The following is a 62,711-nucleotide window of genomic DNA, read 5'->3' on the forward strand; positions in this document are numbered from 1 at the left end:
TTCATTAATTTTTTTTTCTCTTGGTAAGGAATAAGAGTTGTTAACGATATCGGTGATATTTGGAAAGCTGGGGAGAGAGAACAAAAAGTGACGTCCGCTGTTTTTCAGTTCCAACATGTTTTTGAATGATGATGATGATGAGAATAATGAGACCTGGAATCTAATCATCATCGTTTTGAATACATAAATCATTGCCATTCATTATTATTATATAGTTTCAAGCGCCGAATAGTTTTTTTTTGTTGTTGTTGGTATCACATATCTATGGTGCGTTTGGGTAAAGAATTAGCTGATTAGTCAAATTCAAAGAAGAATGGGGTTGTGAATATGAATTCATAACAACAAAAACGACAATAAAAAAAAATCCAACAACAGCCTAAAAAAATATGTTCCCACTCACTATCACTATTATCTTTCTGTATCCTATTATCAGTGACAATTTTTCAGAATTGTTGCAATACAGAATGGAAACACAATGACAACAACAACGATAACGATAACGAAAAAAAAATATCATTGCACCCCGGTCGATTTAATTACAATGCAATTGGAATAACAAAATGCTATAAAAAACAATATGTCATTCATATCTTTTTTTCTTTTCTTTACTTTTGAATTCATTCTTGGATACTGGCAGTAATGAATGAAAAAAATAAGAATAGAGAAAAAAAATTTCAAATTGTTTATGTCATTTTTACTTTAACGCCCAACAAATAACCAAGAAAAAATAAAGAATTTTATTGTTTTTTCTTTGTGTTCTCTAAAGAATAAAACAGTTGTTGACAATGAAAATTCCATTGAACAAAAGAGAACATCATAAGCCTTTTTTTACTTTATTGTTTCAAAACTGGAAAACAAAATTTTAGGCCATAATTTTTGACATTTAAAATTTATGTCGAGATTATTCATCCTGCTTCTCCAAGAGAATAAAAAGAAAAAAAAATGTTTTCAGACAATTCTTTCCACTACTTTATATGACAATAAATGTTTATCCATAGTTTTCTAAATTCTGTAAGTAGCTTTTTTTATTCTAACGACTAGGAAGAATCAGACAGAAAAAAAAGTTGGTAAAATAACAACAATTTATTGAATCCAGATCCGGCAAACAAAACAACCAAAAAAAAAAAAAATAAATAAATAAAACAATTTCATTCGTTTGACAATGAACATTCATTTCAGTGAAAAAAATCTAAAACGGATCATCATAGTATTGAAGGTAGTAATATATTCATGAGCTTATTATAAAAACAACAACAATAATACTTTCTATATTCATTTTTATTATAATATTCGTATTACGAATCTTTAATTCGGAGTTTTACAAAAGCCAACAAAAAAAAGATCTTTTTCAAATTCCCCCCAAAAAAAAGAGCAAACTTAAAGCCATTGGCTGAAATGATAAAAGGCAAAACCAACGAAACAAAAAAAAATTTACATCCATTTATTCAAATATGCCAGAATATTGAAGACAAAACAAAAAATACTAAGAAAAAAAGTTTTCATTTCTTACACAGAATTCATTTCCTATGTTTTTTCCATTATCATTATTATTATTCCAACAAAGAATAAAAGAAAATTTCCTGTTCACTATTCACTATTAATTAATTAATTAATTAATTAATGAGCTTTGAATTTCGATATCGAATTGAATTTAAAATGAAAAATTGTTCATCAAATCGAAATGAAATGGTAAAAGAATTTTACTGCCAAACTATTTTCACTTTAGAATTTAGGTTGTTTTTGTGTTTCTGGTGTTCTTCACGTATCCACTACCATTATCAATAACAGTGCATCCTTTATTCAAGTTGCACACATTGTGATGACTTCAGTATTTTCGGTGTTAATTAGGTTTTTCATTTTCTTCCATTTTTTTCTGGCCCGAATGAACGACGGTTGAAAATTGTATATTTCTAGTGTATTGAATATTCACTTGAAATGAATGATAATGATTATAATTAACAAAGAAAATAAAAAACAACTAAAATGAAACGAAACGAAACGAAATAAGTCCATTGAAGCGAGATATACAGAAAAAAAAGATTGTGTGATGATGATGATGATGAGTTTTAAGATTCTAAAGAAAAAACTTATGGATTAGATTTCCTATTTAGCCTTTTATTTAAAGAAACTTTGTTGACGTAATCGAGATTTATGCATTTTTTTGGTGTTTATGTATTTAAGTTTTATTTTTCTCATTTTTTATCTTTATTTTTGTTGTTGTTTTTGTTGAAAAAAAAGATTCATGAATGATTACATGACACGAGCCACACATCGTTGATTTAAAGTGACAGTTTTTTTTCTGGTTGTTAGTTTGTTTTTTGACCTTTCTCATAATAAACGATCATCATCATCATCATCTTTATTCCAACAATTTTTATCATTTTGTTTCTTTCAAATAAATATTTGTCAAAATGAAGTAACGAAAAAAAACCTGAATTTTTTCTATCCTTGAGTAAACACATGTGAATATAGAGAAGAATTCTGTATGGATAACATAATTTTCTTACAATCAATGTCAAGTCAAGTCAAGTCAATTAATGTCACAGCAGAATGATTTTGACAATTATTTTCTTTCTTTCTTTTCGTACGTTGAAAATCCTTAATAATGGAAAAAAAATGGATTCAGTAATGAGAAAAACGAACGACTAATAATTGTCATCATTAATGAATCGTTTTGGTTTATGTGTGTTTTCAACATTTCAACCATATTTACCAGATGTGATGCCAGAATCAATTGTCAATTGTTGAATTTAGTTTTGTTTTTCCCAAAAGAAAACATTATCATGTTTGTGTGTGTTTTTCAAATTGAAAAATTAAAGCAAATTCTCATCACCATCTTTAAACGATTACCATGAATATAAATATCCAGTTCAAAGTATGAAAATAGAATTAAGATAAACTTTTTTTCCTTCCCATCAATCAAAAAAAATCAATAAAATTAACCTAATGAATTTTGATTGACATAATATATTTCCAAGAAAAAAAAAGGAATCTGACCAGGTTTGTTATGAAAATAATTTATTCATTCATAGGTAGATTTTTTCCGTGAGAAAACTTTCTGGTGGAAAAAATAATCGATAAAAGTAAAGAAGGAAAAATCAAATCAAAGTAATTGAGAAAAAAGTCCAAAAAAAAAGAAAATCCATTTTGATAAAAATTTCAAATTAAGTCTTTTTCGAAGAAAAAAAAAATACAGACAAAATCCTTTTGGATTGAAATAAGTCCAAATATTAAATGTAAACAACAACGGTAAATATTTTTTCTCAAATCATTTCAGGTAAAAAGAAAGTAAAACAAAAATGAATAAATGAAGCCTAAACCAAGATTCTGTTGTTATGTTTTTATGTTTGAAGAAGCTGAAAAAAACCAAATATGGGTGGAGGAAATGATAAAAACCAGGAAAAACAACAACAACAACAACAATGAAAAATATGACAAGACAATATAGAGATATACATTAATTAAATTGATTGGGCGAGAATCGTTTTCCATGCAAATTTCTCTTTCTGTTTTCCATTATTTATTTCTCGTCGGTCTGTCCGTCATTCATTGGTCCTATGTGGTTGTGTAACGGAATTTTTTCCCATTTTTTTTTTTTTTTTTGTTTTTTGGTCTTCATATTTATGAGAATCAGGTGTTGTTTCAATGTTCAATGAACCTAAGCCAACCAATATCACAAAGGTAATATAATTCATTTGTTGTCAATATATCTTGTTACTTTACTTTACTTTTTTTTTGTTCGATAACTTTTTTTCAGGTTTTGTTTTGTTATTATCATTATTGTTGGACTGGTAGGAAATAAAATGACAGTTTTGGGACAAATGCATTCACTGACAAAAAAAACAAACCAACCCGGACGCATGAATTAAATGAATCGAGTTTGAAAACAAAAATTCTGGTGGTGCACGCACAAAATTATCATATTTTTGTTGTTACTGTTGTTGTCTTGGATTGCTTACCTGAATATTGTTCTTGTTGTTGTTGTGTTGGAAGCCAATTTTCGATTGACGTCCAACAAACAAGTTAACTAACTAAAAAAGACAGACCAACCGACCGAAGGACATTCAAAAATGGTATTCGAAAAAAAAACTTTAGTCAAAATATGCATCCGATTTTTTGATTATGATAACAACAGAATGGGAAAAATGAAGACACGAAAAAACATAAACAAAAAACAACGACAATAAAACAATGTCAAGCAACAATAGATATGGCTACCAACAAATATACTTTCACGAATATAGACAGACAATCACATTGTGATTAGATCAATAATCGATATCTAAACTAGAAATAGAAATTTGTTGGAATGGGCATGGTTAGATGATTAAGATTATTATCATTAACCGATCATCGACATACACACATACATTATGATCAGTGATAATGAAATATTATTGTCATTTATTCTGCTAAAAGATTATTTGTAGAAACAAAAAAAACAACGGCCTAAAAAAAGATCAAATAAATTATTATAATCAGCAACAACAATTTAGACATTATAGATAAAAACGGATAAATGTCAATATGAAAGTAGTTTTATTTATCTCTTGTTTTTTTTGGCAATTTGAAATTAAAAATGATGATCCAAAAAAAAATGGATTTATGTTTTAGGTTATTCGACCGAATGTTGAGTTTTTATCATTGGTGAATAATGATAACGATAAAGATGAAAAAAAAACAAATCAAACAAATGATCAAAATTGCCAACATCTATCTAATGTTTATCTTTGTGTGTGTGTGTGTGTGGGCGGTTATTGTTGTAATGTAGAATTTTCTTTTTCATTTGTAAATTTCGTTTTTTGTTGTTTTTCTTTGATCAATTCATTATTTAGCCAAAATTTTATGAATATGACAAACGCACACACACCCATTTATATCCATTAATTTAGTAAAAAAAATTCTAATCATTATTATCATCATAAGAATGGACAATAAAATATATTTGTTATTTTTTGTTCGAATAATGTCATGATTTGGAAAAGAAATTCATAACCCTGATTATTCATTCAACCATATTAACGAAAATAATACTGTGGAAATGATAACAGTTTTTTTAAAGAGGAAAATAACATTCTCAATGTTAACACACAAAATCAAATAGAAAAATATTGACAAACATTATGACCATGGGAAAATTATGTTGTTGCATTTTCCTATTTGAAACTATTTTCACACCTGGAATGATGGTGATGATCATACAACAAGACGCAAAGTTTATTTATTCATTTTTTAATAATGTCGAGTAACATGAAATCAAATTGGATCGTTTTTCTTCAAATTTGAATGATCTATGTGATGTTATGATCAATGAATGCACCGATATGAAATGTGAAATATATTCAATTTTTTTGTTTGAATGTACTGCAAAACAATATTATCAATACAAGTACAATGTTTGCAGATGATAAATGATTCAATAAGAATTCAGTTTCATTTTCATTTTTGTTTGTTGAAACAAATATTTGACTTTTATGATTCGATTGAATTTCAATTCAATTAATGTCTGTTTTTTCAACTGGTTATATAATATCAACAAAATTATTTGCTTTAGGGTTTTTTCTACTGTTTTTCGGTATCGTGTTTGTTTTGTGTATGCAAAAGATTTTTCCTTTTTCTGAAGTCTTTTTTTTCGGGTAGATATTCGATGGAGTCAGAATTTAGAGAATCGAAAAAGAAAGATTCAAGACAATGAAAATTTTGTTTATACAAAATTCTTTTCATACATCGAGTGTCAGTGATTTTTTAAAAAATTCTATCTATCGTATCACTCCAAAAAGCGTAGATGTCAACTATTTCTATTCTTTAGTTTCTGTTTCATTTACACTAAGTGTAAAGAATGAATGGGGATTTTTTTTGAGTTTTAAAAATTTCGTCTATATATTCCCATATTCTTATCGTTTATTATAATCATATCTATATGGATCGTTCGATGATAATGAGAAAGAATTTTTGTTTTGTGTCAGAAAAAAATTGAAAAATTTAATTTAAACAAAAACACAGACAAGCAGCGACAGCAAAGGCCTTTCTCCTCTTTTTAATTTTCAATTTTTTTAAAGAACAATTTCATTTCCAACGATGACAATCTCGTTAATTTTTCTTCCTCATTTTTTTCCCTTGTTTAGATTTCTACGATCCTTATATCTTCAAATCATTATTCTGTGTTGAAATAAATTATTTCAATTTATTAGAAAAAAACCGTCATCAACATTAACATTATTATCAATAGCAGATATCCCATCTATCCATTCATCACAAATACAAATGTCAAATTCAAAACATTAACGAAAAAAAAACATGAAAATTAATGTAAATAAATGAATGAATTATCTTGATTGGAATCGAAAAACAAAAACAAAACGAATTTTTTACATAAATAAATAAATGAAGGAATGGCTGAATGAAGCAACATTTGATCCAAGTCAAAATGTATACACAAAGTTGTTGAATACTATTTTTGTTTTGCTTTGTTTTGGTTGTTTTCGTTTTGTTCAAATAGATGTTATTTGAAACCGCTTTTTATGTATTTTTTCCAATGAAAATATATGACCATCATCAAATCAAACATATATCTTTACTCGTCATTTTTTTCACGAATGTTGTTCAATGTGGTAATAATATTGATGTAAAATTGATTCACATCATTGATCGATTAGCAAAAATATATTTCATTCAATTTTAATACTTTTTCTTGTATTCAAATTTGAAAAACAAAACATTGGTGCGAATATTTGAAGTGGTTTTTTCTTAGGATAGAAAATGCTGATGATGATCATCACATTTAAAAAATGATATTGAAAACAAATGAATGGCCAATGTTTATGAACACAGACTCTTATGTCGATATGATAAAATTTGGGAAAAAAGGGAAAAATTATTGGCCAAACTGAATCGATTCATCGAATAATTATTTGTTATATAATGAATGATTGATTGTGAACAATGATAATACAGAAAAAAACACTCACTTCTCGTACACTTGACTCTTGATCTTTTTTTTTTGAATCTTTTTTTTTCACTGTTCATATTTTTTTCCGTTTTCAAGTATCATCATCATCGAACATTTGGCCTAACTTTCATTCATTTTTTTTCTGGAACCATTTTCTTTCATATAACGATGATGATGATGATGATGATTGGTGATGATAAAAAATTTTGTTTCAAATACATTGCTGTTGTCAATGTGTCATACAATGGCACTCTTTTTTTTGCCATAATAATTCTAATGACTTGAATTTCATAGTAAAAGAAAAAATGAACAACAAAACAACAATAACAAGATAATGTAACAGAAATTTCGTTTTTTTTTTGAAATGATGGAATAGCGTCATTATCATCAATGTCAAATGAATTGAATTGAATTTCAACAAACAACAAAACAAAAAAGTGTCAAAGAAAAAAATACAAACGTAGAAAAAAGAGAAGAAGACATTCTCATGTGAATGAAATGGATACTGAATAGAAAGAATTTTAACTTTTATTTGAAATTCTGTATGAAATAAACAAAAAATTCTAATATCATAAATCAAAAATTCATTCCATTCACCAAAAACAAAAACTGAACAAATTTTTTCATAATAAAAACAATGAGGATGATAACATGACCAAACGTTAAATAATAAAAATTATTATTATATGAATGTGCTACTTTCATCCATCCATCGGCATAAATGTTGATGCTCTGCACTGTATTTTGTTTGGTATTGTGCCATGTGTCCATTTATTCATTCATAGCACATACATTTCGTCTTTTGAAATGCCACGTATAAGTGGATTCAGCGAATTTTATCATTATCATTGTTGGAAAATTGTTTGCTAACATTTTATTTAATAGAAAACAATATCCTAATCTCTAGGATGGATCATTGACTCAATGTTTCTGGAACTTAGGCAATAAATAATTAATTATGACGGTTTTGCCGGTAAGGATGAGAATGATGAGAATAAGAATTTCGGAAATTATTATTATTTTTTGTTCTTTTTTTTTGGAAGATAATTGTGCCATGATACGATAAAACTGAAATTGTTTAAATTGCAGGTAAACTGAATTGGTTGGTTGGTTGGTCGTATCACAAATGATGAAAAAAATAAATTTTTCATGTCAAATTTTTTTTCTGGAGAAAAAAATTGTCAAGTTTCAATGAATTGACAAGAATGTTTCATATTTCTTTACTTTGATACAATTTTCTATTTCATTACATTGTTTCAATTTTGAAGATTTTTAAGACGTTGTTTGTAGCAAATTATCAAATCATCATCATCTTCAAGATTTGACAAGAAATTTTTTTCTGATTTAACAAACCGAATAACATGATTATATAACAATAATGACATGACATTTGAGAGAGAGAAACAAAATTTAAAATTAAAAATAAAAAATTTCGAAACGTAGCCAAACATGCATGACATGACATGAACAAAAATGATAATAATAAAAAATTATTACATTTTTTTCTTTGAAAAAAATACATTTCTTAATCATAATCAATTATAAGTTGTTTCCGTTTCCAAAACTTCATCATCATTTACATATTGATGGATCAATTGTCGGTTTGATATTAAAATTTTCGGATGCATTTGCATACAAGAAATTAATAAAACAATATCCGCTTGAACGAATGAAACTGATTTTAAATTTTAAAAAAAATGAAACAAAAAATTAATTAATTCGATTGAATAATAAGAAATTTAAATGAAAATTTTATTTCAACTTTGAATATTTAATTTTTGCAATGAATCAATAATGATATACACTTTCTTTCGATCGTTATTAGTTGTCATAGCAAACGAAATGGATCGATAAAAGGGTAAAAATTTTATTTTGTTTAATAAAATATTTTTTAAATAAAATTAATTTATTCATTTCATTTGATTATAAATTTCCGGATTCATTGCTATGACATATAATAACACAAACACACACACAGAGAAAGTAAGTCATTTTGATATCATCGACTTTCAAAAACCGACAATTATAACGATTACATAATAAGAACCAAAAGCATTTGAAGTTTTGAATAAGAGAAAAAAATACATTAATTTCAATTGAAATAAATGATGAAAGAATAAAATAAGATTAAGATGTTGGAAATCATTCGGGCAATAAAAAAAAAGAAATTCATTAAACCACAAAAATTCAAATAGAAATCATTATGAGATTCAAACACTTGTAAATTGTGAATAATTGGCATCATTTTGTAATAATCATATAAAATATTATGTATTCTTTCTTAGTTGGGACATACAAAATCATCAAATGCATGATCAAATGCATGATGATGATTATTTAAATAATTGATGCTTCTTCATTCATTCAATTTCATAAGAATGATTACAGTAAAATCCAATCGAAACACAAACGCCTACACTACAACCAACATACAACAAACAGAATAACTAAATTCCTTTCTTTTTTCTATTTAAAATATTATGTCATTTTATTTTATTTTTTGCCTTCCCATCTAATCATTTTATCCACAATATCATTCGGTTCAGTTCGCATTTTTTTTCTTGGTTATTCATTTATTCATTCATTTTATTTTCATCTATTTTCATCATATATAGAATTTAGGTTTATAATTTACGTTGTCATCATCTTTTACTTTGACGACAAGATTCTACAAGATTCTTCGTTTGCAAAAAAAAAGATGATTAATGGAACGAAAACTTTCTGGAATTTTTTCTCATACTCAATCTTTGTTCTTTTATTCGGGTTGTTCATGAAACAATGGCAATATTCTTGATGATGATCATCATCATATTCTATGCTTTTTCACAGCTATAACAACAACAACAATGATAATGGCTTCCAAATGATTTTTTTTGTTACACAATAGAAAAAATTCTGAGACTTATTAATTCATCTTTCTTCTTTTTTAGATTTGCCAAAAAAAACTGGTTTCAATAGATTTTTTTCTCAAATATTATATCATATAAAATGAAAAAAATCTTGAAATAATTTGAAACATAGAATCAAAAATGAAAATATTGAATGGTTAAATGGTTATATACAATCATTACTTATTATTATTATGGTGTGAAACAATCGAATAAATGAATCATATGCAGATCCATATAATAATGATGATAATGATACAGTGTGTGGGTATTGTATTGGGCGTATTTTTTTGGTATATTTGGTTCGACTCAATTAGTTAAATTGGTTTCAATTGAAACCAATTCGTTTGTCGAAGACTACAAATGAATCGTATATGTTAAGTGCCTGGGCTATAATGATACTACACACAAACATAAGCACGTAGATCAGAAATGGATCGATTAGAATTATTATCGATCGATAATACACACATAAGAGCGATAGATACTACCACATCATTTACATTGTATTTGAAGTAAACTATCATTATTATTATGTGACAATTTTTCCTCTCGTTTCCTTCTATCGTATATATCCGGTATTATTTTTGATTTTATTCGATTTCTAAAATAATCAAAATTTATTCAATGTGATAATGGAAAAAAATATGGATCTACTTCAATTTTTTTTGTTAGTTAGTTAGTTAAATTTTTTTTCATTCATTTTTCTTTTTCCTTCCTTTTCGCTTTTAATGATGATAATGATAATAATAATTATTTGTAAAGCTTTTTAATGTTCGAAAGAAGAAAAACATTTTTCCATTAGGAATGAAAGAAAAAAAAATTTCAACACCCACTCATCAATTAATATTGATGATGATGATAGAAATCCATCGTTTTTTCATCTTGTTTCCCGAAAAAAAAATTCCCAACACCAACGATTATTCAACGTGAAAATCATCATATTCTGATTTAATAAATAATATTAATATTTTTCTACTTGGATCTTTATGATGACCTAGATTACTGACTCAGAGATCAGAAAATATTATCGGTTACAAGAACGTATAAAATTCAAGAAAAAAAACAAGAACTTATTCATTTGGGTAGGATTAAAAATTATCACGTATCTTAATCTAGGCTAGGCACATTATTAATTCTAATGCAATGTGATGATGATGATGAAAAGAGTAGAATAATGACCAAATGAAATTTTTATAAAATTTTTTAACAAAATAACGAAAGGTAATGATGACGTTTATTTTGTTTCAAAATTTATGATAAAAATAATAAAACTTTTTCGTTTCGAAAGATCAAAATATTCTTGGTTGCATTTTTATGTTTTTTTTTCTGTTGAAAATCTTCATTCAACATTCGATTCAATGATACAATGTTTTACCCCAAAAAAAACAAAAATTTTCCCTTTCATTGGCAATAACATTAATTATTCATGTCTCATGATGATGTTTTCTTTTTCCATCCATAACACTCAATAGTTTTTAAAATGATACGAATTTTTTTTTGAACTAGAATAAAATCGTTTACGATACAAATAACGTCATCAAACTGGTCGTTAAAAAAACTTTAAAAAAAACAGTAAAACAATTCATCTTCATCATTCAGTTGTGAAAATTTCCAATCGAGAATTTTTTTCTGAAAACAAAAAAGTTTAAAAAGAATTTACTAAAACTTTGAAATCTTAAAATGGCTACAAATTCAGCCAAAATCAATGATTTCATAATACTTCATATTATTCCATAATAATTTGGATTATATAATCTCATCCTACACATTGGAAGATAAAACATTTCATAATGATGCATCCATACACATGTTTAGTGGATGTGTGTGAGTGTTTATTTGTAATTAAATCGAATTAACATTTTTCTCCTTTTTCCAAGTTTTTTTTCCATGTTTTTTTCGATTTGTCAGTCCAAAATGAATAATGATAATAATTATTGTTGCATCAATTATTATCGATGAATGAATCAAACAATTTTTTCATGTGAAAAAACAAATCAATAATCGAAAAGTTCAATGAATGAATAAATCGATTGAATCTTTTGGAGTTTTTCACTCATATTATCAAATTGGTCATTGCTGAATTTTATATGGAAATTGAAATTTTTTTTCTGTTTGACCGTAAAAAATAAAAAGGAAAAAAAATCCTAACAGAGCAATGAATGAATTATTTGAAATTAAATTAAATTAATTATAATTGAATCAATAAGAAATTAAAAACGTGTCAAAATGATGAAAATCATTTATTGGTTCAATAGATTTTAGTCAATTTGAATCAATTTTGGAACACACATGCAGACACTCTTTAAAACACACAGAGACACACATTGATCGAATGTAATTGATATTATTAAAACACGTGTTGATGGCGGCTGACACATTTTTTTTCTAAACTTTTCCAAAATGTATAATTATCATTAATTTTCAATAAATTATTATCAAACAAAAAATTCATCAATAGATATCGATAGTGAATCGTTTTTTTCAAATTGTATTGGATTTGTGATTAACAAATTAGTAATGTTATTAATATTTAATCAAAAAAAAAGTTTTAGCGATCGATAATGAAATGCTAAAAAAGTGAATGTTTTTGTTGTTGTTTTGTTTTACCATAATAATAATAATCATCATCATCACGATGTCGACCAATGCCAATGTCTATCATGATCATCATTATTATTGACCATTGATTATTGAATTTATTAAAGCTTTTTTTTACATTGCTTGTCATTAAGCGTTTCAAATGTTTTAAGATTTTCGAATATAACCACGTATCCGATACAGTATCGTAAAACAACGTTGTTTTTAGGGATTATTTATTTTTGATATTATAAGAAAAAATCGAATGTAGCTATTCGATTGATGATTAAAAGAAAAAAATTGAATTAAAACAGAAATTGCCAATAGCAACGAAAATGTTCATCATCTTAAAGATTATCATCGTATAGTCAGGTCACAATCGCATCAAAACAAAAACATTAAAAAACAACAGGTAAAAAAATCAAATAAAATTGTAATGAATAAACAAATGCAAAACAATAATCCAAAACTAATGACCATCGTTTTTTTTTTTGTTTTTTTTTCAATGTTTGAAACATTGAATGGAGAAGCGTTTCATTGAACGTGAACGATTTTGTCAGCATCATCATCATCATTGTGGATCATCGTGAAACAAACAATGAAATGGATGAGCAATAATAAAAATAACGAGATATAATGTATTGATTATAATGATGGTGATAATGATGATGGTATATTGAATTGACCACAAGACAAAAAATAATTGTTTCATCAGCTGCTTAGTTCCATCAATATTTCAATTTTTTTTTGAGAGAGAAAGAAAATGCGTATGTGTTTTGCAAGGAAATAAAATGACCTTTTTTTCCTGTCGAATTTAAAAACAACAAAATCAATCCTTTCTTGATGTTTTGCTGTTGTTGTTGTTGTTTATAAACGGATATTACTTGTATTTTAATAACAGATGATGATGATTATTATTATAAGAGGAAAAAACAAAGCCAAAACAAAATGAATCAAAAATAATTATGATTATTATGATGTGGAAAAATGGATAAAATTTTTTGGCAAATTTTTTTTGAAAAACAAATTTCAATTGTTTACCTGTTTATTTTTTTGCATTTGCGATCATAATCATTAAAATCATATACACTACTTGTATATTTGTTCATTTTTTTATGCAAAGTATCTGAGAAAATGAAACTAATGTTTACTTATTCCTATTCTTCGCTGACTTTGAAAAATTTTCGCTTTTAAATATGCTAAATTAATGAAAATTTCAATAAATCTGTGGAGAAAAAAAATATCTAAAATGTAAATTGCCATGATTCTGGCAACATTGAATTGGTCAATCTTGATATGTTTCAATGAAACATTAACATGAACAAATCCAATGTCATTCATGTAAATGATCAGTTCGATAATCATTTTATTTTCCAACGCGGATAAAATCGATTTTCATGGTTTTCTAGTCTTTTGTTTTTTTTCTCTGAATGATTTTTCTAATGAATTACAATTTTCACTATTTTTAAATTTTTTATTTTGTTTAAAAACAAACGAATAGAGAGAATGATGATCGTAATGTCATAAATGTTTCGTGATGATAATCATTTATAAAAACAAATAAAATGATCATAGCCAATGATAATCCAATGATATATGGTAAACACACACATCATCATCATCGTTATACATCGATTGTTGAAAGATAAAAACTAAAACCAAAAGAGTGAGCGAAATAGATCCCGTTATATTGATAAGAAACAAAACAAAATGGTAAAGTTAAACAAAATTCAGAAGCCATAGACAATCGGCATCATGGTTATGATGATTATGATGATTATTATTATTATGAAGGCGGTGATGGCAGCAGATCATGATGATGATTATGATAATGGCTATGAAATGATGGTTATACTGATCTAGATTTCAGTATGGTCATCACATGTTTAGTAAACATCAACATTATCATCAAGCAAAAAAACTAAAACCGGAACTTGAATTAAATATTTAAATCGGTCATACGGATGTAAAAATCAATTAAATTATGATGAAGATGATGATGATGATATGGTTGTCATCGTTATCATTCATTCATTTATTTTTATCATTTAAAATGATGGATATCATCATGGTAACCAAACAAAAAAAACAAACAATGTTCTGAAAAGAATGAATCAAGAATGTTCTTTCCAGTTTTTGTTTTGTTGTTGTTCAGATGTTAAATGAAATTTTAACAAGATTTTTTTGGCAAACCAATGGCTTTTTATTATTGCTGTTGTTGTTGTTTTTAACAAAATTATTGTCGAGGCAACAACATACATATTTTTCCATTGTATAAAAACAATAAGCAGAATTATATAATGATGTTAAATGTTTGAAGAATTTGAAAATGATAAAAATCTTATTTAATAGATCATGACCTCAATGCTACATTCACATGACGTTTCTGAATATTTCATATAGAAAAAAAAACATTGAACAAACAAAGTTGATCCAGTGAAATTTTGCTTTTTGTCCATAATCAAACATACAATAAAACGATTGAGAATGACAATCACTATTATATCATCGGTCGTTGCCCAAAAAAAGAAGAAAATAAATTTGGAACCTAAACGATCATCAACGAAAGAAACAGAAATTTGTATTCATGTCATAGTGTGTTTATGGTGATGATATTGATATTCAAATGATGTTTACCCAAAAAAAAAAAAACTTTTATCACCATCATCATCATCATCATCATAATCAACATTTTCAAATAAAATAATAAATTTTTTTTCGTTTTCGTTATTGGACACAAATGTTTTGGATCATTTTGGATTCAAATGAAGCAGGAAAAAAAATCTCATAATCCAAAACATTGTCAAACAAAATTTAACGACAAGTAACAACACCTACTATCGTTTTTCATCGTGCAAGGGAATAAACAAAATCTCATATTCAAATTTAATTGAATCAAATAGAATCGATTGAATGCCGTAAAAAAAATTCATAAAATTTTAAAATATTATCATTCAGTAATGTTTAACAAACAAACAAACAAAAAAGAAAACAAGTGAAAAACACAATGTATTCAAAAAAAAAGAGGGGCGCGAAAATATAAAATTTTCATAAAAATTGAAAATTTCATTTTACTTTTTACAAAAAATTTATTATAATGAACACACACAAACACAAAGATGAAAAGTAAACAAATCAAAAATAAAATCCGTAAAAAAAACAAAATACAATATGAAATAGTAGGCGTTACTAATGTTTGATTAGTAAGAAAAGAAAGACAGAAAATCCTATTTAGGTGTCATTGTTGATTCGGTCTCCTCAGGATATAATAATAACATATAAATCCTACACATCATCATAGGAAAATATAAGATTTCAAAAAAAGAAAAATCTATCTTGGATCATCAAGGATAATGGATCAAATCTATGATAATATCAACTGCCAACAACATTCATTATCATTTTTTTTTTTAAATTTTAAGCAATATAAATTGAAAATAATATTGAAACCTACGAAATTTTCAAACAAAAAAGAAATATCAATTCTATTATCATAATGATTATTAAATGGAGAAACATCATTGTGATTTAAATATTATTATCATCACTATCAGTTGGTTAGTGCAAGCACAGACACCGTATAGTGTCTCGATCCATTATTTTTGTCAGAATTTTATTTTGTAAATATTTTTTTTTTAATCGACAATTTTAATTCATTAATCGCACCTCCAGTGGCAAAAAAAACGCCGATCATTATCATAAAAAACACATTGAGAATTGATAAAAATAGTGAACTCATCTATCGAGAAGAACATAAGATTCAAATTGTTTCGAAGAAAAAAAAACGATCCATTAATCAATAAGCTAAGTGAAAATGACTTTTTTCTGGTGAAAGACTGTCTAAAATGTCTGTTTTTTCTGTTTATAAATTTCTCACCACTCTTTAATCGTATTTACCATTTTTTTTTGTTAAATGTATCATAAATCTCATTATTTTGATTACAAAGAAAAAAGAACGAGAACGATAAATTCGATTATTATAATAATTTTTATTTCTTTTTTTGGGGGGATCATCTTTATCAGAATCGGTGAGCGCTCAGCGAAAAGATTTCAAAAATATTAACAACAATAAAAAAAATAAGAATTTCAATCTGATTCATATACTGATTGATAGTGAATAATCATTATAAGATGGATGGCCATCATCATCAATGTGATCTTGTTTTTTTGTTTATTCTTTCAACAGTTTTTCTTATCTACAATCGACAAGAATTTTTCGGATACAATTCATTATGTGTATGGAGATGCCTTTGAGAAAAAAATTGACTTTTCATCTTCATTTATATTATTTTCTCATTCAATAGAAAAAAAAACAAGAAATAAATTTCGTTTTTTTAAAGTGAAAAAAAATTCTTCATGACATTATTGGATGTTCGCGAATAAATTGTGTCATCAAATAGTCAACGACTTTATATTTTTTTTCATAAAAGTAATTCCTTTCTTCAAGATCTAAGTTCGAGGAAATTTATTCTTTTTTTTTCATTCCTGTAGAATTCCGATGACAACGAAAAATACTTGGATTATTGGAATATAAAAATTCTTTGCTTTTTTTCTCTCAATTCTTCGAAATTCGACTTGGAAATTCTACACGATGATGATGATGATAAAAGACAGCTGACCCAAGTGTTAAAGATTGAATTTTAAACAGGGAAAATTTCTTCATTTTTTGAAATTCCAAAAAACTTTAATGAAAATTTTTTATTTCAGCCAATACAAACAATTGAAGAATAAATTGTATGGAATTGAATTTTCTTTTTTGGGATGGTTTTCTCATTTTCAATAATCGTTGTACAGAATTCTATTTGAATTTCCCTTTTTGTCCCAAACTACAATACTATTAAACAAGAAAACGGCAATTCTTGAATTCTTCAGAATATATCAAAGAAATAAGAAAATGTGAAATAAAAATTACTCCTATATCAGCCAATCGTAAAAAATAAAGAATCATGAAAGGTGTCATAAAATTAATAGCTTTGTGCGAACAAGACGAAATGGTACGATATTTGAAGAATTGAAAGAACTTTGAAGTGTACGATAAAATACGACAACAAATGAAACGATTATATATAATTTTGTAGATCATATCAATAATAAATCGCAATTAAAAAAAACGTAATGGATTCGATGAAATTTTTGTTGAAAAGTTTTTGTAGGGTAAAACGGAAAAAAATTTATTCCATCTTAATTCCGAAACGGTAATTTATTTTTATTTTCATTTTTCTTTTTGGCTGTTGTTGTTATTAACTACAGAGAAATTAATAAATATTTATTAATTGAGCATAGTTGGAATCCATAGACTTGAACAAACTTACCGACATACAAACAAACACACACACACATAATAATAATTATCATCTGGAATTTGAGTAATAATAATCTTTACACTTATAAAAGTTATACAATATCCGAAATACGTTTGATTTTGATCCAATTGGTCATTTTGTTAAAAGAAAACGATGTATTATACTTATACAAAGATATTTATTTCAGTCCATTGATTCGATGATGAACTAACTTAAACATTGGACCGAAAAAAAAAACTTGTTAACGAATAATAATCAATTACTCAAGCTACATAAAAAAAATGTAAAGACATTATCAATATTATTATTATTATTATTATTAATATTTATAAATATGGGAAACTTTGTTTTTATTATTAAGTTCATCTCTATATCCTGTCCATGATCCATAAAGTTTTCGTTGTTATTTTTGTTGTTTGCACTATTATTTTATTATCCGAACTAAATATTCCGGTTGATTCGTTTTATTTTTTTGGTCGTTCCACAAAAAAAAACATTCGATAATTATTGGATCTTTTGTTTTTTTGTTTTGTTTTTATGGAACAAAAATGGAAATGTCCATCAATATATTATGGGTTATATTTTTCTTTCAAGAATCAATGATATAGAAAAAAACGAAATATATAATATTAGTTCATTTGGCCATTAAACATTTAGATATATAATAGCCTGGATGACAGAATATAACAACCAAACAAACAAAAATCATCAGGATTAACAGCTTCACACTATAGTGTGTGCAGGGCCGGATTTTGGGGTGTGCGAGATGTGCGACCGCACAGGGCCCCGCGCTTCGAAAGGCCCCGCGCTTCGAAAATTTTTTTTTTTTTTTTTGCAAAAAAGTGGAATTTAAACAATAACAACGAATTGATTCAAAAAATTCCATAAACTTGATTAGCAAAACGCCTATAAAATCATCAAAAGCGAAGCCCAAAAATTCAACCAGTTAAAAGCGAGGCCCAAAAAATTCTTCATTTCAGAATTGAAATTTGGATTTGCTAAATGAAGATATTTTCCATTTCAGATTTGAAATTTGGCATTGTTAAATGAAGATTCTCTTCATGTTACATTTCAAATTTGAATTTTTAAGGCCCCCTTCATTACTTAAAAAAGGCCTCGCATGTAAAATTTGCACAGGGCCCCGCGTTTCCTCGGACCGGCCCTGAGTGTGTGTATATGTATTCAATGACATAAAAACATTTCAGACAAATAGATATAAAGATATAGAAATGGTTTCGATAAACAAACAAACAGCAATCAATAATTAAAAGTCAAAGTCTATATTTTTTTTATGTATATTTTTTGGAACATTCCAAACAAGGCGAAATGAGTAAAACCAAAAATCTTTTACATTATAATCATCATCGATCGTAGTAATTACCGTTCGAATTGAAAAGATTTGCCAAAATTATTGACGTCATAGTTTATAAAAACAAAATAAATGTTTATATTACATTGGTACAAAATTAACATGATGATGAAATCAATCGATAAATTTAAAATGATCAACATAAATTCTTTGTTTCGAGAAATAATTAAACATAAAAATTTTGCAATTCAGCATTGTAAAATTCTTAAATTCTGTGCATGCAATTTATACTTTTGTACAGATTTATTGTGTTTGTTATGCAAACAGACGATCGTATCTATAGTGAAATCTTCAAAACCGTAAGTCAAACAAAGATTTATTTTTAGCCACAAATAATGAGTGAAAGAAAGAGAGAGAAAAAATGAATAATTCTTGACGCCAATGATTAAAAGTGAAAGAATTTTTCTGAAAAAAATACACACTCGACTAAACAGTGGGTGTCAAATTGATCAGCTATGAATTCTAATTTCAAAAAGTTCTATTGAATTCAAAATTTTTTCTTGAAGAATATTTGTGCAAAAAAAAACAATCCAACATAATTATGGATTACATTATGTGAATTCAATGAAATACTTTTTTCTTTATGTTCTATTATTTTTCTCCTGGATGAATGATAAACAAAACAGATTTTCCCTAATTATTTTTATGACATGCAAAAACATTCTTTCATTTCTTTGTTCATTACCATCATTATGATGATGAAATTGTGTGGTATTATTCGGTTTTTCACTCCTTTTTTTTGTATTCATTCTATATATGTGTTTCGACTCTACTTTCCCTTTCTCATCACATCAAAATGAAGGAATGTCAAAGGATAAAAATTCCATCAAATTCTTTTCAAGTTTTGAATATGAAAAGCTTGTTTGGCCAGGACATTTTGGTTAGCATAAAAAAAGCTGGGTTCGGTTAATTTAACACACTGCATGTGTTTGTTGTGTGTGTGTTTTTTTTCAAAGGGTAATGGACCACTAAACCAAATCCAAATGATGAATCGAAATAAACCAGCAAACAAAGTAGTGAGAGGAGAGAGATAGAAAAAAAACATGAAAACCCGATGAAATGATTACGGAAACAACAACAACAACAATATTATCATCAGTTTGAAATCAAAACTTTTTTTTGAATTTTATTTTGTCGAATTTACATTCATGCGTTTGGCTATGATTCGTACTTGAATTCTATGGATGAATGATTGTGTATGTATGTATATGATGTTCATTTATAATATTTTCAACATTGAAATATATTCATTTCAAAAAGAATGAAAGAATGAATTCTGTTGTTCTACTCGATATGTGCAAAAAAGGGTGATGATTGAAACCAAACGTAGAAATACTTTCAAAAGTTTTCAATTTCCTGTTTCGACTATAAATAAAACTATGATTTAATGATCCGAATCTAAATCTGATGATGATGATACAATGATATAATACTTTGTTGTTGTTCATGGACATATGAAAATTGTTTGGTTTGATTTGAAATTGTAAGCAAGCAAAAATGAATGTGTTAATGTGTGAAAAATTCAAAAATTCAAAAAGAAAACAAATTAGATTCAATAGTTCAATCGAATGACAATTGTCAGGAACTTTAAAAAACTCATTCATTCATTTTGAATATTTACAATTATCATTCTCAATATAAAAAAAAAGATCACGATATCGACAATCAATTTTGAAAAAAAAATAATTTTGATCACTAATTCATCATATTGAAATGTGGTTAAAAATTGAATTACAATGAAGAATGCTCAATCATTTTGGAACAACAATATTCATTTAATAATGAATGAATTCAATTAACAGTTTTTTTGAATAATAATAATTTTCTTTGGTTTAGAGACAGCTGCAATTTCTCAATCGATTCGATTCAAATGAGCTACTGTGAATGAATAAAAAAAGAAAGAATTCAAGGAAAGGTGTTTTGAATTGAATGTAAGGATCATCCATTGATGATCAAATCATAATGATGGATGGCCAAATAGATTTGTTTTCAAACAAACAAAAAAAACACTGAGATTTTTTTTCGCGTGCATGCTGTATGTGCAAACGAGGCGAAACCAAAAATTGGAAAAAAATGATCGAATCGAATCGAATTAAAATTATTATATCCTCATCATCAACCAACTACAATCATCTCATCCATTGATATCAATCTAACCAACATTTTATGTTTATGTTTTCGACATTATCGTTAGCTTTAATCATTTTCTTTTCAAACAGTCTTTATTTTTATTCAAACTATGAATAGTGAATGTTGGATAAATCAATGAATTGAATGTATTTTTTTTGTTGTTTTTGTTGAGAATTGCCTAAAGCATCGATCAATTCATTTATCATCGAATGTTGATAATGATGATGATCATCATCATTCAACAAAAAAACCAAGGATGAACAGATGAGAACGGACTAAAACTTCGCACACACCACAGACTATCACCAAAACACACGCCAACATGAATGAGAATTTAGAATTGATCACACATGGCTAATATTCACAATTGATGAGATCTATTCTTCTATTTATCATACTTTTATTTTTTCATTCATTCATTCATTCATTCAATTATTGAAGATGCAAAAAATAAAGCCTGCAAAAAACAGGCTTGATGGATTTGAATTTTTTTTTTTTGTTAAAAATTTTTCCGTTTGGTACAGCCCGTCATCATTATTATTGCAAAATTTTTTTTTAATTTTCACTGTTGATCCAGGACCAGCTCAACAACAAAGATCTATGTACAATATATATGCATATTGTAACTTTGTAGATTCATTTCACTAATTATGAATGAATGATTAGTTTGAAACATTGAAAACAATTTTTTTCCTGTTTTCACCGAAAAATGTTTCAAGTTTGCATAAACCCCCATCGAAATCATGTCGTTCCATTGAATATTTTTCCCTTGAATCTCTTTAGTTTATATATTTTTGTTTCCATGCATATAATTCAATATATTAATGTTTAGATGATTAAAGCTTGTTGTGAATGATGGAAAGCGTGAAATGTTTGGAACCACCAAACATTATGATCACTATGCGTGTATGTTTGTGTGTGTGTGTGTCAAAAACGTGTCGATGGCAATGGACCAAACGGGTATATAATCTTCATCATTACAATTATGGAACCAACAAAAAAATTATTGAGAGAGTTTTACTGTTTTTTAGTTTGTGTTGGTGTTGGTGTGTGTTCCAGAGAAACTATTTGAATTTATTCAATATTGGAGGCAAGTTATTATGCCCGAAAATAAAAAATAAAAGCGAGAGACAGAGAGAACAACGAGGGTAAGGGAAAATGTTAATTTAATTTTATTTTCATTTTAATTCCAAAAATGGCATATATTATTGACGATAACAAACAATACAACCTTGAATGATGATGATGATGAGGATTGATCCAGTTATAAAAATAATGGTAAGGGAAAGAACAAAACTTTCTATTTGTTGGTTCGTTGAATATTATCATTCATTGTAATTGTAATCAATAGAAAAGAGAGAAGTGTAAAACAGGGGAAATTTGAAAAAAATTTAACATTATCAACTAAATGTTCAGAAAACTGGTGACAAAAAAGAAGAAGGGAAAAAATTGTCGTTAAAATGATCAGAGGCAAGAAATGGTATCAAATTTATTAGCTACATTAGAAAAAAAACTGATCTAACTTGTAAAATGGATTTTCATTTGTAATAATTGAATGACATAATTTTTTAACAAAAAAAAGTACCAGATTAAATAAAAGAGTTTCAATGTATTCGTTAACACAATAAAATCTTCATTATTTCAAAATGTATTTTTTGAATCAATCAAAACAAAACAAAAAACCGAAAAATCAAAAATTAACTATTGAAAAAAATTGATCAGAAAAAAAGAACACGATTCAATAAATGATATAAATTGATGAACACAAAACAACAATAGATTTCTATTATTATCATCATCTTGACCAATAATAATGGTCAACAACAAAGATAATGATGAATCCGGGATGAATCATGTTACCCTTAACAAATATAATCATTATGACCTTTATCATCCTTGTCATCATTATTACAATTGCTATTGTTGAATGGTGGTTGTTGGTGGCTGGATCATTCAATTCGTGATCAGTATTTGTATTGACTAAAATAAATAATAATAATAATCTTTATTTGATCAAATATTGTAAGAAACAGATAAAAAAACATGGATATTTTTTTACTTGCTTCAAAATTAAGAAAAACAATGAAACAATTTGATAATATGACAATCATGATTATCATCATGTACAATATAGATTTGTTAATTCAGATTAATGTTCCGTTGTTGCTTTTGCCATTATCATCTGATCTTCATCAAGGATATGCTCATTTTATTTGCTAAATTGAATAAAATTTCTGAAAAATTTGAAAAAACGAACCATCATATATGATTCCATCTTTTCCCTCACTTTTGCTAAAATCAAAGAGTGTTTTCTTTTTAGATTTTTCCATAGAATAGGATCATAACATTTTATGATGGGGTTTCTATAATTTTTATGTTTTGTTTTGCTTTTCTGATGTTGTCATCATTATATGGCTGTCAAAACATCAAAAGCAGAGTATGTTCACATAGAGAAAGAGTGGGATAAAAAAATTTGTCACCAATATAGTGACAAGCAATTAGAATGAAACTAGAAAATGAATGCGAAAGTAATAATGAAACAAAAGAAAAAATCAAACTTTTTTCGGAACACGAATGAAACGAATAAAAAAATAACCAAAGTGAATATTTCAATCAATATGATGAGACAAGTCGGGAAAAAATCCTGACGATTTATGATTAGTTGATATATAGGTATGTATGATAAAATTGATAAGCAGATTATTATCATCAACATTGGCATCGATCTTATTATGGTTCTTTTTCTTCATGTGATGGCTGATTTCGACTATAGTTGTTTCAGTACATCATCAGTATGGATCTTCTCTTTTTTTTCAATCATTCCTGTCATCATTATTTGTACACATACATAAATAAGCTTTTTTCGCACCTTTTGTGAAATATATAATGAAATGAAATTCATTTTTTCGAAATAAATTCGAACGATTTTTGATGATTCATTCGAATTTTAAGAATTGATGAATTACATTGCCCAAAAAAAAAGTTTCAGCTGTGTTTATTGAAAGAATTTTTCATTTTTCCAGTTGAAAATTTTTATCCAGAAAAATTGATTGCCAAACCGACAGACAGTCAAACGAACAACAACAACACAAAGATCGGTCGACTTTATGGTTTTAAGAAGATTATTTATTTATTTATGAAAGTGGCCAATGCTACACAAACAAACTAGATCGCAAGTTGATGAGCTAAAATGAAGTAGAATTTTAATTCCTAAATCAAGTTCTTAGGGTTCCATTGAATCATCTGGCTGTCATCATCATCATTCGAATACTAATGATGATGAGGATGATGATGACTTTGGGCAATGATGTTTACGAAAAAAAGAAATAACCAAAAAATAAAAATAAAAGAAGGTCCTCGATCTTAGATCAAAATTCATCATTTTGTCACTTGTTTATCTGGTATTTAGATTTAAACAGAAAAAAATGCTATGACAAGAATAATCATTCGTGACAGATTTGAAATTCAAGCTATTTTTAGGATTCATTTTTTGTTTTGTTTTTTTTTGCTTAGAACAAAACTCTTGTATAATAAATGGTTAAGCACTTTGATGTTGATGATGATCATCATCATTATAAATGTTGGATGCAAAGAGAGAGAGAGAAAAAAAAATAATCATCAATCGAAAAAAATATCCTAAATTTTGAAAAATTCGAAGACATTTATTACCCGACCTCAAATTCAAAACAATAACAAATGAATGGAAAATCTTCAGAACAAAACAAAAAAACAATAACCGAGTAAAAAATCAAAATTGATTTATAACAATAAAATTAAGAAAGCTAAAAAAATGATCATTTTTAGAAAAGCTAAACATCATCATCTTGATCTCATTGAAACTTGTTTTGTTTTCAAGCTTTTCAAGTTTTCAAGGAAAAAAAGGAAAAAAAACAATAATAAGAAAATTCTAAATCGGTGATAATTTGTGGCCACACAATTTATATTTATAAAATATATATGCTATCAACATCAACATTTAGACCATAATATAGTAGCTGATGATTTAATGATAACATAGTTAATACTGTAATGAACATTGGCCATTGTCTTCGAAAAAAATCCTTTCAAATATTATTGATGTTGTTGTTGTTGTTGTATTTTGATGTTGATGCTAAGACAAGCGAAAGCAACAATCATCGAACAACAAAAATCTTCTATTACAGATTTATTTATTAAATAATTAGATTTATGAAGCCAGTTGGATTTATTACATTGTTGAAACAAGGTGAAAAAAGTTCAATTTTTGTTTACAATTTAAAATACAATATTTGGTTATATTGACCAGTTGTTAACCTAAAAAAATATTTCAATTTCCATTAATGATTATAATCGTAATAACAGAAGCAATTTACATACATTTTCTTATAAATATAATGAATAGCAACCAAATAAAAAAAAACTACAAAAATAAATTTAGATTTTATTTCTTTGAATAATAATGATTGTAATAAGACATTTGTACAATTTTAATTATACAAAAAAAAAGCAATTCGAATTATAATAAACATTATAAAGAAGAAAACATATAAAATGTGATAATTTGTGGCTGATGAAATGTTTTTTTTACACTACCAATATTGAATTTATTTAGCAAATGGTAAAGAAAATAAAATCGAAATTGGTACCATCATCATGAATAAATGAATAAAATTCGAATGAAATCATTTTCGGTAGTTTAGTATAGTCAAACAATTTTTATGCTTAGGTAGCACAATAATAAAATAAAATTGGTAATTTTCTATTGGAAAAAGAAAAAATTCGCTGAATAAATGAATGAATAACGAATTCAATCCAATCAAATCGATTGAATATATGATAAAATTTGACGAGGCTAATTATTCAATGAACATGTTGAAAAAAAACATTGTTCATTCTTGTAAAGCCATTCAAGTCAAAATATATTTATCAAATGAATAGTTTTTGGATTGTTTCGTCTTTTTGTTTTCAAAAATAAAAATAAAGATACAAAATATTTTAAATGTTAATTTTGTATCCATAGTTTTTTTGTTCATTAATTTGATTGACCTTCAAATTTGAAATTTTTTTAAATTTTAAATTTTATCATTTTAAAGTTTTCATCATGATGAAAAACTAAACCTACTGGGCTACTGATTTGTTTACATTCAAAAAAAGAAACATTTTTACACATCTATTATTCAATGATAAATTGATAAAAAGAAATGTATGGAATAAGAAATGATGAAATTGGTGTTGAAATTACCAAATAAATGTTGATTGTGGCTAAATAATAATCATCATTAGACCTAACCTTTTTTTTATTCAGTTACAATCCTCATCATTATCATCATTATGTCGATGGAAATAATATCAACAGGGATAGGAATGTCTATTTTTAGTTCTAAAAAAAATGAAAATGGAAAACATTTATGAATGGACATCATTCGGTTAATGTCAGTGTGTGTGAATGAGAGTAAAGTGATACATTATTGATGGATGTTTTGACAACCAACAAAAAAAATTTTGTTTTGAAACAATGTTTTTCATTTCCACTTTTTTTTGTTTTTGGTTTTAATATGAAACAAAACTTTAACAAAAAAAAAAACAAAAATTAATTTATTTTCATCTGATTAAAATCATCATTATGTAAACAAAAGTTTAAAGACCAAGATAACAACAACTTAGGTTAATGTAATTAATCCAAATGAATGAAAACTTTTTGTTGTTGAATTCATTGTAAATATAAAATAAAAACTTCGTTTGAATTCGGAAAAACTCATAGAGAATATGACAAAAGATTAGTTAACAAGGTGCTAATAAATGAATGTTATTTAAAGATTCCACATCATAAGATGTTCATCATCATTGCACAATTATGTCATCATCTATTGTTGATGTAGACTATTATTGTACCTGGTGTTTATCTAGGTGAATAGACATGATAACCTTGTAATCATATTTTTATTTAAGTATTCTCGTATAAAGGTAGCAACTGCCATTAACATCATCATTTATCTTTACGTGATTTGATAAACAACAAAGAACAATTGGACAACGACTAACATCAATAATCATTTGCACACAACAAAAAAAACAGAGAGAGAGAGAGAGAGAAAAAACGATTTCCATTTGATTGAAAATTGCAAATAACCAGAAAAAAACCGGAATATATTTGGCCATAAAATTGATCAATCAATCTATCGAATCAAGTTAGCAATTACAATTATTGCTAAACGACGTTGGTAAATAGTAAGCAATAGTTTTCTTCGAAACTTTCCGGATCAAATTGATGATATTCACCGAAAAAAATACTTGCTAGAAATCAAATAAAAAAATGGAAGCGAAAAAAAATAAAATTTCTTTTTGCTAGTGCCGAACAACCAAAAAAATGATGATAATAATAATGTTGATAAAGGGTGTATTTGGTGGGATTGGTGATGTTTATGAGTTTCAATGATAATAAATATATTTTTTTAAAAAGATGATGCCCAGAAACATTTAGCACGCAATATTTCCCCGAATAAATAAAAATGGGAAAAAAAAGTCAAACAAAACCGAAAAAAACAATAATAATAATAATATGGACAAGAAGCAGAACGAAAAAATTATTCTAAAAGATAAAGACAAGAAAGTTTCACCCAATAATACAATCACACACAAACAGACAGACATGACAATCCATATATTTATTAATGATGGAAAAACAAAATACAAAGCCGTAATAAACAAACAAACTGGAAAAAAAGTGTTTGCGTGTTAATTGTACAGTGTTTGTAGCATCATTTTATTTCTGGTTGATAAGTATGCATGATGATAACGATGAAGATGATAATGTGGCAATTATTTCGCACAAGTTAGATAATAATGATAATTGTGATGATGATGATGATAAAGACCAGACAAACAGAAAAAATGGCCAGTTACAGTGTAGAGTTGTTGAGAATAAATAAACCTAAACCAAGAAACAAAACAAAAAATTAATTTCAAAATTATGAATTTTTTTCCATTCCACATTCATTTGTCCTAGAAACCTAGAAAACCTTAAAAATGAAAAAAATTCATTTCAAAATTATCATTTCGTTTCGTTTGTTCAAACGATGTGTTAACGATCATTTTTGATTCATTTTTCCTTAAAAAATTTCTGACATTGTTAAATTGGAAAATAATTCTTATTATTTCATTTTTATCATGTGGATTTGTATGAATTCTAGTGATGAAATTATAGATTGAAACTCAAAAAATTTTTGTTTCAATCATTCATCATCATTATATGGATGGAATTTATTTTTTTGTTACAGTGATGATGATGATGATGATCCATTATATGATGATGATAGATCCTGTCATCAGATGAAAATCGGAATAACCAAGAACACAAAAAAAAACTACACAAAGCAAGTTGGTTGAAAATAAGACGTATGAGAAACGGAAATATTTTGATCGGATCATCTTTGTTATTGTATTTGTAATCAATTATTGAATCATGATTATTGATCTTCAATAATTTCACAAAAAAAATAACAACGATTCTAACATGATTGAGTGAAAAAAAAAGTAAAAATAGAAAACATTCAACATCCGAAATGTCATTAGTCATTAGTTGTATTGTATTATTGATCATCATCATCATCAATTACATAATCATGATTTTAATTCATTTGACCAAAAAAAATATTACATATTCAAATCATGTAATAATGTCAAATTTTTTCTCAAAATATTATATTAGAAAATGAAATGGAATGAAGAAAATCTCCACAAATTTTATTGCTTTTCTCAATTTTGATTTCTTTGTTACTTTATTATTTGATTGAATGATTGATTCCCCCTCCTGCCAAACAAACAACATGATCGATAACAATAAAATCTTTTATGATCGAAAAAATTCATAAACGATAATGATGAAACATGATTATGAAAATCCAATAATAGTTTAATAAAATGTTAGATTTTTTGTTGTTGCTATTCTGGATCGATGTTCGTAAAAACCAAAAATAGAATCAATTACATTTGATCAACGTTAATGTGTAAAACACCGGAACTGTACACATTGTTTTACTTTTCATTATTATCATTTATTCGATTGAATCAAAACAATTATCAGATGATGTAATTAATCAAGTGTAGAGTTGTTTTTTTTCTCAATGATTCCATTTTGCCAACTGTTTTTTTATTCATTTTTCAATTTTCATTTTTGTAAATGTTTTTTTTCAATTTTATTGAGTGGGAAAGAAAAATTTCCCCTTCACACACAAACACAAACACTTAATCAAAGGTAATATGCCAAAAAAAATCTGTTTTTTTTCTGTTCCTTGAAAAACTAAACTAGATTAACCAAGCCGATAATTAGTTTCTTTTTCTCTTTTTTTTTTGTTTTCATTCAAAAAAAAAAAAAAAAAAAACAAAATCATGATATCCATTCATTAACATGAATAATGATGATGATCTTGTTTATCAATAAATATTTCATCAATGTTTATATATTCACAACAATTAATCTTTTAATTGTAAATGAATATTTTGTTGTTGTTGTCGTTGTTTTGTTTATCAATTTTCAAATTAATTTATGATGATGATGAAATCCAGGAAACAAATTTGAATGATTGTTTTTTATATCTTTCGTTCATCTTGATTTGATTTAATTTACCTGAATTCGAATGAACATGATGAGCAACAACTTTTTCATATTGTTGTTGTTGTTTCCAAACCAATTACCTGCGTATGTATTGTATTCAATGTTATTCGGTTAATAATATGAATCTTTCAATTTTCATTTTTTCTTTCATTTCATTTCTTTTTACAACAGATTTTTGTATCAACAACAACAACGAAAAAAAATCATTTATAATAACCGATAACACATGTAGATATTATGATGATTTACAAATCAACATATTATAAATATGTAAAATAGTAAAACAACAAAATGAATCTTTACTATTTTCCATAACAAAAATGATAATGATGATTACTTTGATTGTTCATTTATTCATTTGTTGTTGTTGTTGTTGTTTTGTTTTCATTCATTCATATTATCATCATCATAATAATAAAATTGTTTTCACTATAAAACGGAAACTCTGGACAAAAAAAATGTTCCAGAAAGTACAGAGAAAATGAAATTTTTTGTTTTTTTCAAATCATACTCGACATTTATCTCTGCATGGTCATGTGGTTTGTTTTGTTTAGTCCATTGAATAGAATTATCATTATTATTATATGGCTGAATTATTATTATTATTATGGCGATGATGATGATCATGATTATGATGACAACAACAACAAAATTATGATGACTACGGTTATGATGATGATAATAATGATGACAATAAAACTTTCATGTGTCAAATGAATGAATGAATGAATGAATGGCCTATTCCATTACAGCATTACCCCTGCATTAGTAGTACACTTTCCACCAAAAAAAATAACCTTATCTTCATTTGGTCAGAACTTTTTCTTCTTCTTCGTTTTTTTGTTTGTTTGCAAAATAATTCAATGATTGATTCTGGTGTATTTTCATATGAATTTTGGTTTAAAAAAGAATTTTAGTTCTTCTCGACCAAATGTTCTGGATTCAAAAATTTTCGTTTTTTAAACAAGTGATATCCATTTTGAAATTCTGCGTGAGAGAAAGAGAAAGAGGAAAAAAATCAAATATTTTTAATACAAACAAACATTGAAAAAAACGCTTTTGGGGACATTTTGTTGTTTTTTTAATTAAAATTACAACACAACGACAGAATTGTAGCGCAAAAACACACACTCACACGAATGACAATGAATGGGTACCAAAAAAACAAACCACTTGAATTTGACCAAACAAAAAAAAGCAAAATAAAATAAAATCGTTGTCATTATCATCGAAACAGTGTTCAAACAATAATAAATCTGAAAAAACAAATCAGCTATATATCACACACACACACATATTATATAAAACGGGAAAATACGAAAACAATTCTGTCACCAATGATGATGATGATGATGAAAAAAACAAACTATCCCCACATATAATAAAAATGGAACCAAATAATAAAAATGACAGCTATTTGTTTCGCCTACAAACACACACACACACAATATTTTGACACAATGTAAATAGCTTGATTCGGTATGGAATGCACGAATATTTTTTTCAAATGTATACAGTATCCTGTAAGAATAAACTGAATACGAAAAAAAATGCACGCAATGAAACATAAAGATTAAGGCACAAAAACCAAGATTTCATGTCCAGTTGATCCTGTATAGATTTATGAATCAAACACGCAAATCTCGGATAATTCTTTGTTTATTTTAGCTGATTTATGGATAACAGATTAAATACTGGATGAATAATTTGTTGAATGATAATGAAATAAATTATTTCTTCAACTTTTTCCACTCTAAACATTTCAATCATGCATTTGTATAATCATACAAATATTATTGAATCTTATTCGGCTTTTTTTTGCAAACAAGAATTCAATGTCAACTTATTTGTCATGTTAAATTTAATATTTAAAATTATTATTTTTAACTATGATGATGATGATGATGATGATGATGATCAATCCAATAAACAAATTGGATTCATTTGACTGGAAAATCATTCATTCTCTTGGGTTTCAATTCAATTCATTTTATTATATTTGTTTTTGAATATAGAAAATAAAATCGGAATATACCATTTCAATCGATTGCAATTGGATTTATTTGTTGTTTAAAAAATTAGATGACTAAATGACTCATATCGAGAAAGATTTTTTTTTCTACTTTCTATCGAATAATTCTCGAAAACATTTCTGGTCCTGGAATACACACACACACACACAAACCAAAGAGAAGATAAAGGTTTTTTTCACTATTTCCAGAGAGATTTGTGGTAACAATGAACGTCAACAATGTATGGCTTCATTGAGCTTTGAACAATCACATAAGTTCGTGTCACGTGTTTAATTTAAAGCTCAAGTCAGGCAACAACATAACAAAAAAAAAGACATTCGATGAAATGCAAAAACAAAACGACATCTATGATCCAGGATAACGAGATTCTGTTTGGTTAGTGATAAGACTTAATTGAAAAAAAAACATTCTGTTGGATAAATAACTTTGAATTGAGCAAATTTATTTTTCACTTGTTAATATTATTTGGCCAAAAGTTATTTGACATCCAAATACTATAATCATCATTATCATCCCGATACGACACTAACACTAAACTTTGTTGTGACATACGGCAAGAAGTACAAACAAACAAAACACAGAGTAAATCTTATGCACTTTCGTTTTTTTTTTTGACTTTGTCAATTGAATTGTTTGGTACACATTGTTTTTTTTTGTTTGGATGTCGACCCTGAAATCTCAACAAAAAACAATCGATGAATGGCTGAATGAACTCAATGAATCCATTCATCCATCCATTGGATCCATTCATTGGATTTGAATCTGATACTCATTGATTACATTGAAACACTAAAGACAATCAAAAATGTTTATGACTCAATTAACGAATTGAAGTATTACTATTGAAAATTGGCTTTTATTCTTTTTGGTTGTGTTTTATTTTAATTTAGATTATATAATTCAAATATATACTCTGTATTGACAACTGATAACACACACACACACACACATGATCGATCTATGTGTCAACATCAACATAACAATGATAAAATAAAAACGGAATTGAAATAATAAAAAGAAACAACAAAAAAAAAGAATATTCAAATTTGGATCGATCCAAATCACTGATTTTTTTTTCATTATTCATGACACGTTTAAATTAAGTTTGTTAAGTAAAATGAATCATTTGTCGATTATCAATAGGATTTGGCAATGATTTGAATTCAATCAAGTAACAACATAGATTTGAAATTCGAATGAATTTTCATTTCAAATCAGTTATTTAGTTTCCGGTGAAAAGATTAGAAGGTGAATGGAAATGAATTGAAGCGCAATGAAGAAAAAAAAGGACTCTAGAGATAAAAATAGATTGGATGGCCATAGGAAAGATCTTAATTAATTATTGAGCAAATTATATTCGGAATAAAATCAACGAACCGAATATTTTTCATTTTGAAACAAAAATGTCACAAAGAATCCTTTCTGAAGAGAAAAAACCTTGTGTGACCATTTTTATTCTTTGACAAATTCCCATTTTCCATAGTTTATTTTAGTTTTTATTTTTATTTTTTGTATTCTGCTATTCACATCTTAGAATTATCTAATCCTGCTCATTATTCGTATACATTTACTTAGAATGTCTTTAAGATTGATGATAGGATTTTTCTTCTTGGAAAATTCAGTTTGAATTTGTTTGGCCATCAATCCTTTATTTTTTCTTCTGGGTTAACTCTATCTTTTCTTGTTCACATGTTGGATCGTGCGTTCCGAAAAAAAACGTAGGAAAAAATGTTGCCCTAAAAAACAATGATTGCATTTTTTGGACAAAAGATTTAATTAACTTTTTTTTGGATCATGTTCCATAACATGAACAAAAGTTAAATTACCCGAAAACGAATTGTAACAAATTTTATTTATTGAAGCATAATCAATGCATTTTGTATTCACAAATAATAAAAATCTATTGGAAATAATGTTTTCAATTTCATCATCAATTTGGAACCATTTATGGAGATAATATTAAAATTCTAGATTTCATCATCACAAATCATGGCCTAATTGAACATTGAAAGTTGATTTTGATAAACTTCGCACAAAAGTGATTGATTGATTTGAATGATCCAATCTATAAATTTGGACGAAATAGATGAAAAAAGAAGTAATAGAAATTTAACGAAAGAACAAAAAAAACATGCATACTTGATTGGATGTGTCGTCCTTCGTTTGATTTTTTTTCATCTTAATCAATTATCATCATCATCATGATAGTTTTCACGAAGAAAATCGAAAATATCTTCAGTATAAAACTGATTTTGTTTTCCACTCAAAGAAATATAGTCATCAACATCTTGATTAGATGAGATGAGTAAAATGGAACAAAACAAAAACAAAACAAATGAGAGTTCATCAATTCAATCAGTTTGATTATATTCATCGTTTGATCATCAACGATGGCCAGCATTTTTCTTTTCTATTTCGTTATTTCAATCAAATTGAGAAATTGATAAAAAACATCAAAACATCATTAGCAATCAATTCAAATCGGATTTGTTTTTCTTTTTTTATTCTATCCAATTCATGTCCATTCGTTTGTGAATGATTTTAATTTTGTTCGTTCTTGTTTCAGTTTCTTGAAAACGATTTCCATCATGATTAGTTATAAAGAAAAAATGATAACAGAATATTCCTTATTGAACACATATGACTATTGTGTTCGTCGACAACCAATAAAGTCGAAATAGGTTATTAGGTTCTTTTTCAAGTCTGATTATCACAAACTTTGTCTGAAATTCTTTTTTTTGATTCGAATTATTTATTATTGTTTACGAATTGGTGTATTGTATACGAACTAAAAGTTTTTTATATTTTTATTTTATTATTTCTATGATTATACATGAATAAATGCTGCTGATTCAGATGTTTTCATCAACCAAATACAGGAAACAACAACAATATTATCATTATCATTATCATCATAATCGTTAACGATAATAACATTTATTCAAATGAGAATAAAAATAAGACTATGATGATGATGATGATGATGAAAAATAATGAAAATGTAAATGGCCCAATGGACATTTCTGGTAATAACTAACAACAACAAACAACTAAACCAACCAAAACAAGCAAACAAGAGTTCTTGTCGTCAAGTGGTACATTTCTTTTCTTTAACAGCAAGAATAAGATTTTCAATCTCATTTCATTCTTTGTCAATTGGAAATAATAATGAGCAATTGTTCTGGGATTTTCCTATTCAAATGATGAGATTGAGATGTATTGTTATTTTTTTCGTTTTCTATTTTATTCTTCATACATCAATTTCGACATTCAAAACAACAACGACAAAATCACAAGGAAAAGAAAATCACCCGAGGAGTAACCTACTTCATCATCATATATAAACACAACAGCACAAATTGTTTATCCCGTTGTTGTTTTCACTTTTTCTATTCAATTCGACCTTACTCATACGACGATGATGTCGATGAAGAATATTCTCATCAAACAAAGATAAGCAATAAGAAAAACAACAAAACAATTTCAACAACAGCAGCAGCTCAAAACAAGTTGTTCCAAAACATTGATAAAAAAAGTTTGAAAAATTTTTCTTCGGGTAATACACAACGCGCAATAACGAACATTTAATTGCCTTGATTTGCATTTTTTTTGCCTACCGAATTCTTTGTTGAAATGATTTTTCCATCTTTTTTTCCTTGGCTCTAACGTTTGGTTTGTTTTCTTATTATTTTGCATAATTTTTTTCTCCTAACTCATTTTTATTCCAAAAATACAGAAAATTCTTGCAAAGGAAAATCGACCAATTTTTCTCCATTGCTATTTGTGCCATTTGTGATTAAGATAACAACAAAAAAAATTAAATCACTTTTCATCGACACATTCGAGATGTCATTGACTTGAAAAATGAATGCATAAAAAATACCATATCAACTAAACGACTGCATACAAATCATCATCATCAACACCGATTCGTACGTGATTTAAGCTCAATAATATAATGAAATGGAAACAAGATTCTATTATTTTAAGATGAACGAAAACAAAACAAATTGTAAAAATCATTGAAAATTTCATCATTATGTGACCAGGTTTTTGTTCATACTTTGTTAACCTAAGCAAAAAAATAAAAAACCTATTTTATTTTTGACAAATTTTTCATTCTAAACAGAATTTCATTCATCATATAAATTCCGAATTAAAAATTCGTACATGACATCATTATGCCGATAAAAAAAATAGCAATAAAAAACCAGAAAAACTCATTCATTGTGTTGAACAGTTTAAAATGAATGAATCAAAAAATAAAAAATATTGCGACCAGAAAATAAAAAAATTCACCAAATTAATTTCACTTTCAAGAATGAGAACAAACGTGTTGAAATGTGAAGAAATTCATTTGAATGAATCATCAACCCAACTTGAAAACAATAACTGAAAATGAAAAAAAACAAAACAATGAAACATTAAAACCATAAAACATTTTTCTTTTGTAACTTCAATTCTTATGGACGCATACACACACACACTCAAGCTATTTAATACAGCCCATAGAAAAAAAATATAAATGAGAAAATGAATCTTGATTTTCTTGATGTAATTCCAGTGATCAAAAATGACAATCAAATCAAATCGTCACATACACAAATGATTCATTCATTCATTCATCTGGAACGACTAAATTGTCCCATTAAAATATCGAGCATAATTTAGAACATAAGAGAATATACTGGAGAGAATAAAAAAAACAAAATAAAGAATCTTTGAAGAAAAATAACAACAACAACAATATAAAAAAAATTGTGAAATGGAAAAATGTATCACTCATCAAAATGTATGGACACGTGAAAAACCTATCATCATCATCATTCGATATTTCATAAAACATTCTATTCAAACTTATATTATAAAGGCAAAAGAATAAAAAACAACCATTTCTAAATATTCAACGTGGATCACATATCTGAATCCTCATCATCTTATGATGATGATGATGATATCAATAAATGAAATGGATATTGCATTGATGGAAAAACAAATGTAAAAAACAAAAACAAAAAAATCCCTACGTGTTTGGTGTTCATCGATTATGTTGATGATGACGATGATTTAGTCTCAAAGGTCCATTGAAATATTTTGTTTTTTTTCTGGTTTCTGAATGCATTCATATGCATGTTGTTACAAGTTTATATTGATAGCAACAACAACAACAATTCAGAAAAGTTTTATATTTCATTTGAAATGAAAAAAACAAAGACAGTCAAAACAAAAAATTCAATGATTACAATGGATCACATACACACACGCACGGGAACACCGTTAGTTTGGGAAAATTGCTAGCCAGTTTTTTTTTGTTTTCATTCTCATTGATGAAAATGATGCTAATAATAATAATGGCCATCATAACCTTCGAATGGATAATGATTTTTATTCGTCCAAGTTTTATATGACCAATTTAACTGAATTTTTGTTTTGTTTTTTTGCGCTGTTCAATAATTCGAATGGTTATTGTAGCTTATTGAGTTTGAATCCCAAAATATATACACACACACTTGCTTATTTAATAACTTTAATGTCAAGTATCGAACCCTAAAGAAACTGGAAAACAACAAAAATAAGAAAAGAAATTTTGCTTATATCAAAATGAATCGAAAGATATATTCTGTAAAAAAATAATGGCAAATAATGATTCTATGGCTATTGTGTAAGAACAGAATTTGGTTTCCCTAAACAAAACAAAAAATTTAGCTTATTTATGAAGCGTGGAAAATACTATTGGATGGGTGGGTTATAAGATTTTAAAATTCTTGACACGCGAACTGCGATACCAGAAACAAAATCTAAAGGAGAGTGAAAAAAAACATAAAGATAAAAAAAACAGAAACAACGTACATTTTGATATCTAAGTTATGTTTTTTTTTCTGCAAAACATTTTTAAAACAAAGACATTTTGTCATTATTTTTTCTGTGTTCATTCATCGTTGGTTGATGATCGTCATCAAATTCAATTGTTTTAAATCGTCATTTTTTTCCATTCAATTTTGATTGGCTAACATTTTAATGTTTCGAATATCGTCTCGAATTCTTATGATGATAGTTAAAATTTGTAGAATAAAAACAAATACTTTCTATTTTAGTCTATTTCAAAATGAAAAAATTTCACTTTCTATCTATCATTCTTCTACACATTATTATGTCATGAATTCTTCGTTGTCATTGTTCATTTATTTTTTGTTTGACTTCAATTTCATTTTCTTTTTTGTTGATTGTCTTAGAATGTCCATTTTTTTTTAAAAAAGACCCAATGAATTGATTGTGGATCGATCAAAAGTTCACGTATACTTTGTGTTGGGAAGAATCGTTGCTATACAATTGTCCAATGTCGTTTTTTTCTTTGTTTTTTGTTCAAAAATAAATGTGGCCATCTTTTTTCAATTTGTTTCTATTCTTTATGATTATGATGATTATATTTTTTTCCATTCTCTCTGAACTAAAAAAAATGAACTCAAACTCAAAGACATACAGAAAAAAACAAAGTGTTCTTCCAGTAAAAATTGTCAAATTGATGGATCAAAATAGAGTGAGGAATAAAAGTAATAATAATAAGAAAAATTGAATGTCACTAAAATGTTTTTTTTAGTTTGACATTTTTTTTGTTCGTTCGTAGTTGTCACTATCTTGAAGAAGATAGTGTTCAATTTTTTTTTGCTTTGTTTTCGAAAACTTGAAACAACCATTGAATTACCATATAGACTGACCACATCGATTCTATTCATTCATGTATATTGTTTATTCACATTCAAATGAGCATCCCATTTACATAATTCATGTTTTTTTTATTCTCTCTCTCTCCCTATTCTTCAAAACCACAATCAATGTTGATCGAAATTTATTCTCTATCCATTTCAATTATTATGATGATTGAATGAAACACATAGGCAATCATAATAATAATAATAAAATTGATTAATATTTCAATTTTATCATGAAATTGAATCACAGTATTCACATTATCGAAATGAATCATATCATAATAATAAAAAATTGAAAGCGAATCAAATTGATGAATAAAAAAAACATTGACAACCCAAAACAAACACATTGGACAATTTCAAAAATACATTTCACTGTAGTTTTTTTTGTCATGAATTCATAACTTTACGAGAGAATATATGAATATAGTAGAACGATATTGATAGAATCGATCAATCAATCAAAATCATGGTATACTCGAGATACGACTAGCAAATTCATATTTTTTTGGCCACATCATTTTTTTCCTGACCAAATAATTCCATCAATATTACAGAATATTTGAAATGATGATGAAAAATTGTAATATTATTATGGAAATATTTGGAAAAAATTGACATCAATGAATGTCGACGATGATGATGATGATGATGTTGAAAAATTACCCCAAAATCTTATGGAAAATAATCATAATTAATCTACTCTTCATCCCTAAAGTGTGTGTGTGTCTTGAACCTTTTTTATTCATCCTATTCAGTCGTTCAATCATATTCGAAAATATCATCATAAAAAACGATGATGACGATGACAATCATGATCATCATGATCTTGAATGATAAATGATGGCACGATCTTTTTGATGATCAGTTAAAAAACTAAACCAGGCTAATATTTTTACTTCAATCCAAGGATTAAATGATTAAATTGGGGTAAAAAAAGCTTTAACCATCGATTAGATTTTTTGTTCCATATTGATCTGAATATTCTGACCACATCATATAGGAAAAAACTAAGTATTTTTTAGAATTTTACCACAGAATTCTCATCATAACCATATTCGATAATGATTTTAAGAAAAGAAGAAAAAAAATTCCAATTTTGTTTCATTAGTTTGGTAGGATTTTGAATCGATTCCTGCTGTGTGCACAAAAATTGAAGGCATTTTATTATTTTATTAGAAATAATAATATCCGTAGCAGGAAAAATCATCTCTTCATCATAGATTTTAGATGATGACGGTGACGATCATGATGATGATCATGATGAAAAAGACCGGATACCAAGTTATCCAATATGTGAAGCTTTTATCGTTATTAATTTTTAATTTGATTTTCCGTTATCAAATTTTTGCACTGTATATTTTTGTTTGAAAAATGTGTGTGTATAATTTTCGTACAAAAACTCATTTTTGATATAACCTATTTTTTTTTTTTTATTTTAAAATTAAAAATTCAAACCCAGATCAGTTCCTGATAATATTGTTTCCGATATTATGATGAGATATATTATTGAGATATTTTGACTTGAAATCCAGATGGTTGGTCTATTTTTTTGGTTTTTTTTCATGTTTTGAACAACACAACTAATGTCGCCATTTGATCATCGTATAAAATGTCAATATTGTTTTTCATTCATTTGAACAAAAACAAAAATTCAGGTTTCACGACATACGATATTGATGTTGAAGTAGATTGATTTCAAGCTGTCATTTTTTTTCCAAAGATATATTGAATTTTATTCATTTCATATTTCGTCATCATGTGTGTGTGTGTGTGTTATGTAATTCATAATTTTTTTTTTGTTCCTTGGATACGATCTGTATGTTTATTCTGTTAAAGTTATAAACATATTTCATAAAGAAAAAAATGAAAAAATAAGCAACTATTTTTCTATAGAAAGAATCACATTCGGTCTACAGAAACACACACACAGAATTTCAACCAGAGAATATAAAACATCCAGATGCGTGTATGTTTGTGATGAAATATTTCGAATAATAATCATTATATCTGGTTTTCATCATCTGATGATCAAAGCCAATATCAGTACAGAATCAAAAATTTTTCATCGATTTCAAAAAAAATTTAAAATTCAGTTTTTTCATTTTTTCCAATTTTTACTGCATAGTTTGATCAATGGAATGTAATGAAAAATGATTGTATGGTCGTTGACCATCCATAAGTTCATCATCATCATCATCATCATCATCATTCATTCTATAAATATATTCGATTTATATTTTTAGACACACATAACCATAGCCAAAATTCCAACAATTTTAAATCGTTTGTTCATCAAAATATTCGTCAAAGCTTATCATCATTGTCACTGTTGTTGTTGTTTTTTTTTAATTTAGCTAGATTCATTTATTATTTCATATATTTTTTTTCTCGTTTCCATTTAAAGTCAATCTTTCAATAAACATTCTCACTCTCGTGGTGGCATTTCGTGATTCGAATTTTTAAAAAATTTTTGTTCTTTTTTTTCATCAATGATTTTACAATGAAAATTATCAATGATTCAATACATATCAGAGGAATTTTTTTTATCATCCAGTTGGAAATTTCATTCAGGAATGATGTGTGTTTGACTTTTTCAATTTTGTTTTTTTTTTGTTTGTTTGTTGTTGTTGTTGTCTCTTTTCTTTTCAGAATGATAGTAGGTTTTGGAATTTTTTTTCTTCGTAATTTTTCAGTTTATTTGATTCGATTTTTGGACGATAAAATTCTATTCGGGCGTCTATTTGGAGCGAATGATGGTGCTAACCAAACCAAACGCAAGCTAGCAAGTCAGTCAGATGTCAATTATGTTCTTCTTTTTTGAATTCGTTCAATATTGGAAGCGACGATCAGATCCTGAATGAAAAATCCGATATCTAAACATATTTATGAAAAAAAATATCCGGATCCATATGGGGATTCCTGATATATAAATTTTTCTCCATTTTTTTCGATTGAGCTTTAATCTAATCTGTCATTGTTATTGTTGTTTTCATTTTTTTTCTTCTTTTCATTTTGATTTTCATTGAATTCGAGTAAGAATTCTCGTAAGCAAAAGAAAAATTGACTGATTTCATAGCAGTGTATTGTTTTTTTTCTATCAAAATTCTAGATGCGGTTCGTTTTTTTTGGGACGAGCAAATAAAAAAAGTGTAGAATAATTTTCCCTAGTTTGTTTGCCTATTTTGTTTGTTTGTTATCCATGGCACGATTTATTTCGATTTTCGATAGAATTATTTATTACATTATCAAACTAAGTCAGATGATTAGAAGAAGAATATAATGTAGAAAATTGTTAGAAATATGAATGAATTTTTGTTTTGTTTTTGCTTGAATCCATATTTTCATCATGATGATGATGATGATTGTATGACACCATCATCATCATCCATATGAGAAATTTTCATTTTTATGATCAAAATAATCGACAGAAATAGAAAAGAAAAGAAAAGAAACTGATCCAAAAAGAAGATGATGATGAAGGCATCAAACAAAACAAAACAAAAAAAGAATCAAATCGAAAAATATCGACATTTCTTTTTTTTTCTCTTCATCATCTTCTTCAGGGAATTATTTTCATTTTCTTGAAATCTTCTTCGGGTTTTTTTTATCAAATTTATTATTCTCATTTCATTTCAATATGATCTTTTCAGATCGATTGCGGATATATTTATTTGTTTGAAAAAAAATTCATTGAATTCGATTTGAATCTTTTTTTTCAAGTCAACTTATTTCGGCTGTCGTTATTATTATCATTATTATTGTTGTTGATCCAAAGATCGATGTTACGAATGATGAATGAATTCTTGGAATTGAAGAATTTCGTTTTTTGTTTTGTTCTTGTTTATTCGGATTTGGTGAATTCGGTAAATTCCATTATTCATTTATTCGATTTTTGAAATTTCGGATTTATTTTGGAAAATATGGAATTTTTTTTCTCATCGATTTTTCCGATTCAATTCATCAATTATTATGTGAATTTCGACTCATAAATTGTTATTTTTTTTATTAGATTTCAAAATTTTAATGATGTTAACGAATGTTAAAGCGATAATAATCATGTTTAATGTTTAATCGAATATTTTTGTTTGAAAACAACAATGGTCTGAATTTTTTGATAAATTCGATCAACTTTTCTCAATTTTTTTTGTTTGAATTGTTCTTTATGGATTATCAACTATATTCAAAGTTTATGATAATTGTTATCATTCCTTTTATCGATAATGTTAAATCAATAAAAGTGCATGGTAATAAGGAAACCGAATGGTTAATCATACGTTTTCCATATAAATCCGTTTATGGTATACCAAATTCATCGAATTGCAGTGAATCAATTAGAAATCAATTTTATAGATGTGAAATAGTTTCGCAACATGAATGGGAAATTAATATTGATCATTATGTAAGTTGCATGTGATGATTATAAAATTATAAACAAATTAACCCTTTTCTTTTGAAACAAAAACAAGTTTTATGAAACGAAAGATTTTTGCTGTTTCGTTTGGAGTACGTTGGATTGTGAATTTAATGCAGCAGTCGAATGTAATCAAGAATATTCGAAAAAATTGAAATCAAACACACTAGAAACATTTACACCAATATGCAATCGTGTTGGTTCAACTCCTGGAAGTCTTTCATGTTGGTTGACGACAGAAAGAAAAATTTATATTGGTATTGCATTCGCAGTAATTACTGTTGCTATTATTATCTGTTCATTAATTTTATATCGAATAAATCGTAATGTGTAAGTGTAATTTCTGAAAAATTTTGTTTTTTATTTGACATTTTTCTGACTTAATATATACACACATCATTTTAGATCTCAACTTTTAAATACCAAAGCCAAACAACAACCTGTAACAAATAAAATGATAAAATTTAAAGATTTTGAAATAAAAGTGGTAGCTGATAAGCCAACAATACCATTGGTTGAAAGAGATAGGATTCATAAACTAATAACAGATTATTCGCGAAATTTGGGGACTTTGGGTGAAGAATTAAAAACATCATTTAATTCATTACCAAGCACAAAATCTTTAGGGAAAACACTTCAAAGTATTGACCAAGATTTATCACAATGGCAACAATTATTTCAACAATATGATAAATAAATTAAATTCATTAAATAAAACAATTCTAATCAAAACTCTTAAAATCACTGAAAATTGGAGAACCAAAAAAGGTTTAAATAATTAAAAATCATTAACTTTTAAATCGATGTGTTATACAAATATTCTAATGTTAATAATGATTGAATTATTTTCCATCATGACAAACATTGAAATAACAATGCTCATCACTATTATCAAATCATTATGTTGTTCCAAAAAATTTGGAATTTAAATCAATTACATATAGAATTCAATTAGAAAAAAGCTTGGAATTTTAACACAGGAAATCAAAGAATTCAATGGACGCATATCATCATTATCATGATGATCATTATCCTTTGATTGGAATTTTGGTTTTCTTTTCAGTATTTTGTGGACTTGACAGCAAAGTGCTAAAAATTCCATAAAATTAAATTGAATATTTTCTCATTTTCGAATTAATATGTTTGTTGTTGTTTGAAATTAGCTTTATATTCTCAATTGTTGTAATTCCGAATTCGAATTCGAATGCCAATCTGGTCAGAAGCAATTATTGTTTAGAATTTAATTGTAAAATTCAAAATAATTCGACTGTAAATTTGAATGACCAAATATTATCATATATCATGACTTGACAGAATGGAAAAAATTATTTTTTATTTTCAAATAATGATTATTTGTATATAATACATTTTGATCAACCAAAATACGATTCAGAATGTGTGAAAAAGAAAAATGAAAATTACTGCATTGGTCATTCATACATTTAATCCATATTATTGTTAATATGATTTGATGATATAAAAACTACCAAAATAATGTCGAGAGAGTATATGTCGCTATTGTTTTATGGATGAAAATCATGTTTTGTGTTTCCAAAACATAAATTTCAAATTATTATGATCAATCGGTCAAATGTTCGGACTTAGTGTTTGTGTGTGAAAAAATTGAAAACTTTATGATTTTTTTTTCTCTCCATTAGAAAATAGCAAAAAAAATCCATTTTCAATTTGTTTCCAGAATGTTCCATACTTATATTGCCATCATAAGTAAGCTTTTTAGTTAAGTTGAATTCTATTCCTTAGGAACAAGAAAAAAATTAATCGAAAAGTTGAGAATGAATTGTTTTTCTTTGTTTTTTTTTGCTCAATATCATTGGTCAAAATCTATGTTTGTTGTGTAAATGTGAAAAAGTGTTTCAAAAATAATTTCACTTGAAATCTTCAAGACGAAAATGAAAAATATAGTAAAAAAAATTGATTGCTAAATGTTTTCTGCAAGTTAAAAGTATCACTATTCTTTCAAAATAGGAACAAAAATAAAACAAGTAGAAAAAATTGATTAAATGATAATACAAATGTTACATATATTGTCATTGTCCACTATTTACCGTTGAATCAGATCTCATGGAAACTGAATCCTAACTTTGTCGACATTTCATACTGTGTTTATTGCATGTAATATAAAGAACTAGCAAAGACAATAAAGATGGCAAAATTAGTTTTAAAACAAAAACAAAACAAAAAAATTGTTTTCGGCATCGAAAAACAAAACAAAAAATTCAAATTCAAATAATCATTTTGGAATAGAAATGAGATTGGCCCCTAACACAGCAACACACACACACACGGAAAAAACAAAATGATAATAAGAATAACGAAGAGAAAAAAATAACAACAATAAATTCTTGAAATAATGATAAGAATTTTTTTTTTTTTGAAAGTCTAAAAAAGACAATTGAATTGTGCATGTATTTTAGTTCAATCAATGGTTATTGCTATAGTCCCAAATCAAGATTGTAACCATATTTTTTTTGTTGTTGTTGTTTTTTTTTTTTGTAGGTACACATTTTATTCTGTTTGTCCATTTTATATTTGTATTTTATTATTATTACGGATTCCAAGAATTTTGTTTTTTTTGAACTGATTGGATTCCGAAGATTCTTTTCTTTTCATACATATAGATAAAAAGATTGCTGTTGACATTATTGGAATAAGGAATTATAATTTTTTTTCTCTCATACCGGATATTTGTTTGAAAGATGACAAGACAGTTGAATGGTTATTGCTTGGACACACACGCACACACTTGAATCAATCGATGAAATGATGAAAATATTTATTATCGTAATTTTTTTTTCTCTTTTCTCATCCATGATGAACGTAAAATTGAATCAAATTCAATTTTCACAATGATGATTTTCTCATTCAATTGGTCTTGTCATCATCGTTGTTTTTTTTGTTGTTGCCTGAATGTAGAGAAATCCTCCAACGTATAATTGAATCATCTAAAGAAAATCGGTTTGAATTTGATTGGAAAATGTTTGTTCCAACCGACCGGATGATCAATTTGGTTTATCACCAAAATATATGATAAAAAAAACTTATTGTCTCAAATGTCTTCATCATCAATATTGAAAATCAGAAACCCAAATTGAAATTGACAACGGCCACTTTAAAATTTTCATTTTTTTTTGTTTCATTTCAAAAACTTTTGACCAAATTTTTCATACAAAATCATTGGTCTGTATTAAATTTGATTCCATCATTATTGTCATTATCAAATTCTCTAGGAAAAAGATTGAAATTTCAACAATGAATCAATTTTCGATCAGTCAACTGAATTCAGGTCACATTCATTTTAAATTTCAATCAAAATGTCATACAATACAAGACATATGTACGCGTAAACAAGAAAAAAATGATGTTGTTGTTCAATCAGTAAAAAAAAATCTTGCTTGTCATTATCATTATCATTATCATCATCACCAATAACGTCAAAGAATATCATCATCATCATTCTAGATTTTAGATTTCTTTCTGGTGTATATTTTAATAATAAAAACAGTAAAAATAATAATACTCGAATCAAGAATTTATCCATTTGGTTTTCAAGATTTTTTTCCTTTTGGATCAATAAGAAATCTATGTTTATTACAATATATCTATTTATATTATTGAAATTAAGTATATAAGGAATTTGAGAATTCAATTTTCCAATATCAATATCTGTTGTATTTGTTGATGTTATTTGTTTGTTTGTTTGTTTGAATGTCATTATTTAATATCAAACCAAACCAGAAAGAAAAATCCGACACAATTTGGAAACGAGATGAAAGAAAAAACATTGAAACAACATTTAAACATATAATATATTTATCAAATAATGGCAATCAACAACAATAACATCATTCTCGTTGACATCGAACAACAACAACAACATCAACATAATCAACAAGAATAACAAGCCACAGAATTTTTTTTTTTCTTTCTCTCTGATTCTCGTTCTTTCTTTCTCTTGCTTTAGGTTTTTAGGTCATATTATATTGGTGAAAATTGATTTGTATATCCGAATCTAAATTTCGATGTAATGTGGTTGTTGACTTGTCAAAATTGTCAACATAAAATTTTTCTTAATTTTTTTTTTGGATAAATTTTATTTTCACTCTATAATTCTCATTTCATTCATCATTATTGTTTTCACAGAATTTTTTCCTTCAGAAAACATATTGAATGGGTGTGTTTCTTTTTTAAAAAAATCTAAAAATTTCAGTGAAAAAAAAATTACTAAAAGGTTTGGTGAATAACAAACAAATGGAAACTTCTTTTTTGTTGAAATAAAAAAACATCCAAAGATATATTATTATAACTGAAATTGAAACTTGAATTGCCACTTGTCAAACAATTTAACATTTTTCGTTGGTTTGTTTCTGCATCTTATATAAAAGTTCAGTACAATACATGAAATTACTAATCATTATCGTGATCCGCTCCTTTACTTGATTATAATTATCATTATTCATGACAAATTTTAAATTTTTCAAAATAAGAATAAAAATCAAATCCACCTAAATATTAAATAACAAATTTTTTTTTCATTTCTTTTCAAACTTATACACAGTTATTTTTCCGGTTTCTTTACTTGTTTCAATTAGATACACACATAATATGATTTGCTAATGTAATACATATTTACATATAATCATTTGTGAAGAAAGTAAAATATGAAGAAAAAAAAAGTTAATCCATTTTTCTCAACCACACACAAATTGGCAATCTATCCATTTGTTCGATCTATCCCCTAAAATATGATCGATTATTTTTTCACATTTACTGATTTAAATATTTCTATTGCCATATTGTTTCAATATGAATTTAATTTATGTTTTCCCAGCAACAACAACAAAAAAAAAATTCATAATTTCTTTCCAGTAAAAAAAATGAAATGTTCATTTTTCATTTTTGATAATTCATAACGAGGACGAATAGAGGTCGAATTTTTTTAAAAATGAACTTGAAATCTCATTAAGATTATTGTGACAACAAATTACATAACATGATTGGATCATTTTTTTAAAAAAACTTTTTTTATTTGAAATAATGATAATAATTAATGAAATAAAGGAATTGATGCCAAAATATGTCATTTTTTTTCTCCAATTCGATTCGATTTAGAATTAGAAATTTTTTCTTCTTCTTCTTCATAAAATTCATTCTGATAACAACATGAACAATTAGAATATTTCAGTTTTATTTTGTTTCTTCAATTTTTGTTTTGAGTAAAATTGAGAATAGTTTTCATTTTCATTTTCATTCGTAATTAATGTCAAACTTTGTTGGAAAAGTTTTTGCACAACACACACACACACATATCAAAATCAGATATTTCTTCATCTACATATAAAACAATAATGATGATTATTATGATTGCTTGAAGCCATTAATGAGGAATATATTTTGTGGAATAGAAAACAAAAATGAAAATATTCAAATGAAATCAAACTAAAATCATTATTATTATTGAAAAGAATGATTCAAATATGAATGACATTAGCTATAGTAAAAATGAGGGAATGAAAACTTTTTCTTTCGCTCAATACATAAAAAAAATTCATAATGTTAAAATTGTCATTTGAAAATGTAATCAGAATTTAATGATCTATCCTATGTATGTATGTATAATAATGAAAAAAGATGATTTAAATGAATCCAAAAGATCATATTATCATAGCTTTAGCCATTATCATTATGACATGAGATTCATTCATTTTGATCATGTTTTCAATGTTTGGAATTCGACAAACAAAACAAAAAAAATCATACTAGATTAATTTGATTGTTAATGATAACATCCTCGATCCATATTTTTTTCTGTTGGACATCGATCGATCAATCAATCAATCAACAATCAATGATCCTGTTTACATTTCAATTATGAAAATTTTATTATCATCATCATCATTGAATCTCAAACCAAATTAGAAAAATAAAAACAACAACAACATCGGCATGATATACGAATGTGAGTCGAATGTTTATGTGAAATGATGATGATGACGATAATATATTAATAGAAATCAAGAAAAAAAAATTGCCTCAAACAAAACATGATCACGATCACGCAAGTTTCGATCCATATTTTTTTTTGATTCAATAAATGAAAAAAATTTTTCATTTTGGATGATGTAAATTTTATTCGATGATCATCATCATTGATCATTTTGAATTGATGATCATCGAACAATATTTCAAATGTATATCCGCCACTGAAAGAATAAAAATTGAATAACAAAAAAATTTGATGAGTTATTTTTTTTGGCTCCAATATCGAATCATTCGTTTCAATCGATACAATAGATTTTTCATTAAAACATGGTATTTTTTTTTGTTTTCTAATTCATTTTGTTTTAGAAAATATCATGACACACAAAACACATAAATTAACACACAATTGTATTTCGAATCGTTGTTCCGTTCATTCCGTTTCCTAACACATTTCATAAAAGTTTCAATCTTTGTTTTTTCTCCATTTTCAACATTGTCACAAACACACACACACACACAAACACAATTTTCGTCACTTAATCAATTTAATTTTCAACTCGATTCAATTTATTTTTTCTGCTTGCCTCTTCGAAAATGAATTTCAAAAACAATCCAAAATGATCAATGAAATTTCGAACCGATTTATATCTCGTTTTTTTTATTTGAAATTGAAAAAAACAATAATAATTTCATCATCGATTAATGATAATGATGATGATAATTTATAACTCATAAAACTCATATTGATAACATTCAATTTGATCCAAAAAAAAATTTTTTTTCCATAATAATGAAAATTGATTTTAATATCGGGGAAAAAATATTGGATTAAATCGAATCGAATCATCATCAGTTTATAATCGAAAATTTTCCACTTTCTATTTTTCTCTCGATAGTGTAATAGATTGTATGTCATTATTATCAAAATCATAATCACAACAATCATTATCATCATCATAGATTAAGACTTTTATGGGGATTTTTTTTTCTAGATGATTTAATCAAAGAAAAGAAAATAACTATCAATCCCGAAACAATTGTTTCCGGTTCGATTGTCACATGTATTGAAACACATGCACACATACAGACAGACTACCGATGCAAAAACAGATCATAACGATGAATAGAATTGTACCCTTGTGACTATTGTGACCAAATTGGACCAAAGGATTCATTTATTTGTTTGTTTCTATTGTTGATTGAAAAAAAGAAAAAGAAAAAGAAATTCGATCACATTCATAAACAGAAAGATGATTCTTTTTTTTTGTCATTATTATTATCATTGTATAAATGTGTCCCTATAGTAAATATTGTATGTTTTGGATAAAATTGCTTCGAAAGCAATTAAAAATGTCTTTTTTCTATGAGATTTTTTTTTTTTTTGTTGGATGGTGAACAATATTTTTTTCTTCTTCACCAATATTGGATTATATAAGTTTTTAGCTATTGATTTCTCAATTGTCTCATAATAATAATAATAATATGTCTGTATTTTCATTCAGTTTTTTTCCACCGATAATTATATTGATCCATTACTTGAATGCCTGTCCAATATTGTATTAAATGATTGTTATCTTAAATGGCCATCTAATATTGAATATTTTTATTCTTTTCTTTTTTTTCAATGACCAAAATGAATGACAAAATCCTTTTATCTGATAAAAAGGAGAGGGAGAGAAAGAGAAAAAAATCCTATCATTTCGAATAAAGTTAATCTTAGAAAAAAAGATGTGCAAATAAATGCTTAAGATGAAAAAAAGGACATCTGAAAATCCTAAATCCTCACACAACAACAACACCAAAAAAAAACTTATCGAATCGATAGCTGATTAACCGAAAAAATGAATCACACATATGACCAATATCAAATTCTGAAACGGACAGTTTGAATTGATTGTAATGTTAAAAAGATAAAAATAAAATCATACGATGAAAGAAACCAAATAAAGGATGAAAATGAATAGGAAAAATTTACGATTGACACTGATTAACATCACTAATATATCAGGCTAAAGATGCGACGTTCACATACACACGCACACCATTCAGACAGACACATAATCTAACTGGTCCGGAATCGGTTATTTCTTCTTATTTATTTAGTTTTTTTTCACATTTAAAATGTCCGGATCTTCATTTTGATGCATCCGCGTGTCTAATCACTCGAACTATTTATGTTTAAGGTTTTTATTTCATTAATTGCAATTAGATAACATTAGACACTATGTGAATGTCTGTAATATATTTGTGTTTGTATATATGATTCGGTCGATTGGTTCAATCGTTTTTCAGCAATTCATTCATCCATTCGATTTTTTTTTCTTCTTCAATGAATGAATGAATCAAAATGAAATGAATCAATGAACAAAACAAAACAAAATGATTCTGTATGTTTGTGTGAATCTGTCGATGTTTTATATTCTTGGCATGTGTCTGTGTTTGTGTGTGTATATGTGAGAAAAACGAAAGAAACGAGACGACTATCGGGCCCAAATAGCCAACAATCAACTATTAACATGACCAAATGACAAGACAAATGAACCTACGAATTTGGTATGACCGATCGAATGAATGAATGAATGAATTGACCAAATTGAACATAGATTAATTGAATGAATGATCCATCATCATCATCATCAACAACAAAAGCAAACCAGGGAGAAAAAAACAAAGTCCGGAAACGGAAAATGAAATTCGAAATGAAGAAATGAAAAATTCTATGGATTCATCATTAGAAAACGGCACGTGATTAAAAATTCAATGATGATTATCCTTGTTAATATATTTTTATAACAGCAGCTAAATAATTTACGTTACAATTTTAATTTATTGGATTTAATATTAGCGAAGAAAAAAAATACAAAATAATTTAAACGATTATCATTGATAAATCGAATGGAGCAGAAAAAAAAGAACGAGAGGAGAGACAAACAGAAAGAATCGATTTTCATTTTTTTTTTCAATACTGATTGAAGCCAATAAACTGTTCATCGTTTTACAATTTGTATGGCTTTCGTTTTTTTTTGTTTCCGCTGGAAAATAAATGATGGACTTTGATTTTTTTTGGTCAATATAAAAGATGATAAAAAAATCATTTTATGTTACACAATCAATTTATAGTTTTGGTTGAAGAAAAAAAACGCCCAAAGACAAACACACACACACACAAAATGAATTGAAACGGATTGATAGATTAACACAATTGTATAAGAATTCAGAGTATCCTCTTCGATCAAAAATTAAAATCGATGACGATGATAATAATGATGGCGTCAGCGACAAATCGGAAATTGTTACAATTCAATTGATTTTTCTATTCGTTTCACTTTTGTTCCGTTTTTTCTTATGTGTTCGGTTTTGATCTTCATTCTTGATTCTTTTTTTCGAAATAATAACAACAACAAAATAGATTCGAATTTAATTTACGAATATATTCACCAAAGCCGAATAGTTTTCGTTTGTTGTTTTGTTTTTTTTTTTGTTTTTTTCCTCATCATCCAATTCATTTGCCATTCAGAAACATTTTATTCCGATTGATATTCAGGGGTATTCAAAAAATATAAAAACTTGATGCGGAATTAATGTTGGTAGTTTTTGTTTTCTTTGAATTCAAAGTTTCTGTTTGTCTGTTTTTTTTTCTGTTTCTTCTCTTTCTTCGATCGATTCCGAAAAGAAAAATCTTTTTTTCCTTGAAATAAATAAATGAAAATGAATAGAAGAATTTCGAAAACAAAGATACTTTGAACAATAAAAATGAAAAATTCTGCAAATCGAATGCAAAGAACGGAAAACAACAACAACAACAGAAAAATTGAAAAATTAGCTGCTTGCTTGCTGCTTATTTTGTTCCATCCGATCATCAAAACTTTTTTTTTATTATATTCGGAAACTTGAAAATTTAACATTTGATCTTTGTTTCTTGATGATTCGTTCAATTGTGATGGTGACAATTCGAATCACGTTGTATTTGATTCCGTTTTAAATCTTCAGATCTCACTTTTGGTTTTGTATTCATGTTCATCATTCAACTAAACACCCACATACATACAAACTATACAAAATCCAATTTGTGTTTGTGTTTGAATTCGTTATCGAAATAAACATTGAAAGTTTTTTTGTTTTCGTTGATAAACAGGAAAAAAAACCTTGTTTACAACCCAAATTATCATTATTTGCTGTGTTATATTGTTTTATCATTCTTTTTGAGTTTTTGTAGAAAAAAGAAATTTCAACCACTGATATTCAAAAATATTTGGAAAGTTTCTCGAAGCTAATGATAGAATACAATCAATTTTATAGAAGAAAATATAAATAAATGAATATCCGGAAACAAAAATGATTTTAAAATCAGAAATGAAAATGGAATATGGAAGTTTTTTTTTCTCTCAACAAAAACGACAATTTGATTGGTTATAATTTGGAATTTGATTTCATTTTCTTATCAATTTTTTTAAGTATTTTTTGTTTTCTTCAAAAAGTCATGGTGATGATGATTACATTTCGCTCGACAGAACAATTGTCATCATCATCATTTGAATTTTATAAATGTTTCAGCTGTCATAAACGGGGTAATTTTCAATCCAAAAAAAAAGACAAAAAAATTTTTATTCCAAACGAAATTCATTCAACAATACCATTCTAACATTGTTGTTGTTGTTGTTGTTTTATTTTTGTACTGAACTTTTATTCTGAAAATGGAACCGACGAAGCAAAAACACGATTCATTGCATTCGAATTGAATTGTATACAAACAAAAATTCTTGAGAATATTTTTTTATTTTTTTTTTTGGTTCGTGCATTTATGCAAATCTAAATTTTGTGAGTGTGTGTGTGTGTGTGTGTGTCTGGGTCCTAAAACCTAATTTTACTGAATATTCTTGTGACAAACAAGAAAAAAAATATTACTTCTCTAAATGTTGTTATTTCATTTTTTTTGCTGTTTCGGCATAACTGCCAAATATTTTCAAATTCCAACGAATAAATAAATGAATCTGGTCGGACCGATAAAATAATGGAATAACAACAACAACAACAACAACAGAAAAAAGAATAAAAATGATGACAAAATTTCCATTTTTCACATTTTTTTTCTTTTTCCAAATACCAATTCATTTTTTTCCTACTGTCAAAATTGATTTAAAGACAAGTTTGAGAACAAATAGTAGTTGCGAAAAAAACATGCATACTAACCTTAACTATCAAGCAAATTCTGTGTGTTTCAACAGAATTTTATTATTATAAAATCTGGTTAGAAATTGTCACAAATCATCAAGCTCATCATTGAAAATAGAAAAACGTCAGGTTTTTTTCATCATCATCATCTTTTGTTTTTCATTTTAGAATAATTTAAATTAATCAAATAATGATTTAAAAATCGTAAATCAGTATGAAAAAAAACTTGGCACAAGTGATGAAAATGTTTCAATACAACACCATCTGCTACAAAATTCAGGCTTCAAATTTCCAATAGATTCAATCTTTTTTTTCACTCTTACACATGGAACATTGTATTGAGTCATCAGAATTATGATGTGGCATTGAAAAAAAAGGAAAAGAAAATTTCTTGTTTATAAACGATAAAATGTGTCAAAATATTATTAGTGTACAGTTTTCAGTTCATAGCCATAGGTCGTTTGTTTGTGATTCCAGATGTGTCCATGAAATTCGTAAACATTTATATAGTGAATAACAGCAACAACAACAACAAAAAATTATGGAAACTGGATGATTTTTTTTACCCCTGTTCGGATCGATAATTTAATTGATAATCAAATCAATCAATCAATTCAATAATAAAACAAAAAAAACAAAGATGATTCATCAATCAATCAATCAATCAAAGTCAATGAATATTTTGGTTTTGCTATTTTAAATTGAACAAATGCACAACGAAAAAAAAATTGCTGAAAATTTAAATTTCTATGTCGAAATGATAATTATTTTAAACAATCGTTATCATTCATTCATTTCTTGATTGTTTCCGGTTTATACTGTGTGTTTACGTTCAGGAAATCAATTGCCAAGTCAGCATAAATGAATGAATGAATGTATTATTAGTCAATAGTCTATTATTGAATCGGTTTTTGTTGTTTGTTTTGTTTTCTTCAGTTGAATTTTGAATATCGAAACAACTTAATCATTCAAACGGTTATATTCTCAGCTTGAATTTTATGCATTAAAATTGATAAATATGATGAGAAAAAAAAGCTTTCCGAACAAACTTAAATAGTCATCAATTTTTTTCTCGCATTCTATTCCAATCATTCATTTTGATTATAAAAAATTTTCAAATCGAAAATTTCTCGTTGGTTTTTTTCCTCACAAAAAAACGAAAATTTTAAATTTCAATCAAATTTTATTATTGTGACAGAATCGATTTAAATTTGACTGCAATCGATTCTTACCAATGATTCTCATAACGAAAAGAAATGAAAAGAGAAAAAAAAATCTAACCATTTCAAATGTCTATGTTTGTTTGTTTGTTTTTTTCTCACCATGATTTTTCTTTATATTTTGCTTTTCATTGCATCTAAATTTTCAATTTTCAAATAAAACTTTTACCAGTGATTTATGTGTATAAGAGAAAATGATGCTATTTTTCTTGGATTTTTTTTTTTGGAATTCTTTCAAAGTTGGAATTCAAAGTTTTTTTAGATCAACCAGAAATAAAAAGATCGAAACACACAGACACATTGATACAAGTTTCTTCGAAACTTTGATATTTTTATCCATTCTGTCTATTCTGTTTATCGGATAATTCAATGTTTTTCTTTTCTCTTTTTTCCCCTTTAACTCATTCTGAATTGTCTTTGCCCCTTTCACTTTATCACAAATTCATAATGGTATGATGTGTTTGGAATTGATAATGATAAATTGATTTTTTTCTTTTTCATTTCCAATTTCTCATCTTTTATTTTCAGAATTTCCTATTTTTTTCTTTCTTTGCTTTTTTGTGAACATTGCGACAGGCCTATTCAATGTTATGAATTTATTTCGGTTTTTTTTGAATATGATTTCCGTTTTTTTTCTTGCATTTTCATCTTGATGTAATGATTGATTTTGATACATCATCATCATCATCATCGTTTAATGTTGCTGTTGAAATTATTATTCATCTTGTTTTTTGTTTAGTTGTTGTTGTCCGAAGATAAGATGGATTGGATCGGATTGGATTGGATTGAAATGGATTGGTTTTTTTTCCTTTTCATAAAATAATAATAAATGTATGTAATTCACCATTGGTGGTCATATATAAATGTATATTTCATTCGAATTAAATCAAATGGTAATGGATCAACATAATGAAAAATGTAATTCTATTTGGCTATTGGATCATCAGGCTGTTTGTTTCATGGACATGGCAATCCATTTTTAATTTCTTTTCGTCAATTTTTGTTTTTTTTTTCTCGTTTTGTCTTACAATTCGGTTAAGATGTGGTTTACTTATTTCTCTTGGTTTTTCTCACTATTATTGATTTGGTATTTTCATTGAAAACTTTATTATTATTATTATTATGGTGATTCAATGAAACAATAACAATGATGGATGTGACTTTGACAGACTTTATGTATACATTTGTTTCTTTGATTTTTCCGATTTCATTTCTGTTTCGACGGAAAAATGATGAACAAAAAAGATTGAATCTTTTCGCATTTTTTCTTTTTTTTTTTTTGATATTTAGGCTATAGTATGATTATGTGGGATGTCATTTCGTTCGCTGAAAAAAAGAAACGATTCTCACACAATTCGGAATGTGATTGAATAGAATTAAATGAAGAAAATGAAAGTAAGAGAGAGTGAGAGATCTACCATGTTATTCGATGAATTCGTAACTGAATCCAAATTTTGTGCGTAACGAAACGAAACGAACCGATACGGATATGTTACGATTTATGTATGATGGAAAAACTTTTTCTTTTTCTTTTTCACTCCATTTTTTTGTTTGTTTGCTTGTATACTTGTTCACGTTTTTTTTCAACTTTGAAGATTGATCGCCATTTCATTTGATAGCATCTTGATGGATTAGGCTTGACTTTTTTTGTTGTTATTGGATTCATTCACATGAATAGTAATAATGTCGAATCCAAGTCGAAAACTTTCATTTGATCTATGATTTGATTGAATTTTCTTTATTTTCTTTTCACCATAAAATGATTTTCAAAATTAACTTATTATTATTCGTTATTTTGAAATGGGACGTCTCTTTTTTTGTTGTTGATTCTTTAAATAAATCCACACTTGAAGGGCTATTCATCAATTCGATTTCAGGATTTCCTTTCTTTGTTTTGTTTGCATGAAAATATTGCATAATTAAGAAAGAAAATTACCCACTTTACTCCTAGTAACAGTAACAACAACAACGAACAAAATTTGATTCAGATTCCATTGTTGAATGATTGAATAGTATACAAATTATCATGTCAAAGTTTATGTTCCATGATTCACGAAGATGACCATAGAATAGTCCTTGACTAATCAACTATAGTGTTAACATAGTTTGTTTTGTTGTTTTCGATCAAAAATTGATTGAACGTGCACGCTACCATCACACATCATCACATTTGCTTATCATATGTCAAATCTTATAATATATGATGTGGGTGGGTGGATATTTGCACTTTGAACTTGTTCTGGATCAAACTCTATTATTAAAAACAAGACAAAAACAACAATAATAATAATAATAATTTTGGCAATAATCATGCTGGTCATACAGCCAAAAAAAAATTAGCTTTTGGATATTTATTATTACATAAAAATTGAAGTGAATACATTTCAAGTGGTATGACTTGTCATCATCATCATCATCAACAATGAAATTCGTTTGGACATAATAATCAAATTGAAATTCAAAAAAAAAAAAATTCTTGGTTATAATAATCATCATGTAAATCTATTTTCAGTTTTTATTTTCAATTTTCATTTGTTTCTAATATTTCTACATTCAATGATTATTATCTGACTGTGTATGATCATATATGGAACATAAGGAATAAATGAATGAATGAATGAATGAAAAAACCTTCCAACCATTTGCAATGAAAATGTTGAAAATTAAAATGGGAACACAAAAAAAACAAAAACAATAAAGAATGGAATAAAATAAAACCCGAAAAACAACGGTTTTTTATGTTTTGTTTGATCATTATGACACTATGAAATTGTTTTTTCTTTCTTTTGATTTCATTCATTTTCTTTCTTTTTTTTCGGGTAAATTGGGCGTCGGTATAACGTCGACCATAACACGACTGCAGAACCTGGCTGCAGGGTTATGGATAATTGAACTTGACAGCCGAACACAACCAAACACAACCAGTATTAAACAAACAAAATTTTTTATATAATGTTTTATTGGGTGTTGACGTCCGGTTCTTCGGTCGGACACAATCATGTGTCTAGAAATATCAAAAAAAAGAGATAAAACAAAACAACAAAAAAACTCAATTACGATTAGATTATATAACATACAAACGTAAAAGCTTATGTGCTCTATATATTGTGGAATTGCCTAGAAAAAATAATTAGTCGCATGTCATCATCATCATCATCATCGTTGCTGTTGTTGTTGTATGTTAAAAGAATTAATGTTGATCCATTGAAATTGAAATATTTTTTGTTTTGTTTTGTTTCATCATTACACAAAATCTCTTGGGCATTACCGGCAATGAATATTATCATTTGATAAGTGGAATTCAGCAATTTGATTCCCCGTTAGCCATAGTCGTTTTCCCGGATATTGTGTTATAGATTTTCTAGATTGTGAAACGATTGATTGATAAAAAAAACTATATAAAAAAATAAAGAAAGAGAAAAAAATTTGAATTTTACGATCAAAATTTGTTTTTTGTTTTGTTTTGTTGTCTTTCTCCCACCGGTTTTCATTCTATTTTATCGACATGACCAAATATCCGATTTCAAAATTTCTTTTTGTTTTGTTTTTCAAATTTCAAACGAACCAAACCAATTTCTGGAACAATATAGCAATCAATATATCACATTTGTTGTTGTTCATCAAAACGAAAATAAAAATTTTGATCATAAGCCTTAAGGGCCCCTGGATAAAATTGTTATCGTTGTCAAAAATGGCCAATAATGGCCATGTGTCGTTTGAAAGTTTCAATGTGTTGTTGTTGTTGTTGTTTTTTTAATTATTTTGGTATTAAGAACCATGATGATGATGATCATCCATGTAAATCATTAATTTTATTTTCTAATATTCATTTTTTTTCATATGAAAAACCTAATGTATGATAATAATACCGGTTTTTTCAATAAACTAATAGTGTTTATTGCCCATGTTTTTATTATTATTATTATTATTTATATTGCATATGAAAAAAATGAATTGATTTTGATTTGTTAAATGTTGTTTTTTGTTGTTGTTACAACTTTGAACTGGTCGTTATATGTTTTTTCTTTTTTTCTAGGAATTCATTGTGATTAATTTGAATGGATAACAACAACAACAACAATAAACATTGATGGTTATAATCATTATATTCTGTTAGTTTTGTTGACAACAACAATTCAAATCGATACCATGAGAAAAGCGACAACAATTACAACAACAAAAAACTCAAATCAAACCGACGAATAATCCAAAGTATCAAATCCCCTTAATGAAGAAGAGTGGTGATAGCGAAACTAAATTCTTGATACATACACATAGTATAATAACCTCTGAACCTATTCTGAAATTTTCTTTTCAGATAGATTCGTTGGTTGATTCTTTTTTTCATTCGTTTTTTTTGAAACGATAGTAAAAACCTACCAAATGTTGTTGTTGCCTGTAGTTGACTTGTTTCATTATTGTTAGTGATGTTATTATTATTATTGTTATTATTGGAACCATATAACAATTTTTTTTTCTTTTTCTTCTTATTCTGCTTTATTCGATTGACCATCTGTCACATGCACACTTACACGGACAGACACACAAACACACACACGAATGGATCATTGAAATTATCCCATACAACAATAATAAAAGATATAATGATGATAATGTAAGTAATAAGAATGTAACATCCTTAACAAACCCTCTATTTTTCTACTTTAATCATTTCAAATTGTTCTGTCTAATTATCATTGTAATTTTTTTCCTGCTTCGCTTTTACCAAGTATTTTTGCCGTTGTTTTTGTTTATGATGATGATTATTATTATTATGGTTATCATGTAGTGCTATCATGGGATGGCTTAGTGACTAAATACAATAATAAATATATGCAAATGTTGGGCATTAACAAAAAATTATGGCATTTATTCAATATAGTTCTTTGAAATCTACATTCGAGATTGTATGTAAGGATCGGGGAGTAAGAGGTACTCTCTGGGATGTAGATGAAGGACTCCCTGGTTTGGAAGAAGAACCAGGTGAATATTGATTTTATTTGTTTATTTATCTTTTGTAATAAATGCTAAATTTCCAGATTACATTGACCCAGACCTTTTGTAAATAAGAGATATGAAATAAAATAAAAGTTATGGTTATCATCAACATGGATTCAAGTTGATTTTAACATTTCAAATAGATTCTGTTGCTAATTATAATGAGGGGAAAAATATATTATCATCATTCAGATTTTGAAGGTTGAATTTTTTGACTTTCAATTTCCAAACTTATTCAGCTAATTGTTGTTCAATATTCAATTTATATTAGATATTGGTTCTAGTTGATAATAATTTACAAAATATTTTTTGGATGTTTAATATATCATAACACAGATATATACAAACACACACACAAACCGTATGTGGTCGGTTTTGAGATAATTATTTTGAGGTTTTTTTCCAACCATCAAGTCAAACAAAACAGGAATACAAATTTGCAGGAAAACTTTTTGTTTCCTCCACATTATTATTGAATTTTTTTATATATTTTATTCTTGTATCATCACACAACAGGAAAAGTATTTCAAAACAACAACAATATTTTAATGAGCGATTCTATTCGAGAAACTTTTTTTATTATTTATTTTACCGAAAAAATAACTTTCCCGAACTCATATTTTGAGGATTATATTCTTTATAACAACAACAACAACAAAAATAAAATAATAAAATATAATGGATAATGATAATATGCTGATAGCTTTATAAAGAAAGATAGTTTGAAAAGTTCATACAAAAGTTCAAACTAAATATTATTCTCAATTTTTTAATGATGTTGTTGTTGTTTATGTTTTTTTCCGGAAATTATTTCAAAAAATGTTATCATTGATTGATTGGAAGCTGTGAATATCAAACTGATAAAATATTTTTCAAAATTGATTTAGATTTTCAATTTTAGTTAAGTACAAATTTTTTCAAAATTGATCATGAAAAATGGCTTCATCCAAATTTTCTTTGCTCGTTATAATTTAGAATGATAACCATATGATATGTGAGACAAAAAAAATCGCAAAATGCTTGAGGGTAAAATATATTCGTACATTCTTGTTTCATTGATGCAATCATATCAATCATTATACATTCCGTGCATTATTTTTGTTTTCAATGAGATTTTTTTTCTGTGACAACAATTATTTCTTAATCTTTATCTATTCAACCACAGCAGTTTAAAAAAAAGTATTTTTTCAGATGAAAAATCTTCGGCTCCATTGATTTGGAAGAATTTTTCTATTCAGTTAAAATGGAAATTTGGTCAATTGTTCGGCATCGAATTTTGAATTCAAAATTCTTCGAATCATTGTCATCAATATAAAGATAGATTAATTTTCTTCAGAAAAGAAACCAAAAAATAAAAAATAAAATAAAATCTACGGTGTGAACGAACGAATAAACGAACGTGTGTGGGAGGATCAAATGAATTTTTTTTTTCATTCGAAAAATATTTGCCAGGTCGGTTCCAAAAAGTATGATCCTATTTTATATAGAACATCAAAGAAGGAAAATGTAACAATAATTACCGAACGATAAAAAAAAGAGAAAAGATAAATCGTTTTAATGATTGTCATTTCAATCATCAAGTGTTAGATAATCTTGTAGCCATATTGATAATGTTTTTTTCGCTATCATCATCATCGTATACGATTGGTAGATGGTTATCATTAGGAAAAAAAAATGAATTGCGATCATTGGTCATGATGATCGTTTACATTTGGTTTTTGTTTAATTTTTCACATTCACATAATCGAACCACACCAAAACAAAAACAAAACGGAGAAAAATCTAAAGATAAAGTGACATATGCAATTGGATTGAAAAAAAATTCAAAACACACACATAGTCTCACACGAATAAAAGATTTTTTTTTCCAAAAGTTTCAAATCAAATACACACGGGGCGTTCATAGGCTTATATATTTTGGAAACTATTAAAATAATAAAACAAAACAAAAACAGTAACGCGTTGCGACAATTTATCATCTGGGCGCGTAACCATTGAGTTAAAATAAATTTTTTTTCTTTGCTCTTTTTTTTACTATTCCGTTTAAATCTTTCATCAATGATGATGATATCAAGATGATGATGATGATGATAATTTGAATCTCATCGATGCGTAAGATAATGGTTCTACACACACATACAGCTTATGTACGAATGAACAATTCCATACCGTCTTTGAAATCCTTTTTTTTGGTGGCTTTAAAAAAACAATTTTTTGGCTCTATCAATATACAAACTTTCTATATATTTGTTTTCTAAATATTGGATATTCTGGAAACGAAAAAATCCAAACACTTGAATTGATCCTATTCTTTTTTATTTGACTAATGTGAATATAGGAATTCAGTGCATA

At 26.7% G+C, this 62,711-nt stretch overlaps 1 protein-coding gene and 3 long non-coding RNA genes across 4 annotated transcripts; 3 read left to right on the forward strand and 1 right to left on the reverse strand.

The window, feature by feature from the left end:
* The first annotated feature begins 2,813 nt into the window (after positions 1 to 2,813).
* On the forward strand, positions 2,814 to 4,508 carry LOC142646327 (uncharacterized). The gene is made up of 4 exons (XR_012847280.1): positions 2,814 to 2,875; positions 3,033 to 3,277; positions 3,354 to 3,681; positions 3,758 to 4,508. It is a non-coding gene; the product is annotated as an uncharacterized LOC142646327 (long non-coding RNA).
* Positions 4,509 to 34,555: 30,047 nt separating this feature from the next.
* LOC142644833 (uncharacterized) lies at positions 34,556 to 36,921 on the forward strand. Its single transcript, XR_012846001.1, has 3 exons — positions 34,556 to 35,517; positions 35,582 to 35,894; positions 35,975 to 36,921. It is a non-coding gene; the product is annotated as an uncharacterized LOC142644833 (long non-coding RNA).
* A 5,783-nt stretch (positions 36,922 to 42,704) lies between these two features.
* On the forward strand, positions 42,705 to 43,731 carry LOC113797995 (uncharacterized). Its single transcript, XM_027348471.2, has 3 exons — positions 42,705 to 42,957; positions 43,025 to 43,299; positions 43,375 to 43,731. The coding sequence occupies exons 1-3, from the start codon at positions 42,721 to 42,723 to the stop codon at positions 43,664 to 43,666; spliced, it is 804 nt and encodes a 267-aa protein (XP_027204272.2). The 5' UTR covers positions 42,705 to 42,720; the 3' UTR covers positions 43,667 to 43,731.
* Positions 43,732 to 58,037: 14,306 nt separating this feature from the next.
* LOC142646341 (uncharacterized) lies at positions 58,038 to 59,147 on the reverse strand. Its single transcript, XR_012847295.1, has 3 exons — positions 58,843 to 59,147; positions 58,439 to 58,755; positions 58,038 to 58,365 (listed from the first exon to the last, which is right to left on the reverse strand). It is a non-coding gene; the product is annotated as an uncharacterized LOC142646341 (long non-coding RNA).
* Positions 59,148 to 62,711: the final 3,564 nt, after the last annotated feature.

Source organism: Dermatophagoides pteronyssinus, unplaced genomic scaffold (assembly GCF_027571235.1).
Source record: "Dermatophagoides pteronyssinus isolate colony J.1.1.1.1 unplaced genomic scaffold, Derpt_VIB-CSIC_2022.12 sq0003, whole genome shotgun sequence".
Classification (NCBI taxonomy): domain Eukaryota; kingdom Metazoa; phylum Arthropoda; class Arachnida; order Sarcoptiformes; family Pyroglyphidae; genus Dermatophagoides; species Dermatophagoides pteronyssinus.

Excerpts from the sequence above, each read along its gene's own strand:
- LOC113797995 (XM_027348471.2), top strand. The coding sequence starts at position 42,721 with ATGGATTATCAACTATATTCAAAGTTTATGATAATTGTTATCATTCCT. Across the intron at positions 42,958-43,024 it reads AAATTAATATTGATCATTAT|TTTTATGAAACGAAAGATTT; the intron begins GTAAGTTGCATG and ends AACAAAAACAAG. Across the intron at positions 43,300-43,374 it reads TATCGAATAAATCGTAATGT|ATCTCAACTTTTAAATACCA; the intron begins GTAAGTGTAATT and ends ACATCATTTTAG.